The sequence below is a fragment of the Nothoprocta perdicaria genome, unplaced genomic scaffold, assembly GCF_003342845.1.
Source record: "Nothoprocta perdicaria isolate Ctin4 unplaced genomic scaffold, notPer1 scaffold_13, whole genome shotgun sequence".
In the NCBI taxonomy this organism is placed as follows: Eukaryota; Metazoa; Chordata; class Aves; order Tinamiformes; family Tinamidae; genus Nothoprocta; species Nothoprocta perdicaria.
Genome location: NW_020454427.1, coordinates 2581163 through 2648130, shown reverse-complemented (window position 1 = coordinate 2648130; position 66968 = coordinate 2581163). Strand labels below are relative to the sequence as shown.

At 43.2% G+C, this 66968-nt stretch overlaps 1 protein-coding gene across 4 annotated transcripts; it reads right to left on the bottom strand.

The window, feature by feature from the left end:
• Positions 1-7249: 7249 nt before the first annotated feature.
• Positions 7250-41246, bottom strand: PDGFRA (platelet derived growth factor receptor alpha). 4 transcript variants are annotated; one of them, XM_026033537.1, is made up of 23 exons: positions 41112-41246; positions 34575-34635; positions 32945-33259; positions 29955-30218; positions 29310-29440; positions 27815-27986; positions 27519-27708; positions 26881-26996; positions 26277-26403; positions 25328-25521; positions 24828-24922; positions 24580-24712; positions 20232-20336; positions 18850-18960; positions 18458-18611; positions 17215-17381; positions 15935-16050; positions 15267-15389; positions 14554-14665; positions 12216-12315; positions 11989-12094; positions 10972-11207; positions 7250-10055 (listed from the first exon to the last, which is right to left on the bottom strand). In XM_026033537.1, the coding sequence occupies exons 2-23, from the start codon at positions 34621-34623 to the stop codon at positions 9908-9910; spliced, it is 3264 nt and encodes a 1087-aa protein (XP_025889322.1). In that variant the 5' UTR covers positions 34624-34635; positions 41112-41246; the 3' UTR covers positions 7250-9907. The 4 variants fall into 4 exon arrangements, with proteins under 4 accessions (XP_025889322.1, XP_025889321.1, XP_025889324.1 ...); XM_026033536.1 differs by having other exon boundaries at positions 41119-41246; XM_026033539.1 differs by having other exon boundaries at positions 15935-16023; positions 41119-41246.
• Positions 41247-66968: the final 25722 nt, after the last annotated feature.

The window sequence follows — 66968 nt, the reverse complement described above, 5'->3', positions numbered from 1 at the left end:
GAAAGAAAGAAAGAAAGAAAGAAAGAAAGAAAGAAAGAAAGAAAGAAAGAAAGAAAGAAAGAAAGAAAGAAAGAAAGAAAGAAAGAAAGAAAGAAGGAAGGAAGGAAGGAAAATCATAATATCTCAGTTTTTCTACTACTGTGTTACTAGATGCTGTAAAACTAACTAAATGGCAGAATGGGTGATTTGGAGAGTTGATAAGAGGATATATAACTTGTCAACTGTTTGAATCCAGCCTAGGTTGCCAATAGAAATAATAACAGTAATAGRAAGTCTTTACCATCTGACAGCTGTTTGGCTTAAGTGAAACGAGCCGGTGGCCTACTTGTATATTTTTAAATTACCCATCACTCCAGTTTGTAGACAGTGCCGTAAAATCTCTCAGACTGCTTCCTAGAGAAGTGATGTCAATGGACAAAACTCAAYCAGGGTGTCTTTAGTGATAGCAAGAAACTTCAAGACAGAAATGAAAAGCTCTATGGGAGCCTCTTTTGGTGAATGCATTTACAGTCTTCTGAAGCTCTGCTGGTGATATCCTCAAGGCTGAATCCTTAGCTGTCCCTATGCCCATGCAGGTGATCTGAGTGTATCATTCTTCAGGATTACATTGACCCTGGGACACAGCTGGAGCTGCCACTGCAAATGTGCATTTAGGAGCCTGGCAGTTCCCACTGGGAAAAGCCAGAAAATACCCCCAGGGACATCCTGGTGAGCTGTAAATGCTTCATGGACCATCAAGTCACCTGAGCAGGTGACTCAGGACAGCTGAGCAGGTGAAGCAAAGGCAAGACACCCAACCCCATGAAGATGCAGGCCCACTTCAGGAGATGACTGGGTGCTCATCATACCCATGGGTCATTCTTTCTGCCAGCTCCTATACCACTGTTTGCTGGGAGATGCTGGTGGATAATGTCAGGAGATAGCCTGGTCTAAGGCTTATAGTGCAGGTGCCTTGGCAAACCTCAGTAGGCATCTGGGGACAAGAGAACAGAGCTCTTCCTTTCTCTTACCTCAACACCTCTCCCAAGACCTGCCTATCTTCATTCCTCAGAGAGAAGAAAAAGAGCTGAACAGCATCACAGCAGAAAACTCGGTGCTGGTGCAGTAGAGCTCCTGAGATGAGATGGACTCAAGATAACAGCGAGGCAGGATTCACAAGCAGAGGTGATATCTTATATTAGGCCTCCTGATGCAGCTGATAAAAGAGGCATATTACATTAGCAGACCTAATAAAGTATATCAGTTCCTCCTGCAAGCCTTACTTCATTTGCAAAACTCAAGATTCAAGCCACACTCTCCCAAAGCTCATTTTGCTTTTTCGGGTCTGCACTGTTTCTTTCCTGGCTAGTGCTGTCAACATCTCTGACGATGTGAARCAACGAGGCAGAGGCAGGATTTGGACCCTTTCTCTTCTTACTCCTGAGATCAAAAACTGAGATCAGGCAGGYACAGGTCTTTCCCTGGCAACATCCTTTCATGGTGGGTCACAAGGACCCGTGTCTCCAAACCCATCTGGAGAGGCTGTCAGCTCTTCTGGAACCTGGTAGGGTAGCAAATCTTGGTGGATACTCCCTGCGTTTCAGACGCAGCTCCCAAGAGCAGTTCCTCTGAAAGGTCCTGGTGACAGCAGAGTCTCTTCCTTAGCACAGGACCTCAGAAGATGCTCTCTAGTCTTTTCTGGAGGAGAAAGGTGAAAGCGGATTTCAGCAGAAAAGTCAGAAGCTTCTGTTGACATTTCCCATAGCAAACATGGCATTTTCAGCAGAAAATGTGAACACCAAAGCATTTGAGCCAAAAAAATAAAGTTTTTAATTGTTGGCAGTGCAGGACAAGTTTGGGCTGCTCAGTTTTTGACAGTAAAACAACATATCTTCACACAACTTCTCTTTTCTCCCTTTTACAGAATGCTGACATTTTAAATTCCCTTTTCCTTCAACAATCTTTGTTGAGTGTTTTCAGCAGGACTTATCACAGGATTTAGCTTGAAGGACTGCTCACTGCCCAGGGAACCGCCAGCGATCCCAGGAAGAGAGCAGCATCAGCACACGAGCTTTGCAAAGCCTTGGGGACCGCTTGGCAGCCAGTCTGGATCAGGGAAACGACATTTCTCCTGGCTCCCTTTGCCAGAGGAAGGCTAAAAATGCTATGTGGGAGGCAAAACAGCCAAATCAAATGCTATGCTGAACAAATGTGGCCAGAAGAAGCAGAAAGCACCATGTCCTCTGCATCTTGCAGACAATCCCACCTAGGTTTTATATACTAACCACACAGCCAAGGAGCATGTCCTACCTCTTGGGAGAGAGGGAGGAAGCATTAATGTTTATCTGAATTTGCTGTATTTCCTTGCAGGGTGGAAATATTATATATTCATTTTTGGCTCCAGGCTCCTTTCCTCCTTTGGGCTGGCCCCCCTCCACTGACTTCAAGCCAGAGGAAGCTCTGTTGCTTATGCAGAGCATCAGAGCATTGCGCACCCATAACCAACACTGCCAAAGACAGAAACGAGAACCTGAACTGAAAATGATTGAAATATGTTGATGAAATCCAACCGCTCCCCTGCTCACCCAGCTGATCAGCCTAGAAGTGATGGCTACTGGGTCTCTGAGTTCCTCTGAGTGAACAGTGTGGAAATACAGCTCCTGGYTTGGTGCATGCCTGGAGTATCAAACTAATAACACGTATCCCATGTAAGCAGCTGCAAAACCTGATATTTACACAAGGATTCACAGAGATGAGAAAAGGCTGCATTCTTTTTTAACTAKATGACAGGCTCTGGTTCAAATGGGAATTAATTTGGGAAAACCCTCTGGTCTGTGTCGTATAGCACGCCAGATTACATGATGACAGTAGACTCATTCTTATAATTGAAGATTTCTTTAAAGCGTTGACATTCTTCCCGCATCAGCACAGCAACRTTTTTACCTACCAAAACACCCTTCATTTTGCATGTCAAGTAGATTGTGAGCAACCCTAAACTCTACCTTTGGAAGCAGTCAATCAACAAGTTGACAAATGCACTTCGGATAAGTACAAATACACGCAAATACATTTGCTAATTGTAGCCATTTATTTTGTAGTGCTGTCACYGGTAGCACATACATACATACTTGGCTTACCTTTGACAAGGTGGCTCAGATTTCAAAGCTTAAAGCCTGCTTTAAATAGGCACTTCCAAGACTCCGTCATCAGCTAGGCACACGCTACTCCTGGCAACRCAGCAGTTCTTGTCCTAACCACCCAGAAGTAAATTTGCAGTGCTACTCTTTTCAAGTGAATGRGGAAAGAAATCGCTGTGGTAATTGTGAAGGTCTGAGGAGATGAGAATKGCAAGGGTAAGCTTTGAGCTGACAATTTGTATTTTATTAGACTAATTAGTGGAGCTGGAAAGCAGTCAAGTTTTTAGATTTTCAACCTCTTCCTCAAGTCCCAACATAAGTTATTTCTGGGGTTTTTTTTCAGCTGCATCAGCTGGTCTGATAGTCACACTCATCTCCTTACAAATCTTGCATCAATTCTGAGGAGAAATGATACAGAAGGAAAAGCTCCTCCTAGCAGAACGCAGCAACACTAATGCCAAAGTGTGATTTGAAATGTGTGATTTATCAGTATGCCCCAGGATTTGAAGTAGTTTGCAAATTCATTCAAAGCATATTGTATTCGTTCTAGGCCTTTCATCTAATGTCAACAAAATAGTAAAACAACAGGAAAATAAATCTGGAGATGATGAAAGCAGTCTCAGTTGAGCTTGGGCTATGTAACGTCTCATCTCACCCTCTTATATAAAATCACATTTTATTCTAGATCTCCTCTCTCTCCACTAAAAGTCATGCTTTCTGAGGCAGAAGTGTCCTTCACACCCATCAGGCCAGTGGGATAGCATGGTGCTTTCCATAGTACTTTCTATTCTATTAGAATTTGGGCTTTATTCTGTTACACAAAGAATTGCAACACAAAATGCATAACTTTGGCCTAGGTAAATCATAAGCAACTTCTCTGACTATCATGTCTATRTTTCATTCTTCTCTTGCTAAGAGTAGAACTGCGTGTGTGTTTTCTTCTTAAGTAGGAGTGGCTACTACAGTTCTTACACAATGGAAAATAATGATTATCATACCCATTTTCAACATACTTCCAAACAAAATATTTGGATATGATGGAAAATATGTGCATTTATTTACCTCTTATTTCTGTAAAAGATCCCAGCTGCTTTGCCTCTGCACTGGCAAGCACATCTGTGCTGCCATGGAAGCAGGAAAAAAAATTTGAGGAAAAGAAGACTATTTAAAGGATTTTTGTCTGATGCTTCCATCTTGTGGCCAACTCAGAAAAGCTTTACTCCTTGCTGATATGGTTCCAGCAATACTTAGAAAGTGTTTAAAAGACTTTTTTTGTTATAGTAGAAAGAATAYTATACATTAAGAATTAAATGGATTGCTACCCGGTTCAGTAAAGGTATTAACACATGTAAGAAAGCCTTAGAATTTTTAGATCTTAGAACTTAGAAGTTAGAACTTAGATCATAAATCTGGTGTCAGGGCATTTTCTCCCATTATTGGTATCGAGACAACAGAAAGACATCGGGAAAAAAAAAAAGGAGGAGAAAGGAAATTAAGATTCAGGAAATTAAGATTCAGGAAATCAAGATTCAGGAAATCAAGATTCAGGAAAAAAAGGTTTATGTTTCTTTTTTCTTTTTCTCATTTCCAGATTTTGTTTGTTTGTTTTATGCATAAAGTCGAATATTTTCATAGAAAAGAATTCCATTTTCCCATTTCATAGCTGGGTAAAAGCTTTCTGAGGTGAAGCTTTCATGCCATCAGCTGCTTTATCAGCAGGGGTAGTTCCAGACTGAGAGCTAACGGCCTGAGGAGCCCTGGAGTCTGCATCAGGCTGAAGGCTAAGGAAGCCCCAGTGTGRAATGACCTAAGTTCCAGCGATCCTGTCAGGAAAGAAAAGGGCCCTGGAAGGCTTTTGGGCTGCCCAACAGCCCTGCTGTGCTGCAGTCCCATGAGAGTCACCTGWGCACGTGGAAGGGGTGGAGGGCAGAGTGGTGGCAAGGCAGTCAGGCCTRTGGGTGATGAGTTCGGCCTCCCCATGGAGACTGTGGGCACTGGCCATGGACTCCCCTGGCACATGGGCTCTGCCTCAAGCTGCTGGCTTAGTGACCAGCCCACATCCCACGAGGTACCTTTGTCTCTGCCATAGCCATAGTCCTTCTGGCCCATGGCAGGATTCTGCCATTCTGTTTACTTGCATAAGCTGAAGTCTGCCACCAAGAGCTACTCCCTACCTTCCCCTGTCTTACGCTTGGTATTTCTTGGTCCAGCAGCAGCCTTTGATGTCCCTTTTATGCTTTCCTTACAGCTGTTTTGCAACCCTACATGCTTGCACTCAGGTTGCAGGATCATTTTTGGCTAATGGCTCCCAGTTGGTTCCCTAGCACATCATCCCATGTGCTGTGGCTCACACATTATGGCAAACTGCCCTTCCACACACTGACAGGTCCCTAGATCTAGGTCTCTTTTTGCAGAGCCCTTGGAAGAGGCAGTGAAAACATGRGAACCATTCCTGCAGGACACCAGGGCCATGTGTGCAGCAAGGACTCCATTTATTTGCTCGAAATGCATCCCTTCAGCACGARCATGTGATCTTTCCCACACACAGTCCCATACACATATGTGGGCACACTAGTGTCTTACTGGCAACTATAGCCCTGTTCTGCAAAGGGAAAGTAGTGGCTCAGAGCACCATATCAGAGCTCTATACTCAATGTGAGTTGGGGAAGGATTTTGATGTCTGTCATTTTTCTTGCACAGCAGCAGCAGCTGTGTCTGTTCTCATGTCTCACATCTGTGATCCAGAGGAGCCACCCTAGGGCTGAGGAGGACAGAAGTAAGGACACGAGCAATGCCATGAGTCTCCTGAAACCCTGGAGCCATAGGAAGTGTTTCATGTCTCTGCAATATTCAGGATAAAGAGTCCTCTTTGTGAAGGAGAACAAACCTGGTGAAACTCATTTTTAAGGTATGGGCTGAGGCTGCTCCATCCTATTCAAAGCAGAGGTTTTGTTTTGCCAAAAGCTGATGAAGGACAAGCTGCTGTTAGACAGGACTTCATCTCAGAGATGGTTTTATCAGATATGACCACTCCAAGGATAGGAGATTGTTATGCTGTTTTTTTCTCACAGTGCTTTTCTGCAGTGAGCCTTACCTAGCCCCTCTTTGCAAAAAGGGAGAGATTTTARTGTAGGAAATGCCCCTGGCAAATTTAATGCTCTTTTCATGCTGATATCTTGCAWACAAATGCTTGCATACAATAACTTGCATACAATTGCTTGCAATTATATCCATTCTGTTAAATTAATTACTGTGGGAACATAGAAGCGTGAGAGAAAATCCGGTTTGATCCATAAAGTGAGCTCAGTGCAGGTTGAAAAAAATAGGCGCTTCTTCACTGTACCACGCTGAAGGGCTCAGAGCCTTGGTTTCCCTTTTTGGCCGAGGGTTTTGCAGAACACTCAATTAAACAAAAACATCTGGAAAAAAAAACAACCAAACAAAAAACCCAGCAAATAAACAAACAAACAAAAAAAGCTAAGCAAGACTAATTCTTTATAGCCATCTTTCAATAAGTGAGTATAGACCCCTCACATATCCTTAAATTATATATCATTTATTGAAATATAAAGATCTTAATTTACAGGATTTTTTAAAGACAAAATAGCAACAGGGGCATTTTGTAATACATTTTGTGCCTACCATCACTCAGGCAAGTTTGCCCTTCTTCAAACATTTCASAACAGCCACCATTTTGGAAACACTTCCTTTTTTATTATTCTAAAATATAACTTTTGGACATTCAAAGTGCAACAGTTAACGTGCCTGTGGAATATATCACAGTAAAAAAAAATATAAACAAAAGGCAGTGATATAGCTGTCATAAATGTTTGGCAGTATTCTAGAAGTCTATATAAAAATACTTATATACATATTGATGTATAACATCACCATATCTTACGTCCTTCATCGTGTTATAGGACCATTTTTTACAAGTTGCAGACCACACTGTAAGGAATTAGTTGGCCATTCCAAATCACAAGCTGTGTTTCATAGGCTAATGCTGATTGTCATTATACAATTACTCTAGAGAAAGAATTGGGAATATCTCTTCCAGTGGCTTCTCAAAAATAAAGCCATAAAAGAAAAAGTYGTAATACTGAAAATACTGTAACACCAAATGATTCATCCTCTCCCATTCCAGTAAATCCCCTCTTTTCCTCTGCCTCTCATTCCCAATTTCTAGGCTAGTTTATCTGATTTCAAGCCTGAAAGGAGCTGGGTTTAGCTAGATCCCTGGCATGGATGCAGTACATTACATGGTACTCTTGACAGGATCAAAATAGGATAAAAAGCAAACATTACCAAGGATCAGAAAGTAAGCCGTTTCTGGTTCACGTTTCCAGTTTGCATCTAAAGTCAAGATATGTTGTGAGATACAGGATGAAATCAGTGAGAGGAAGGGGAGACCACATGAAAATATTTTATATTCTGATACCTGATAYAATTAAACATCTTGGGCCTGATTTTGAAACCATGAAGAACACAAGGCCATGTGCAAAAATGCAGGTGAATCCGCTTGCCTAATGTGAGTGTGTAGTCCTGCTGACTACACATGCAAACTTAGGCACSTGTGGTCTCCAGTTCAGACATCTGGGATAATTAGTAGATCAGTTTCCCCAATTTACACTTCATAGTCGGAGAGAGGCATCATCTCCTGCTGCATCAGGAGCCTTTACATTTCACAGTTATCCCTGTACAGAGCTCAGAGACATGTTTTGCTAAAGTACTGCTTTCAAAAAGATACTTGATCTGTTGACTTCAAGGAAGGATGTGCCATTATTCATGGCCTATTTGGACTGTTTAGCCAGCCTCAGGGCTGGAAACCTCTGGGCCTCACTTCAAGGCCCAGAAGGGGACCTTCATATTTTCACATTTGCAGTACATTTGCATGTGGCCTTAGTTGGAGGACATTTTAAAATCCAGATCCGGAATTACTTGCCTGTAACACTGACAATATTGCATTTATTTTCATTTGATCCACAACTCTCCTCAACAACCGAAGTCAAGGCGGGTTGTGTAGCTTTTCCTAGGGCCATTTAAGGTTGAGTTTTGGATTTGTTATTCAGAATCCAGTCAGCATATTCTGTCCATCACTGCTGATCCTTCTTCATGCTTCCCAGGAAAATGCTGCAACACAGGAGTGAGTTTGCATTGCATTTGCATTGACTGTGTCATGACAGAGATACCGAGCACTTCATGTGAGGAGCTCATTGCACTGAAATAGTGCTGAGTCTGAAAGCTGAGCACCAGAAGGGATGGTTGCCTTTATGGTAATGTACCTTATTCATGTGTAAGTCTTCCAGAGCATCATATGTTGATAATAACTCTTACAGTGATAGCAGTAATCATAATACTTTGTTCGTAGAAGTGGCATTGATAAACAACCATTGCAAACCGAGAGAGGATTCATTTTCATTTACCTCCCTCCAAAAAYACACGCAATACTGTTTGTAGCTACAGTCTGCAAAGATGACATACTCAGAATTTTCTGATGCTATTTAAACCTGACAATTAAAACAAGTATATTTGTTGTGGAATTACTTCTGCTTATTTCATCTGGAGTTCTAGACTAGGAGAGATGTATTTGTTCCTTGACAGTTCAATTAAGAACTCAGTTATTCACAGCTTACCCCAGGATAAGATTTCTTTTGAGTACCCATGAAATACTAATGTTTCTGGTGTTGCTGGTGGTTTATTCTATRCTTCTATTCTCCAGCATGTTGGAAATGTAGCATAAATTTTCTTTTTAAAAATTTTAAACCATTTAGAACCTGTCTAAATCAGAGGACAGAAACTGCTTTTAGTACACTGATTAGAAAAGTTACTCAACTGATAATATAAAACTAAATCTTAGCACTTTAGAACATATGAATGTTTCTCCATGTTAAAGTTTTAGCTAGCTGGAGCACTTACCATACTGTGTGCAGCCAGATAAAATGATTGTTTCATAAAAATTCTCGGGTCATAAACCATTTTCCCCTACTTAAAGTTTCTTGACACTGTGCTTATACTGAAGGACAATGAATTATAAAATATATGCTTAGTGTTATTGAAAACAGTAGTAGTATTATTATGAAAACAGCTATCCTCTATAGTTAATAAAGACTTACTAGGTTTCTAACACCTATTATAGACTGTTTTTTAATTATTATTATTATTATTATTATTCCCCTTTACTTGCATTAATGGTAAAAAGTAATATGTTTTGTAGTACCAGTTGGTCCCTTGTGGGTTTAGACCTTTTTGGTCCAAAAGTGGTTTTTGCATGTTCTTCAGTTCACATGATAGTTCAACAGCAGCTGACACTGAGATTGAGGGAGGAAATACACAAAGTTCATGAGCGATCTCTTCTGAAATCCATAGAGTATGTCCAATGTGCACCTCAAAATACCCTTGAGTGGGCAGTTATTTACATAATTACAATGATGAAGTTTTGCTGCAGTGGAAATTCCATCCATCAAAGTCTCATGAATGCCCTTGAAACACACAACTGGTCTGTTTGTGGCCTTGCCTTCATCCTTCACCAGTTCAAATGGCAAACAACACTTGAGATGCTACTAAAGTACTGCAGGAAGCAACACTAAAATAATCCATCTTCAACGTCTCTCTCATTCGCAGTCAGGCTGATCCTCCTGCCCATCATGGGAGTTTCTCTGTACAAAGTCCATCTTCTCTTCATATCCTTGACATGGCAATAAAGTGGTTTTCTGTTTGGAGCAGAAGTCTGTAGATTGTATGRCAAGCTTCCCCTTGAGCAGAGCTGCAAGGTGTTTGTGGCTTCTGGGCGCTTACAGGAAGCTGTCTTCTACCAGGTCTGAGGAGTCAATCCCGATGTCATCCATCATGTCAATGTCCTCAATGGTCTCGTCCTCTCTCTTGATGAAAGTAGAGCTACTGGAACCAGTTTCAATGGCACTTTCTTCAGATGTCTGGGAACTGGAAGAGATAAACTTCTCAGAGCGAAAATACACAACAAATGTGGCTAAATAAGCAAAATACTCTTAATTTCCAGCACAACTGAACACCTTCTCTCTATACACTTTCTGATGCACAGAGCACTCCTGTAACTCTGCTCACTTATCAGCATATAATGTATCCTGTGTCACAAAGATAATGAACCACTTTGGAATTCAGAGGAGAAGGTTGTTTGCRTGTTCCTCACTACACCCTCTGCCAGAGACCCCTTATAGAAAYATCAAACTGCTTGTATGTTACTCTGTGACCACTGATAGAAGGTCAGTCAGGCTAATCCAGTGAAAGTAAGCGGCAATAAGATGGTGTAACAGACAGAGGCCATAAGTCTCAGTCTATAAGCAATAAAAGGCCTTGGATATCCTGTCACCAATAAAAAAATGCCAAAGAAGTTTTATATATATATATATATATGTATATATATACACACACACATATATGTACATATATGCATATGTATACATGTACATATATGTACATGTATATTTATATATATAATACTTATTCTGAATTTTGKAGCTGGTCTCACACTGAACAAATTAATCCCTTGAGACTTCACATCCAGCTCTGAGCCATCTAGTTGTAGAAAATGTCTTGTAAAAAGTGGTCCAAAAGCCACCAGAAGCTGCTGTGAGGGCCAAGCTTGCAAGAGAATCTCAAGGGCATAGGGGAAGCACCCAGCCAGCAATCTCCATCCCATGCAGTACACAGAAGTGCACATGAGGACCTCTTTCCCGTTCCCCATGACCATATTCACATGGGAACTTTCTCATAACTAGTTCCAGCAGAGTCAAGGACACTATTCACGTGGTAAGATACTAAAAAGTGGGGATACATATATGCCCCAGAATGAAGACTATGAGCTAAAGACCCCACCTACCTGTGCCTATTCCTTTTGCCAAGCTCATCTTCAGAAACAGGGTCAATGTCAGGCAGGGGGATGATGTACCCACTGTCAGCACTCAGCCTCTGCTCATCAAATCCGCTCTCTCTGTCCTTTAACTTGTCTTCGTTCTTGTAGGTGACACCAATGTAAGCATTGTCACAGTCCCCTCTCATGCGAGTGACAGCTGGGTGATCACTCTTCAGGAAGTCCAGATGAATCTTCTCGTAGCTCTGGAAATAATCATTTCAAACTCCTCATTAGGCACTAATCTCTAGGGCCTTTCTTCCTTTCTTCAACCAGGTAGCTGTAATTCACTAACCCAGTAATTATTCTGCCCCTTGAGCAAAAGTACTATGCTGTTGCCCCAGGGGGTATGAGCACAGGGTACAGGGCCTGCAGTGCTGGACAGAAGTGCCCAAATGTTCAAGGGCCTGGGAATTCAAAGGGAGAAGTGACAAGCAGATCTGGWGAGATGCAGAGGTGAGCATGACAGCACTGAGTGGGCAAGTAGATGTAAAASAGGGATAGAGAGCGAGGGAAAGAGGTAAAGGCAGCTGTGGAAATGAAATATCAAATGACGCACAGGCAAAGCTTGTCCAGAGGTGAGTATCAGAAGTATGAAAGGAAAACTTTCTCAAAAATAGTGTCAAGGTCCAAAGGGAGAGTGGGAGATGAGGCACTTGTGATGTATAGAATTTTTCTAAAATTCTTTCACTACCTGGAAAATCCCCCTAAAATATACAAAACCCCATTCTCCAGCAGAAGCTTAACATAACATGGAATAATATAGAAATGGAGAGCTCTGTTTCCCAGCTAATAGTACTGTGTTTTTTCTCTCAGTAACTATAACGTCACATCCTCCAAACACGTAATGTCCCTATCTGAATCATTTGTTTCACGTAGCCTAGGTTGCATCTGTTCAGTGCTCGTGGCTCTGATGGTCAGAACAATAGTTACAATCCTCTCTGAGAACGTATGCAGAAAATACAGAGGAAATTCCAAAGGGCAAACCTTTTTATATTCCCCAGGCAAGAGGCTCTCCACAATTTCACTCAAGTGGTAAAAGGAAGGTCTTTTCTCTGGTTCACTATTCCAGCACTTCACCATGATCTCGTATCTGCAGATAAGATAGGAATCATTTTAACTGCTTGGGAGAGGTAAACAGGTAACCAAACAGAAATTAAGGCTGAAATYGTCTGGAAGCAGAGCAGGTACTGAAAGACAAATTGCACACTTACACTTCGTTGGTAGCATGATCTGGTTTTGCCATTCGGTAGCCACTCTTTATTTTATTGTAGAATGTAGAGTCAACCATCATGCCAGGATACGGTGTGCCTCCTGTGGACAAAAATTAAGRAAAAGGTTATTAGATATTGTGTTAAAACTTGCAACCTGGTAACAACCCACTACTTCTGATGTTAAAAATGAAAGCTCACAAATTCACTAATACCTACTAATGAGTATTTACTGAACTACATAAAGAGGTTGAAYCATGGAAAAGCACACAGTTCAGTTGTCTGTTTAAAACTCTACTGCATAAATGTTAAGTCTTGGAGAGTGCTGAGAATGCATGTGAGTGTAGAAGGGAGAGAGATAGATGGTTTTTTAAAGCTGTTTTAAGAAAAGTTCAAAGTTCAGAATATCTCTTCCGGGGAGCAATCATTTTATGCTTTGTGATGTATCAAGAGCTAGGAACTCATAGCAAAAAATAACTTTAAATGTAAACTTTGAAATTAACTAAGTTAACAAGCATAGAAGTTGTGTTTTGCATAGGATTGGGGATTAGTTCTTAGCACTGTAATTCGTTACTTGTGGTGTTAAGTGGCCCTAAAGTGGAACTTGCTCATAAAACTGAAACATTGCCCTTCTGCTGAGAAAGTGGAATGACTATTCACGAAAAGTATGTCAAATGCTGTCTTGCTGCTCATGTCAGAAAATGTTAACWTTATATTTCAACATACCATCAAAATTAATGAAACCAAGCTAAAGCCATCAAAAATGAATAAATAAACTATACTGTGTGATGCATCAGCAGCAATTTATTTGTACTGATTTCAATCAGTCCAGACCACAGCCTGCCCCTCCTCTGACTCCTCGACAGCAGGGTCGTTGGGGAAAAGCCATTCCATCCTCTGTAGCCTGGCAAAACCCAAGCTGTAACCAATGCATAGTGTCTCTCCTAAGCTTTCATGTGGCCTATGAGGAGGTTCCCTTGTCCCTTGGGGAACTGCTGTCCCACTGCATAACATAAACACCATAGGACTTACGTGGAGTTTCCCTGCCTGGACAACTAATTTCAGACCATAGCTAGCACGTAAGGTGCGTGGACAAGTTTGAATTTGGACTCAGCTTCTGAGCTAATATCACTTAAATGGTCATTTGGGATGTACAGATGCCAGAGCACTCGGGCTCAGCTCTCACTGATGTGTGAAAGGATCCTTACAAGAGAAGTCAATGCCACAGCAAGACATCAAAGCTGATAACCTAAAAAAGTCCAGCTGAGGACATGTTTTCTTTTTTTTTTATTTTCTTTCCCCAAGGAAGAACAGCTTTCTCAGGAGCAGGCGTGCTGTAATGTTTACCCCAGGGACATCAATCCTTCCAAAAGGAAGGTTTTCGTGTTTTGAACTCTCCTTAGCAAACAGGACAGCCACGCAGCCTCGTTGTGCCTGGATCCCCGCTCTGTACAGTGGCAGTTCTGTGCTTCCCAGGGATGCTGAGGAAAGGATGTTTACAGGCTCCTGTGGTGCTCAGAGATTACAGTAATCAACGGTGTAAATAATGATGCAAATGCTCTTTCCTGAGAAGCAGTTACCTGGCAGCTTATTCTAGAAAATGCCATTAGGCTTGGGGTTGCCGTGGCCAGCCACAGACCTTATCTAGGCGTGATGACTTCTGCTCAGAGTAAATCTAGGTGACACATGCACACTAAATCAGACCAGCCATGCACCCAGGAGGCAAATTAACCAGGCTGACCCTTAATAGGAACTATATATCATCTACAACTGCTGTGCGTTGTCGTAGCCTCTGGACATGGCCGTAAACCAACTGCGCGAATAGTGTTGCCCTTGAAATGAGAAATCAGCATCCCAGAAGGATGACATTTATTTTTGTTTTGCAATGGGACTAAAATGGGCTCTCTTGAAATGCATGTGAGATACCATTTCAGAACACCCACTAGGCTCAGATGGTGTTCATGGCTCCCTGTTGCAAGGGGGAGTCCTGACCACTGAACTATAGGTTAACTGAGGAGATTTCTATCTTCTTGTTTAAGCCAGAAATTCATTCCTGACTTGAGGAGACCAATTCTCTTCCACAGAAATCTTACACTCTGTACTTTCAGTTTTCTAGCCAAAAAAGCATAAATAAATAAATAAATAAATAAAATATTTCTTGGAAAAAAATTCAAACAAGAACTTTTGGGAGATCATGGAATTTTATCTCATACCTAGCATTGGGATCTGGAAGAGCATGCAGAAGAAAAACTAATAATTAATTCCATGAAGATATTTATGTGGGAAGCCTGAACTGAAAAAGTTTAATTGTTACGCATGAGAAAGTATTAGCAGTACATACCAAGAGAAAATATTTCCCAGAGCAGAATGCCGTAAGACCAGACATCACTTAATGTTGTGTACAGATTGTCAAAAATGCTTTCAGGTGCCATCCACTTTACTGGAAGGAAAGTCTGTGACAAAAAGAAATAAATCCCAAATCCCACAAATTAATCATTAGAGAAATATTTTCCATTACAGTGGTTGATTGACAATAAGACTTAATATCTCCCTAATAGGAAAATGTGCTATTCTAGTTAACATTTATTTTTAATTCTATATAGCACACTGAGGTTCTGTGATTATAAACAACGTTCCAATGCACTCCCTAGAAAAAGTAATTAAGAATAACTGTATTCATTTTACTATTAGTAAATGACCAGGCTGGATGCAAGGGGTGGCAGTGCTGATGTAGATCTGATATGTCATTGATTGATGTGTTCTTACTCTATATATCGCAATGACAGCTCCTTAATAATTTATGCAGTCACATAACTTGCCAGTTAAAGTGTAAGCCTGTGAAGTATTAAGTGTGGCCAAGCACTTTTCATCTTTCAAGCAGGCAAAGGAAAGTTACGTGAATTAATGAAGTGGAGAAAAATTGTTCTCAAGAATGTTCATCCCAACTGTCAATTACTGTAACCAATACTGAATGGCAAGAGCATTAAACAGCATTTAAAACTGACACTTCTCATTTCAATTAAAGCAGAGCTCAAGAGATTAAGAAGTACATACACTGCCCTTGGAGACATAGTTGGAATCATGCATGATGTCTCTAGCCAGGCCAAAGTCACAGATCTTCACAATTTTTCCTTGAGCCAGGAGGACATTACGAGCTGCCAAGTCACGATGTACACACTGTGTAGAGAAAAAATAAGTCATTCAAGGACATGCTAGCTCCACGAGGGCTGTTTCTCTCATGAAGTTCTCTGAAAAAGTCCACATTTGTTGACTTTCTTGGCACAGGCTTAACAAGGCCTTCTGCTGAGCAGGTACCTGGAGTACTAGTAGGGACAGGGAGAAAGAGAGGGAGTTCGTGCAGATTTACTGTGGTGAGGAGCAGGTAGAAGAGGTGCCATCCATTCCTCACTACCCACGACGTGCTAATGACACAGCTCTGTTTTGGACCAGGCTCGTCCTGTGGTTGTTCAGACCCTGCCGAGATCCACCACCTACAGCACTGTGATGGGCTACAGTGGCAGAAGAGGACAACTACTCTGATTCTTTCTAACCATGGTGAACTTGGTTTCTGGACAAGCGAGAAAGTCACCTAGGACCCTGATAGACTCTGACTTTGTGTTGTGTCTTCAAAATCTAAATCAAAACTCTAAGTTGGAGGTGAAGCCGTTTTGACGTTTTCTTACATTCTTCACTTATATTTTCTTTGACATTTATTTACTTACATTTTTAGAGGCCAAGAATTCCATTCCCCGTGCAACCTGGTAGGTGAAGCTCAGCAAATCCAACAGGCTGAGGCCTTCTGAACTGTCATCTGAAAGAAGGTTTTTGACTTCTGATTCTGATGAAAAAGTGAGAAAAATATTTGTACTACAAGAGTAGAGAGTGTGAAAGCAGCACCCATTTCCTTCTACCTCTCATAGTTCTGGACTGATGACTTTAACAGATTACCATGACTAAAACAGGCTTTTCATAACAAGTAACCACTTTTCATGTCTACATCAGTCGCTGACAAATACTGCATTCTTAAAAAAAAATGCACTATCAAAAAACAAGTTTTGTTTTTTACTCTGTCCACGGCTTTTTTTTTTTCCAGAGAATTGTGAGAAAAAGTGAAGATAAAAGGGCCCACTTATGTATTATATGAGTTGTTTATAATGCTCAGCATGGGGTTTAAAAACATTTATTTAGAGGTGGAAACTTCCTTAGATTTTTCTGCATGCATGTACACTTTAATCCATTTACTTTTGCTGAATACTGTTATGTTTCCCAGCAAGTATTCACTGGGATTAATCCAATACCAGCAAAAAAGGGTCAGGAATTCTATGGCAATGTTTCTATTTTTCTTATGAAAGATCTCAGCAAAAGCAGTCAAAATTCAGTGATTCATTTACCCCTACTGTCCCAGGGTATGAATGCATTAGTCTGCCATGTAAATCTGGGTCTGGATATGCTTCAGTTCCTGAGGCCTAGAGCCAGACATGACTGTGCCTCTTTTTAAAGCAAAGCATATTTCGTTTCTGAGAAAAGGGACAGAGAATGGAATACATTCATTATCTTCATTACATAATTCAGGAAAGTATTTGGGAGTGCTCTCCATTTGCTAAGTTTCAGGGTGAAAGGTAAGTGGAAACAGCAATATTAATTACTATTATTGCTCCAAATCTTGCAAAATACGAGACAGCAATAAAATCACTGCCTCCAAGGACTGTGTATGCAGCCATACTGTGCAATATATCCACTCCATACTTCAGTGTAGGAGCAAAGATACAACTCTATCCCTTCTGCTGCAAAAGGAGCATGTGCATTCAAAAGACATGCATGAGCATGATGAAAACCAAGAGTATAAGCTTTTAGCTTATAGTTTATACTCATATAATTCTATACTCATATCTTTGCAGCGCACAGTGGTCTAAGTCCCTACCAGAGATGCCAAAGATAAGACATAATTCTATGTGAGAATTATTGGTCCTAGTGATGAATGCAGAACAGGCACTTCTGTTACCTGACATAGATTTCTTCTTGTATGAAGCAGGGCGATCATACACAGATCTCTGGATATCTGAGTATTTAGAACCTTCCTTCCTTTCCAGCATCGGCACGTACTGAGTTGTATCAGCTTGTTTCATGTCCATGTATTCTCCAGTGTTTTCAAAAGATAAAATCACATAACTGGAATTGGGAAAAAAAATATATAGATATATTGGCTGGGATTTCACAGGGAGCTTCCTTGGAACAAGAATGGCCATTTTTCAGTATATTAACGTACATGCATTAACACATACTAACGCCTGCTACCAAGTATCACAGTGGTCAAATATAAACGCCTAAACCATGTCTTCCTGTCAATAACGAGGTGTCTGACACATATTACCTAGCTTCTAAAAAACCCCTGCATTTAGGTACTGACTATGGCATTTATTTCAATGTATAAACTAGTCACTCATCTTGCATCCACTCCAGCCCTGCTGAGCAAACCCATGTTCAGATAAGCAGGGTACTTGGGGTAGATAAGCTGACTACTTGGGGCAATCAGCTACCGAGGCAGTTGGTCTATTTGCCCAAGTGAATTTTTTGAAGAAAGTCTGTACAACTTCTAAATTTTACGACATTGTTTTATTGCTGATTGTGTAATGACCAGTTTTTCCTACCATCATCTAGACAAAGCTACAGGATAAACACTGATCCTAACAGAGCTGTAGAGCCTGGCAAAGCCATCAGTGCATAGAGGATACTATGTGACCACAAGGTTCTGGCGAGGAAGGGGTTTTGGAGAATGGAAAATTCCCAGACTGGAAAACAAGGAAAACAGCTACAAGTGCTTACTTTCAAAATGGATAAAGGTAGAAGAACATTTAGACAGTGGACTGTGCTTTCAAAAAAAAAGTGCTCTTTGAGGTGCCAAGATCAAGTCAAGAAAAAGGAACTGAGCTGCAAGAGAGAAAAGAGTGTGCTCCAGAGCAAGTGCTGTCAGGAGGCAGGTGTAGGACTGTGAGGACACTAGTTAATGCCAAATACTTAGGCTTTCCAGAAGAAAATGAAAGACAGGGGAACACAAAAAAATTGTTGCCAGAAAGAGTGAGTCAAAAGTGCCAAAACTTTCCAGATCTGTAAAACCCGATAAATGAAAATCCAGTGAGAATCATTATTGAGGGCTATAGACACAGGGAATAAGAGGAAAGGACTAAGGGTTAGCCCTGGCATTGCCTTAAATTGCAGGCCATATAAATTTTTGTCCTGTTTCCCACCTTCTTGTGCTTTCGTCAGCTGGGTTCATCCCAAAGATGTCCAAATCCTTCTTTGGCTTCTCTGGGTGACGGCTCAGGAAATTGTCCCTGTTCTTATGCAAATAGTTTACCAAATCACCATAAAAGCAATATTCAGTGATGATGTAAATAGGACCTAATGAAATAAGGCAGAATAACATATTGATGAATTAAAATAAAATCTTGTAAGGAACTTGTAAGATTTCCATTTGCTTTTATGGCTTTAACAGATACTGTTATGCTTGTAACTGCTTACCAAATTGCAAGTATTTTTGTAGATTTTATACACATTTTTAAATGTGTTGTCTGGCATTTGTGCAATGGATGAACAGTGACTCCACAGCAAACCTGCACTTTACAACAGCCAAACGCACCTGATTTCGTACACGCTCCAAGCAGGTTCACGATGTTCAGGTGGGGCCCGAGGTGGGTCATTATCTTCAGTTCAGACATGAGCGCCTGTTTTTCGCTGGATCTCGCCGTGGCTGTTGAAAGAACATAGCAGCCACTCAGCAGGAATGCTCGCCTTTTTCACAAAGACAAACCGTCCCTGTTCAGCTAACGAGTTTTTAGACATATCGCTCATCTAATTGCAATGTTTACGTCATGGTCTCCTGAAGAAGATTGTGCCCTTTATTTGAAAAGGTAAGTCCTTGGGACTCAGGAAGGAGTCATGAATCCCTAGTGAGGGTCCTGTGTGGACCAGTCCAGTACCTGACCCAGTCTCTTTGACTTTAGGGGCCAGTTTAAGGTATGATGCTTTCCCAGTGGATTCCTGGCAGCCCAGAGCCACTCTGCAAGCTGCTCATCTCCACACTGGAGCGTGGTTCCTGGACCACAGGCTGCAAACCAGTTCCTACCCATGCCATAGGTAGCACCTGGACCTTGTCAGAGAATATCTAATTTGTGCCCACCGAAGCACACACTTTCTGTGCAAACCAACTAAGAATTTAGTTCTGTGCAAACCACCTTCTAGGAAGAATGACCACAGTGAAGTATTAATACTCCCTGGTACCACCTTGTTGCTGAAATGACACCCAGCAGATGAAATAAAGCAGAGCTGCTCTGTGAACTATTTGGCTTCATGCTGCAAGACTAACCAGAAGCTGGACATCCAAATAGCTGAAGACCACAAAGAGACAGAAAGCCATTTCTTGCCAAACAGTGTCATTCTTTTGACAATACTTGGCACAGGCTCTATTTGTAGCATCTTCTGCATACCAGACCCATACTGCCTAGCTCACAATATAAAATGAACTTGAGAAAAGCCCAGAATTACTGACTGCACTATTTTTATCATCCATTTTTCATCAGGTAATATTTCCTTGTGCTTGATGTTCATTTTGGTGTGCCTGACACTCATTTCAAACTCCCTTCAGAAACACTAGAGCAAATTCCTAGCTGTGATGAACTGGGGAATCTTCGGTGGACTGAAGAGACCTGACCATTTCTGCTTTGCTATATTGCTTTAATTTAATATCAGAGACATTCATGATTATTTCATCTTTTTATGAACTTGCTGAGTTATCATGAGTGTTACAGCACATACAGTTAAATCAAATCTCTGATATTTTCAAAAAGGTGGCCACTGCCTTAAAAAAAGTAAAATATCACAAATATAATTTCAAATTCAAGTCATTCTGCAGGTTATTTCCAATCTCAAATGAGGAGAAACTGTGTATGCACAGGCAATGCTTAAATAATCTTGTGGAAACAGACACTACCCAGTTTGGGAAAGGGAATCAGAGTAACTTACGTTTCAGCATTTTCACAGCTACTTTCATCACCGGTTGAGAGCGACTCAGTCCATATGCAGTCCCTTCAACCACTTTCCCAAAGGCACCAGAACCAAGGATTCGACCTGAGTACAACAGAGAACATTATTTTATTCCAGAGATTAACATTTGTCCATCACCACCAGGTCTCAACTGCCTCCAGGAATGAGCACACTCCTTTTCCTGGACCATGGGTATTATTTTGATTATTGTTAATTGAAAAACACATTTTTAAAATAATTTTTAACTATCGTAAACATAATTTTTAACAATCCCTTCATTAAATGCAATTTCTGCTCAAAAACAAGCAAATACTAGGAGCACATCTGCATGTGGGAGTCTGTAGGAAGGAACTTTGAGAAACCACTGGTTTCATTCAATTTTGTCCCCAAGTCTGGCCTAGCTCCCTTACTTTACTCCTTCTAAGCTTGAATCTCTTGCATTTACTGCCTCAGTCAACAATATTCAACTACATTTCAGTTGTGTCCTTTCCTTAAGATCTGAATTGGACCTTTTAGCTGTGGTATTAGATCGTTTCACCAATGCTGGATAGAAAGAAGATGCTTCTGAAAGAAGTTGAAATACATATTGATCACATATGAGGCGAAACTCCTCTGAAGTTTAATGTACAAGTGTGTTTCATATGCTTGAATAAATTTTATTGCAGATTTCCAAGTGCTATAATAAAACAGCCAATGTTTATATACACTTTACGCTTTCCACAAATCAATTTAGACAAAAATTTTGGATTATCATATCCTGTCTTCTGTTATGGATACAGTGTACAGAAGAACTGTGTACAGATTGAGCCAGATTTTAGAAGAATATGAAATGCACAAACATACTCCAAATACTATATTTCATAGCTTCCATATTGGAAAGCAATTCATTAAGGCAACATTTATTCAGCGAACAAACGCATATATAAACTCCAGATGCCAGGACATTATCATACTCCTGATGAGCTTGCTGTTTTGGTTTGTGTTATTTTTTGGACTTCCAACACAAGGAGAATAAGTAGTGATTTTTTTTTTTTTTTTACAATGGAGAAATGCAGCATTTGTCTTTGACATTTGCACAATTTGAAGCGGCTATCTCCAACACTTTTGACAATGTTATCTGGTATGCAATACCATGTGTTTCTCTTATGCTTAAGCTACAGTCCACACTTTCATCATTATTACCCTTTCAACAGGATATTTTCAGCCCAAAAAATCTGCACCATTAGCAGGCACAAGAGAAGGTTAAAGCATTCTTTGCTGTGTTACCCCCGAGAAACCTCTCCAAGGCTATGACAGTGCAGTTTGTCATGCACACAAAAAAATATGCAATTTCTTTTCAAGATTCTTGTGCTCCAAGGTTACTCTTCCTGGGCAGGATGTGAGAAAGCATCCTACTAAATTTCGAACTAATTCAAACAACCTGAGTCTGAAATTTGGCCCTTGAAATTTTTTGGAGCAAAGATCTGGGAGCCACATGGCAGGATGCAGCCCTCCAGAAACTGATGGCATTGGCTGAGGCTCCTTGATCTTCTTGTCTTCGCAATTCCTCCCCAGCCCATATTGCCAATGGGACGCATATCTCCCTCCCCAGCACCTCAGCCACGTCTGGGCTCATGTGGAGACAGTGAGAGCACTTCCTGAGTGGCAGGCAGCTCTTACTGCTGTTTCCCCTTTTCACCCCTCTCTATCTGCTTAGGCCTGGCCTCACATGTTTTATACTTGAAATCTGGAGCTAGGTGGGAGCTCAGGGGTCCGATGCATCTTCAATGAAACCAAATCCATCCCATTCATGACATGGACACCTTGGCAGTAACTCCAAAACATAAAGTTCTGCTTTCCTTAATATAAAAGCTCCATCTTTATCTGCTGATCAGAGGACAGTGTAACTTCTCTTTAACAGAGGAACAAGTAACACCGGGCTCCTTAACCAGTGGAGGAACTGTATTGGAGGTTATTTTCTGCTGAGCCTCCATATCCAGCCACAGATTTGCTCTGCTGAGATTGCTCGAGACATGCTGTTTTTTTCTGCTCTGGGAAATGTAAATATAAACATCTGCGACTAGCCAGAGAGGGAGATGCCTCTCTAGTTAAAGCGGAGCTGTGATGATCAGCTCATTAAATGAAGCTTTCAAATTCGATCCTTGCTCTCTCAGTCAATACCGAAAGTCAACCAGATCAACAGGCTTGCTAGCCTACATTGAATTTCTAGACTCACCAGAAACTGGGCACCACATTGCTAAGTGCCCTCTAGGTATTTAACTTGCCTTTTACAAGCTGCAAGTGGAGACGGGTCTGATCCCATCTGTTAGACCAGCGTTTTGTTTTACTAAGGCCACCGTGACAAATGGGTGGCTCCCTGGGAAGCAAAGGAGCAAGCGTGCCACCTTTCTACCATAGTCCCCAAATCCTGAAAAGCACTGAGGAGGGAGCACATCTGGAAACAACAGTGCAATTCCCTCACTGCTCAATAGCAGAAACCCTGGGCAAGCCAGAACCACCAGACCCAGAGGCAAAACAGGGTCCCAGCAGCCTGAGATACAGCATTACATATGGCAAAAATGCATGATGGATATATATTAACTCTATAATGGAGAAAATGCTAAATGTAGCTCTAGTTTTTAATGCAGTTACTGCCACAAATATGTTAGTAAATAGGGAGGCATTGCAATAAGCTGGTCCTCATGAGTCAGAAAGAGACTAAATCACAGTGGTGGTCTATTAAGAACTCCAATGTGACAAATCCTATTTAGGCGTGTAATTAAAGTCTGAACTGTAATAAAATAATTCCTTTAAATATCCCCTCTCTTCTAGTTTTCCATTAAAAACATAAATTCATTTAAAAGGCATTCTTTCTGAACAAGAAATTTTTGTGCTGCTTCTTTTGAGTTGACATCAATGTTTTCTGTAAGTCATGAGAAGTAGTGCACCAAGGGAATCAATATATTCCTTAAAATATATCAAACAAACATCTCTCAGTTTACTTCTTCTGTATTTTATGTACGCAGCTTGAGCACAGAGACATGCAGGAGAGGGTTATCATAAGTATTTAAAGCACCACTTGGATAGAGCACTACAATTACTTACAATTATTACAGTTATCTATTACTTTCAAGTGATATAAGTGATAGATTGGACTGGCTCTCGAGAAATATTAACTGAATTACATATGAACTACAATGTAGGTACAATAAAGAAAAAAAACAGAAAGGGAAGGAAGAAGGTTAGCATTCACAAAAATAAGATTATGCAGTTACTCAGCAATGATACATGGGTTAATAATTTTAAAAATATTTTTAATAAAACTACATAATTGTTTCCAAATCTCACTTGGCTTCTTCACTGAAATATATGAATGTCTTGCAGGCAATAAGAAGAAAATAAAAAAGCTGATTCACTTCTTGTAGTGCCTCAGCAGAAGTGAGTCGTGAAGCTGGAATTCGATGTTGGGAAGGGTGGTGCAAGCTATTTTGAGACAGTCTGACACGTGTGGGGCACATGGCAGAAAGATGGAATCGAGGCACCAGCATATGGGGCTAAAAGCCCCATATATGCATGATGAATGCAAGAGAAGAACAGGCAAGGGATGATGTGAAGGGAGACGCTCTCGGCCAAGTTGGAAGAGGCAGAGACATGAAGCCAGGCTCAAGGAGTAGGAACCTGGTGTAGTTAAGCAGAGATGTTCAATGGAAAAGGGGAAAGAGAGGACTACTTGGAGCACCTGCCAATGATTCAGCAGAAAGCAGCTGGGAGAGGATGTTCCTTGCCCCAGGAAGGCAGCAACACGAGCCACATGGCTTCTCAGCAGAGCCACGCTCACAGCACTTTCTGGTGCTGGTTTCAGAGTGAGAACAGCTAGTATGAGCACTGTGCTCCTTGACAGGGTTTGGACATGTCCACAGAGGAGCACACATTTACTTAGAGGTGACAAATTAATCTCTACAGATAGATTATCTAAGCAGTGGAGAGGAGCTGGGCAGAGAGAAAGAAGTTAAGAAAAAGATTGTTAGTAGAAGACTAGAAAGTATTCCTCCTTTCTGGCAAGAGAGCTGCTGGAGATACAGAAGCAGCAGCCTGCATGTGGGCAATTAAGTAGACAGAGGAAAGGACAGGGGTAAAGTCCAGGTGCTGGAGACATCAGATTTGTCAAATGTGGACAAGGGAAGGGAAGCAGAGAAACTGTGGGAAGAGAACTAAGCAGAACAGATAGAGAGACTCTGAACTTCACGGCCATAAATTACACAACAAATTCCAGTTACAGAGACATCAGTGTTGCCTTTAATCATCCTTCTCCCCAGGTAACTGGATTAGTCCCTTAGAGGAAACTTACCTAGCACTAATCCATCTCGAGGAAACTCCCATCTGGAGTCATAAGGCAATTGCATTGGATCCACATAAATATATTCATGGCCATCAGGGCTGATGGACTCAATGACTCTCCATCTTATCTCATACCTTGGCTTCTGCAAAGCACAATGAGTACAAAACCAAGTGTTAGTTCTGTGCCTGGTTTTAAGAGCAGATCAAAAGTCAGGTGGGCTCAACATCCAAACTGAAATATTTTTATTTCTACGTTACCTGTTTCCATATGATGACGAGCACAATCAAGGAAATTATCACAATCACTAAAAGTACTAAGACTGCGGCTGCCACTGTCAGTTCTGATCGCAAGGCTGTGGAGCAGAAAGAAAGACTATATTTGCCTCCTGATCCACTAGGAGCACAATGTTCCTGGCACAGAACACCCATTTCCCATACCACTGCAATTCCTGTGTCCTGCACATGTGACAGGAGCAGTCCCAGAGACCAGTGACTGTAAAGTCATTCCCAAACAGCTCTGCCTTCCTGTTTCAAGACTAAATGCAGAGGTTTTCTAGAAGAAACTCCCATAGTGAACGGTAATAAAAAGTTGAAATGAATCACAGAACCACGTAATAAGTGAAAAACAGATACACGGTAGAATGCCTCATTCTCGTACGTCCCAGGGTGGAAAAAAATCCATTTTTGTTTCTTTTCAATCACAGGAAATCCATTTTTGTCAGTATTCTAATATCACAGAAGCGAGAACATCAACTCACTGGGAGCCACGAGCTTCAATTCCCGCGTAACAGCACCAAGGTCGTTTCTTGCCATGCATCGAACAGCAAGGGTTTCCTCTACCTTCTGGAAGGTCACCCAACTTTCCACCATGTTTTTCTCATCCAGATGAGCTTCCATGTGTATATCAGAGATATTATTAGTCAAAAGAGTCCACGAGGTGTCATTGCTGCATCTGTATAGGGAAATAACAATGGAAATGGATACTGGCCTTAGGTAGGGGTATAGACAGACCTTGGTACTACTACATATCCCATATGCCATGGTGAATGCTTAGTGCAGCACAGGCCTCACAGAGGCAAGTCTAAGACACTCACACCATCAGAGTATGAGCAGTTTTACCAAAATAGCAGCAAACCATGGCTGGGAAGTGTCCAGGGCTGCTAGCCTCGTTTCATTTTGTCCCCCTCTCCCTGAGGAAAGGGACACGGGTGCGTAATTTGTGTAAGTCCAGCTTCTCAAAGGCTATAGAAGGGATAAGTCCTTCTATAAAGGATCAGTCTAGAACTAGCAAGTTTATGGGAATAATTACTTGCCTGAAGGACTTTGAGGGTGAAGAGTATCATTTGGGAGGAAATTAATTAAAAGAAGTGGAAATTGAGAATACACAAGAGAGTGATTGAGGTAGACTGGTCTACCTGCGAAATGGTATGACTGTCTCCCCTGAGATGTCTCTCCCTCTTCCTCTAGATCTCTATTACAACTGGAACTCTGGAATCTGCTGAGTTCACTCACTGGACACAAAATTTGTAGGAAGGGCACCGAAAACCTCTGACTAAACATAAGCAAGTTGTCTCTACACTAGGCAAATCATATTTATAATTTACTGACTCTTTTTAAGGAAAGTAAGGCATTGTAACCAACAATACTTGCTTAGCCAAGGACCAAAACAGCCACAAATTGAGATAACAGGGCACCTGCTCTCCTTACTTTTTAATGTCCTTGCAAACCAGCCAGTCCACGTCGGGAAGTGGAGTCCCCTCTGCCAGGCACCTCACCGTCTGCCCCCCTGCTGAGCCGTGATGATCGTCCACCAGGTCTAAGATCAAGGCTGGAACTGGGAATGAATTGGGAGCATGTTAAGATATTTGGCAGGGTCTACAGAACCCACGTGAAATTTGAAGCAAGGCAGGACATGCACTGTTTGGCCAGCAGCTTGGTGACAGCAGGCGATCCAGACACAGCTCGGAGAGCAGATCCTAGGTCAGAGCCATGCAAAGGAAGTGCTGCGGCTGTGCCACGTCCACATGTCACACTAAATGAGCTATGGTTCCCGCCGTCAGCTGGAATAGCTTAAGACGGGAGGATAAAGTTTCTTTTTGGCACAAAGCCAGTGCAGAAGTCAAAGCCAGGATCAGACTTTGAGTACTCCAAGGATTCAGCACACATGCAGGCCTCTGGACACACCAATTTACGCCTTTCTTGTGTCAAAACTCCAGGCAATCCAATATCCAGTGCTTACCCCATGGTTAAATAGATTAAATGTTTGTCATGTGCCATCACTTCTGGCGAGCAAGGCATTGGGGTTGCTTACCTTGTATTAGCAATGAGAAGGTGTAACTTTTAATCTCATCTTCATTTTCAGCAACCAATGTGTAGTACCCACTGTCTTCTTCCTTGGCCCGGATCAACTTTAATATACTTTGAAACCTGAAGAACAGAGATTTTGTTTGTATTTTTAAAGCAAGCATTAAAAAAAAACATCGCTTCAATGCAACATATAATCTAGCTATGTGGAGATTATAATATGACAATCTGTGGGATGTCTACCATATCGTTACTCTGAAATCACTATATAAGCAGTAAATGACTGCCAAAATACAAGGGAAAAACAAGTGAGCATTATTATACCCTGTAGAGATCTAGCAAAACACTAATATGGAAAAGAGCTAGAAATCTTTGGAGCAGATTGATTATGGAGAAACTGAAGAGGATTAGTATCCAGAAGCCAAGATTTCTGTAATTTAGAGAGGTTAATGCTACTATGAGAATAAAAGGAGGCAGACTAAGCATTACCCTTTAGAGTTAAAAAACAAGAATGGATTTTTGATTCTGTCAAGGCAGAAGTAACTACCTGCAGAGGAAAGAGAAAGCAGGAGTAGGGCTGATGGTTCCGAGGGAGAAGCACTCAAGTCAGTAGGGCAAAATGAGATTCATAAGAATATTTTTTACCTTGTTTCCTGGACTCTGTTTGAACTAGTAACAATTTCAGTAAGATTTTCAATCAGAGTCACATTGTCTTTCAACCAGTACATTTTTGGAGCTGGGTATGCCTGTACATCAACAACAAAATGTTTGACTTCATGTAGGTTGACAGCTTCCAAAGGACTAAACTGGGGCTCCAGATGAATGAACCCTTTGTCTGCAAATGATAAAGCCTTGCATAAATAATGTTGTACAGCACATTGCAAGAACTGCATTTTTGTAATGTAATATAATATTTCTTAGACACTGAAAACAGACTATACCATGTACTGTAATGACTACTTTCTTATTTTCCTTAACCTCCTTGGTTGCATGCCGAGCAGTACATTCATAATCCCCCGTGTCTTTCACTGTTGCCTCAGGAATGGTCAAGGTGTAAATCAGCTTCTGCGATGGGACTTTGATATCATCAAGTTTTATCAGGCCTTTTTCTTTCTGTAGTTTGGGAAAGGAAAAAATATATTACTTAGGTAACTAGGATTTACAAGGATTTATACCACCACTGGAGTGAGGGCAGTGATCTAAAAATTGTGTGACAGAAGACTTGCTTACTCATTTGTAGATATATTTTTATTCAAAATAAAATACCATCCAAAACTCAGGTGAACTGCATAAGCAATAAAATTGCTTATGGCTCCCTTCTCCTCTTACAGAAAAGCAGTATGTTTTACTCTGAATTTTCTTTGTTTAGTTCCAATGAAGTAAGGTGGATTTTTTATGTGCTCCACCAAACAAAAGGTACTAGAAGCCTATGGTATCTAGTACTATGTAGGTACTATGTTTCTGCTCTCAAGATGAAAATCAGTTGTTGTGAGGGAGAAGACAGGTGAGAATAAGGGTAATGAGAATGATAGACAAGGAAGACAGGAGTAAAAAACACACTGGGGATAGTTTTGGTTGGCTTCAAATAGCAGAGATTGTGACATATAATGTGGAAAACAGAACAAATCCTTCTCAAATACATTTTTTCTATTGGGTTCAACTTATTTAAATAAAAGGAATGATTTGGAGTCACTATAAGGTAGTGACTTCAACTACTCCATCCCTGTAGTTATCAGACTTTTCACCTAGAATGTGCTGAATTGGCAGGGTACCCATTCGCAGGATACCTGGCTGGCTCAAATCAAGTCTCACTGAACAAAAATTTTCACTGTAAAAGAATGTTAAGAAAGTCTGAAAATACGTGAGAGACTCAAAAAAATACAAGGTTTCCCTATTAGGAATTTCTTATTAGCATGTAACTACACTGACTATATGAGTCAATTTAATTTACACCTGCACAATGAAGAACACTAAAGAATTGATTTTTCATTGCCCTTTTATGCTGCCCAAGAATGCAGGGTTTAAGGAGCAACATTTTAAAGGTTCAGGCCAGAACTTCAGCTATAAAGTTATACGGGGATGTCAGACATCTTTCAAACTCTTTCCATTCCCACTACTGTTTTTTTTTTTTTTTCCTGTCCTGAAAAATTTTCTGAGGGCAAAACCTGAAAGAGACCAAGAGACCTCAGCACATGTATTCTGGTCACACGTCAACTACTTTTCATGCTCTGCATACTTTTCTAACAGCCAGCTCTAACTTTTGCTACTGACTCTCTTTTGTAATAATCTGAAAATAAAAGAAATTATTTTGTTTTCTCTCCTGTCCTCATTCAGTCAAAAAAAGTAAAGAATATTTAACAAACTCACTTCTTCCCAAGTAAGCAACAACAATCATTCAAACAAACAAACAGAACAACAAAAAAGGGAGATACTTACCACTTTCCCAGGATAATTCCACTGTAAATTAACCACCTCATTGTCAAAGACCACACAAGTTACTACGATGGTCTCGCCTGTTTTGTAGACAGTTTTAAGAGCTTCAATTTCAACTGGCAGCTGTGAAGTAGCTAAAGAGAGAGAGAGCAGATTTAGCTTAAAATTGTATGCGCAGGTTTTACAGGGTGTGAGTCAGAGTTAACTTTCCATTTCACTTCCTCTATTGAGGTATTCCCCTGGAAAATCCGGTGAAAGCATTTCTGATTTACAGAAATACAAACAAAACCAGAAGATGATTGCTTCCTAGCTATTTTACTAGCAATTACTTAGACAGTGGGCATTTAAAACATCTAGTTTATGGGCATTGAGGTCAATCCCACAAAAAAAAAAAAATATGATCCAAGCACAAAATTTCAGTGAGAAGTTCCTATCTCAATAGGTAGGTTGCCCTTGTGAAAACACTCTAAGTACAAAAGCAATTTCCCTTTTTGCTAATCAGTGGCCAACTTCAAAAATCAATTGTTAGCCCGTAAAAAAACTTATTTTCAAAATATGTAAAGTTTGAATTTTACAGACTACCCAGAGTCATAAGATATGAAGTTATTACTTCTTTGTTTCTTATTTTTAATGAACAAAAATAAATACCTCTTAAAATATAGACGAGGAACTCTTCAGACTTGAACTCTACACCTTGAACTGTTGTTTTACAAGTGTATGAGCCTGCAGGAAAATTTCCAATGAAGCCTTGCTTGCTGTCATAGAAGGCAAAGACATCCTTGTCCAAACTGTTAATTAAAGTCACTTGAGCATTTGGGTCACTGGTACGACAGGGGATAATGGTAGGATCGCCTTCTTCTACCAAGATAAACTGGTCTTCGGGTAAGGAAGGAACAAAAGGCATGTCTGGGTCTGTGGAAGAACAAGTTGTGATTTTGTTTGTAGTAGTCCATATATAAGAAAAGGGATATAAATGAGCAGTTATATATCTTAACTCATGTTAGTACAATTCATTACACCACATCTCCAGAGGTTGTAGTAAAGGCGTGTTAAATGGTAGGTACGGTCTCATTTTTGCTCTCTGATTCAATATGTAGGAAGACTTTCAACTCAAGCACAACACATGAAAAGGCTGTGTCACTATTGTGACAGTTCAGGAGGCAGAAGGAGAACTGCACGAGAAGGACTCAAAAAAAAAAAAAAAAAAAAAGCAGAGAATTATTATTTCCCTTAGACCTGGTCACTTTGTCCCATTTGGACAAAATGCAAGGAAATCACTAAAGGCCATGAAATATTTGTGAAATTGCTGAAGAGGAAAGTGGAGATGAATGTCCTTTCTCTATCATAGACAGCTCTGTCAAGATATATATGCAGCAAGGACTTTAGTACAGAGTTTGGACTTAAATATTGTACCTTTATGATATAAGAATTTGCACTCAGTTATGATCTTCATTGCATTGAAAATAAATATTAAATAAAGATCCTGCCTTTTATTGGCATAGCTCATTCTTCCTCTTCTTCAGTTAGACTTTTTTTCCCTTTGGTAATATTAAGTGTCCCTTAAATCATATGCAGGCACTTCTAGAGGCAAAAGACATTTTTAAAGTGCAAAAGTAGAAATCAGTATGGAGTTGTTTATAGCTAATACCTTTAAGCCATATTTCGTCAAAACTAATTTCAAGCGCTTATCTTTATGCATTTCTAACATGTCTAACATTACAGCTATGAAGTATAATTAATTATGGTCATGGCATGTGGTATCCAAAATATTAAGATCAACCATAAAACAATCAAACACCTGATGCTTGTATTTTTAAACCAATAAAATAGATGTCAGCTTTCCTACCCAAGCAATCCCCGTTCTGAGTTTAAAACACAGTTGCATAACATACCAAACTGCGCCTCAAATTATCTGAATTTGGCTGTTTGAAATGAGCAAGTAATCTCTGCTAGGCTGAAGCTTCTGTGCAAAGCTCTCTAACGAAATTTAATAAATAGCAATACAAATCCTGCCAACAATAGAATTTGTGCTGCCCTGGCAGGCTCTTTGTAGCCATATCGCAAACACAGCACTCCCGCCCGAAGTGTCTGCCAACTCCGTGGATTTATTTTCCCAATGTAATTTGAAACAGAGATGGGATTCACCTAGTCTGGTTTTGTGTGTGCTGTTAGTGAGACTGGAATACTGTGTGAAGTCCCAGAGCCATCCACTTTGGTTTGAGTGGGTTGCTGTTACCCATTGCCCTCCTAATTCACTGCAGGAGAAAAACAATCGTAAAGACAGACTTTAGAGCAGGGAACAGAAATGTTCCCTGTAATTTGGAGAAAAAGATATGTTTCTGCGTTTCGACATCTTGATTTTTAGTGAGCAGAAAAAAATTACAGGGTGTCTCTGCCCCGCAAATCTGGTAGGCTGAGATCTGGAGACATTTAAAATTCAGTGCAAAAAATAAAAACACTCTTCTTGAAGGAATCTTCTGTGTCTTGCCTTTATATCTCTTTGTTATGAGGAGAGCTCTGAGTTTAGGTCATTTAAAGGCTGTGTAACTGCATCAAAATCTTTTGGTGGTTTGTCTAGGGCTGTTTGGAAATTGAGATACATGTGCCAAAGCCCCTGCAGCCTCTGCTGAAACCTCTTATTGCTCCAAGACCAAATACTAACACTTTGAGTTCATTGTGGGAAACATAGCAGCAATCTTAGAAGAATTCCTACAGTCAGTCAAATCACACATCAGGATCTGCACAAGCTTAACGCTGTGGTAAAGCAGCTTTAGAAGATCTCTCTGGTGAGCTCTGCCTTTTTCACCTTCCACCGTCTTCCTCACAGTTTCGGACATCGTTTCCCTCACAACATATTTACAGCTTTACAGAATCATTTGCAGTCTCTTCTTCATTGCAGTCTCACTGCAAACCCCCTTGCCTGCTCTGGGATGACCCTGCAGTTCTGCTGCTCATCCCTTAAATGCCTGCAGAGTCCAGGACATCTCTCCTTAGCACTTTGCTCAGCCTGTGGTGCCCGTCTCAGCTACCACGAGAAAAGATGCTGATCCCATCACCAGCACAGAAAGCTGCTGAAGGAATTTGCAAGTGGAACAAAGAGGTGGGGAGGCAAAGTCGGTGATCAGTACTTGTAAAAGTAAGGGATGCCGTTTCTTCTGGGTCCAAGAGGTTTTTCCACGACTGAAGGGAAAGGTGGCATGGGGACAAGGAAGGCTGTGTTTGCCATGAAAATTACAGGGCACTGCAAGAAATGATGCTTGCAAATACCATGTTTTTAATCTTGCCCCAGAGTGGCCAACAGCAACATTTCTTGTGCTGACGTCGTTTGTGAGAGCTACCCCAGGCCATCTCCATCTCCACTGCTTTATTTATCACCTCAGTCCTGGCACCCTATGCACATACGGGCACTTGCCAGGCAGTGTTGGGCCAGAAACTCATTTTTCTCTTCTGACTGCCAGTTCAAGTCTTGCTCAGGTTAAACATGAGCAATGGCCTCTAGCATCCGGTGATTACTTTAGTGTCAAAACGATGCTGGTTTTTGCTCAAGGCAAATTGGCACCACTACGTATCTTCTAACCATCCACATGACAACCAGTGTGCTCAAATGTGTGAGTTTTGCTGCAACCTCCCACACTTACCAGGCACGTAAATGTAGATGTCCTTCCCTTCCACTTCCCCGTCCTCCACCTGGGTGTGATTGTAGTAGCAAACATACAAGCCCGTGTGCGCGGCCGAGGCGTTCCCGACCTCCAGCACAGTCACAAAGAGGCCGCTGTTGTTCTCTTCGTGCCTGATGTCTATCATGTGGCTTCCCTCGCCCAAAGGGTACTGCCAGCTCACTTCGCTGTCCCCAGAACATCTCAGTGTGAAGTTGGAATTCAGCTGCACAACCATTTTGTTTCTACTGGGAACAATAGTTGGCAGGGGAAGCTGGCAAAATGCTAGAAACGGGCCTGCAAAAACAGAATGGAATAAATAGTACATGAGCATATGCAACATCCTCGGCACAGGGCTGTGGAGAAATGAAGAACAGACTGACGGCAGATGCTTCTATGCCAATTTCTGACACACTGGTATCTCCGGACATCTGCCTTTGTTAAAAGCCAGAGCTTTCCCCAGTGAAGGGCAAATGGCTTCCTTTGAAATGCAAAGCAGATAAATGTTTGCTTGCTGGGCTGGGTTTGGCAAATCAAGAGGTGAAAGACAGAGGTGAGGTTAGAGATGGCTCCCAATCTACACCTCAGCTTCCCAGACTCCAGATGTGGCACTGGTTGCTGCAGAGCAGGGAATCCCAGCCAAAGCTCCGAGGAAGCTCATCCTTGGCAGCCAAGCCAAAATGTAGAAGCCACTTCTCTAGGCCAACATCTGCCCTTTACATTTGGTGTCTAGTTCTGTGGAGGGCTGGAGCAGGAGCTTGGATCCAAGCTTTCTACATCAGGTCTACCTTGGCCAAATGGTACAGAAAGCTAATCTCCAAATCAAACTATAATTCGCTGGACTAGATGTTTTAGATGGCACTGCTTTTCGGATGTTGTCTACATTCACAGACTCTCAAGCCTACACAATTTGTAGGTTGGTCCGTGTCCAGTTCCCAGAAGAAAAATTATCCACATCCTAAGCCCCACAGAAGGAGACAAAACAGGATTCACTAGGGAGACAGATTTGCTGTTTCAGACTCTCTAACATCCTGCACAAAACCTATATGGTAGCCCCTGATATAAATGCATTTAGGCTGTCAGTGTGAAAGTGGGCTCCGTGCAATAAACTGTCGGCATCCAGACTTTCTTTGAAACCCGCTTCTCACTTTTGCACATGTTAGAGATAACATGTCGGTCTACGGGCTCGTTCTGTATTTGACACCCTGTGGCTGCACTCCTTTCTCGGCACCATTCGCTTGGCAGATGTGGCCGGCTCCACAGGCCGGTGCGGTTCCGTGGTGCGGAGCGGGAGGATGCAGGGAGCCCACACAGGCAGGCCCGCCTGCCCCAGGCTGCTGGAGAAGCTCCAGGGTGGCAGGGCCGGGACAGCCCACGGCACACGGAGCCCCTTCCCCTGGTAAGGGGGGTTGTAGAGTTGCAGAGGGGCCAACCTAGCTGGAAAGGGCCAGCAGAAGTCCTGCTATCTGCCCTTGTCTTGGCTACCAAAGACATGGCCAGAAGAAGGGGGACTGTAGCCAGCTGCCAATCACTGAGCATTTGTCATCATGGGCACAAATAAAACAATCTGAAAGCCGGATTTACAGAGGAACAGGGTTTTGAGAAGCATTACCTGTGAGGAAACATCCCAGGATCAGGAATGTCCTTGGGGAAGGACCCATAGCTATGAACAACTGAAAGAGAAAGAAGGGAGAGTAAGTAGTTAACAGACTGGTAACAGAAGTGAGAGTTTACAGCAACCTGGGTGCCCCAGGCCAGCCTTCATTTGCTCTGTAAAACACCACAGTGAGGAACAGCAATGCAGCCCCTCACCACAGCCCTTGCAATGCCAGAGTCAGATGCCCTGTGCAGGGCACATAGCATTCCCGGACACCACGACTGCATTCCCCTGCCCGGATCCAGCATCTCACACAAGCTTGTGAGGGTGCAAACACTACATGTGTGCAAGAAGTTCTGGGTTTTTAGCTGCAAGCTGCTTTTATGGAGAAAAGGGATATTTTAATGCTGTTTTTGCTACAAGCAGCGCTATTGCCCGTTACCTTCCTTTTGCCATTGTACATATGCAGATATATAATTTACTAAACACAATACAAACACAATAGTGTTTCCTTCACATCCAGCAAGAACACCCTCAATTGAGAAGCTACCTAAAACTTAAAACCCACACTTTCTAACAGAATCAACATATGACAAACTGTGATCAGCATTACCATTCACAGAGCATCTCTTTCCCCAAAAATGTGTAGAGTCATAGATCATTTGAGACAATTTCGGCTTTCAAGCAAATAATCATAAGTAATCAGCTTCAAAGTGGCAAAGACAGAAATAGGCACCTTGGTAATTTTGAAACATCTAAATACATTTCTCTTCAAGACTCTCAACCAGCCTACTAGGTAATTTCCAAAGGAAAAGCTCCTACAGCTCCTGCTCCCATTGAAATCAATGGATGCGTTGTTGGTGATTTTAATAGAACCCGAATTTGGCCCGAAGCCAATATAGATTAAATAAAGACTGTACAGAAGAGCCTCTGATCTGAACTCGAACCAAGGAGTAAATAAAAGGATGATGTGCCAAGACAGGGACTACTTGTCAAAGGACCTGGACAATCTCTATTCATCCTCCAGTATTCAAATTCTGGTTCTGAGACAGGAAAGCACGTAGGTGCATCTCGTTATTAAGACTATGCCAGTGTTGGGCAGCAGATAAATGACTACCAAATGACAAGGAGTATTCATAAGCGAGTACCTCTTTCCTCATTCAAAATGTGGAATAGGCTGTGGTCTCTTGCAAAACAAAAAGTGTTTGATGCGACAATAAAACATGAAGGTCTCAAAAGCAGGATTAGAAGCCTTTCAAACCATGAGTCCAAAAAAACACATGCCCAAACATCTTCAGAAATTTGAATCCCACCATTTCAGCAGAGTCCTGGATTTTGCCTGATTCTTCATTAGCAACAATTGTCCTGTGTTTATGTATCTGTCTCCCATTGATAACAGACTCCTGGACATCAAAGAAATCGCTTGGCTTCAGCCTCCTTGATCATCTTTATCACTTTTATATCCTGTATTTTTCAGATAAAATAACCCAATGTAAATTGTTAAAGAATTCCCATGGTCTGCTTTATTGATCTGCCTACTAAGCACCCAAGATCCACAAAACCATGTTACCCTGCTGTCTGCCAAATTTTCTTCTGCCTTTTCTCCCTGAAAAGGCAGATCTCTCTCCCAGCACATTGTTTTTCTAGAGTTTTCAATGCAAGTCATGCAGCACAGCAAGAGCAAACACAAAGCTAACTCATCTGTTACCCAACGGGTACGCCTGGAGAAGCCCCGCTGCAGGATGCTTGCACTGTTGCTCTACGAGAACAAGGGGACTGAAACCCTGTGAATACCTGGATGTAAATCCAGGTGATGGCTTGTATTTCCAAAGTGCTATTTGTAATCCACTTATTTAGGCTGCCATAAAAATCAATAAGAGCTGAGTGCCTCAATCAGCTGATGCAGTTCAAAGGGGACTTGCTGAATGTGCCTTTTCCAACTGCAGTTTCTTTTGTAACCCGTGGTTTTGATCTTTCCTTGATGACCTATTAATCTCTGCAAGGCTCAGAGCAGCCCTTACCCACTGCGAAAGACTGACTAATACGCTAATCAGTCATCATCATCCACACTCAAAATCTAGTTAAAATGAATTTAATTACATTGCATGTCTGTCATTAACCCTGTTTCCAGTGCATCCTGGCACGTCACTGCTGCAGCAAAGGGTTAGCACAGGTACAATTTCACACTGCTCTCCTGGGCAAAGAAACATCTAATTTCTGAGGGCACAGATTTTTTTATTAACCTTCCATTTGATGGAAGAGCCCTGTTTGTCCCAAATGACCCAAACTTCAGTTCTATCTAGCCCTGAATAAACAGGCCAGGTTCCATTTTTGACATCATCCCATCAAACCATACATTGGTGTAAACTCACTGAAGCCAATAGGCTTCAAAATCCAGTATTGATAACTGACACACTGCGTGAGTTTGATGCAGCCTTAACTCTTTGCATCCCTGGAGCATTGCTGCTTAATACAGAAACATGTGAATATATTAAAAAATAAATAAAACAAAAAGCTAAATAGTGCCATGAATTGTTCACCAAACTTCGTGGAAGCAGATTGTCCTGAGTGAAACAGTTATCGCATCTACTTCAATCAAAGGGCTCACTGAGATTAGGTATCTCTGTTGTATGCTTTAATGATAAAAAAATAAAACGGGAAAGCAACATCAGAAGGATTATTACTGTCAAGGAATCAGTCTTTCAAATACTCACTGCCAAGCTTGCTGATTTTTACCAAAAGTGGCTTCATTGACTGCAGCTGAAATCAAACTAAAATCAATATTCAGAATGTCAATGGAAATATATTTTAGAAAATGTTGATATTCCAGCTGGTTGTTTTACATGAGCTAGAGAGAAAACACTGTGGTGGTGTATGTATGGCGGAGATTTGTTATGGGGGAGTATATCAAATAAAAACTCTCTCAAGACAGAAAAATACCACATCTATCAGAAAACTGGAGCCTGAAAGACTTGTTTCCCATCAGCTACCTAGTCACAATACATTTCATCCTCTTGGCCACAGGATGGCAATGTTGATCCACATTAATGAACCAATTTTCTTGCCTAGGAGAAAGTCTCCAACATACCAGATGGACTCAAAACTAGGTCTCCTGGATTGACTTAACATTCAAATTACTTTCATATTTTCATTTTATATGAGTTCCACTTTTTGAAAAAGAAAAAAGAAAAAAAAGAAAAAAAAATGTTCTGTATAATTATGATAAGCAATATTATTATATGGTAATAGTTGGGATGTAGGTCTTGGTACGTAGTAACACGATTTTCCTTGTTATGAGAAGGGCTGGATACTTGCAGTGGCAATTTTGTCAGTGTGGTGGTTTGTCCTTCTGGGGAAGCTGTTTTTTCCTAGGAAGACTTAAGGTCAGCCCAAGAGGAGATCATTTCCTCCTTGTGATATATACTTCACTAGCTGAATTTAAATGTTCAGATGGGACCTCTTGGGTATTTTCTTGATTTTTAATTCCCTTTCTCAGAGATGTCCACGGAGGCAGAACTGCCCTGCATAGCAAACAGGGGGCTCTCAAGGTTTTAATGGAGAAAGGCACAAACAAGCAAAGAAAACAAATCCATACAAACGCCTAGCAGTATTTTCCTAAACTGATGTTTCTCCCACATCCCTTTATGAGTCTTTGCCCCCAGCACAGCCTTTTCCGAGCCGTATGGGAAGAGTTATCACTACGCAAGCACAAGGAACCAGCAGCGAGCACGAAGGGCACCAGGTTCGTGAGGTGCAGGGTTCCCCAAAGAACCCTCCAGCCAAGAGGCCAGACTCTGCCGATCCACCAGGAAGCTAAAGCTGGGAGGGTGTTTGCAAAGTCTAAATTCCCTTAAAGGGCTTTCCAGACTGTCTCAGTAGTCAAAGACTGGCGCTTCCAAGGAATCAGATAAGGACCTTCAGAGAATACTCCAGATCCCAACTTAGGCAGTCTGAAGCATTGCAGGGAAAAAACAGTCCCTCTCTGTTGGGTAGAGGATCTGGTAAGCCAGACCTTGTGAACCTCTCTCTTGGGTGCTCTTGCAAAACTTTTTTGACTTTAAAAAGATGGATCCAGCAGGACAGAGAGGCAAGAGGGAGAGAAGGGACTGCTTGCTTCTCTTAAATTACCATCAACTCTTCGCAGCAACAACAAAAATGACCTGGTCTTTAAAACAAGCAAAGTAGACACAGTCTATTGAGGTTTTCAGAGCTCACACTCTGCCACTCGGGACGCACGAAGGATACAAGCAAGGCAAAGTTTGGGAAGACAGTCCATTTTACATTCAGTTTGGAAATGAAATATGGTTGGAAATAACCAATGAGGTCTGTGGTATGCAGGTCTTTTTTTTTTTTTTTTTTTTTTTTGGTCTGTATTCTCCCGACACTCAAATCCTAGCTTGATACTGTAGCACTGTGGAGAGGTATTTGATTCAAATATTTATTACTTCCTGCTTTCATGAAAGACAATATGTATATATTACTCTGAACAATCTTCTATATATCAAGTATCAAATAGAAGGAAGGTGGCCAGATGGCCCCAGCACCCATCGCTGCTGTGTGTCCCACCTTTGGCCCCTTGATGCCTGCAGAGAAGCACCACGACACAAGTCCCGTTTTAAGCAACGGTACCGCCTGCGAGCCAGGAGAGCGGACTCCTAATCCCAGCACTTTCATCGATGCAATCTCATTTTCCTTTAAATTCTTTTTCAAGCCCCGTGAGGAAGGTTGACTGAAACCACTGTTCAGCAGAGGGCCTTTCTAAAAACGCTCATTGTTACCTAGAAGCCAAAAACCGAGTCCCTTGCTGGGAGACCTTCCTCTCACTTCTAGACGCGTAATTAAAAGCCAGATCTCCCCAATTCACATTCTGCCCCAGCCGGCCGCTCACAGAGCAGCCTTTGATGCTCCTCTCCTCCTTTCGCCAGACCCCCTCTCCTGCCCTGTCCGGGGACACGGAGGTGACACACGAAGCTGCGAGGCCGGCGGGGATGCTGGGGGTGCTGGCAGTGCCCGGCTCGGCTTGGGGTTGGGGCTGGCATGTCATGAACACGCTCTGGAGCAAAACCTAGGGGTGGTAGCAGCTCCCGGCCCTGTTCTTACAGGAAACAATAGGAAAACCTTTGCCAAAACGGAGATAGTTTTTTTTCTTCTTCTTACGCTAGGTAGCCAGGAAAAAGTAAAGGAGTCGGGGAATGGGAGAAGGCGAGAGCACAGGGACTCCCCCCGCGCCCGAACCCGAGGAAACCCGGTTGCGCTCGGGCTCGACGTGAGCTCGGGGCTCCGCTTCCCGGCGCGCTCCGACGGGCGACACGCGGAGACCCCGCACCGCCCGAGCCGCCGCGGCCAGCGGTAACGGGTCTGGGAGCATCGGGGCCAAGGGAGAACGAGACGGCCGCAGACCCGCCAACGTGCCGACCCGTTCCCGGCCGTGCGGGTGCGTGGCGGTCGGCGGGTTTTGCAAGGGACGCTCCGAGAGGCCGTCGAGGGGCGCGAGGAGCGAGCCCGGGGTCCGCAGGGCTGGGGGCAAAGCCCAAGGGCCGCCTGCAGCGGCTCGGGGCTGCTGCTGCCTCGCGAAGTCGCTGCTCGCTCCGGAGGAAAAACAAAAACAACCTCCCCCCCCCCCCCCCAAAAAAAAAAAAGAAAAAAGAAAAAAAAATCTGTCCAAGTCCTGTTCTCTGGAACGGCTCCTGAGCTGCTGAATCCCCGTCCAAAAATGTTGAGCAATGCCGCGGAGAGCCAAAAAGCCATTTCCTACTTGCTCCCAGGGCTTTCCAGGGGACTCCAGCCTGGCAGGGGCTGGCGAGTTCGCTAGCGCCGCGCTTGACAAAATCCAGACGGTGGTCGCGAAGGCGCTGCCCGCCCGCGGGCTGCGGGGCGGGGGGCTCCGCAGTCCAGTGCGGAGGAGCCGGCTGCCTTCCCGTCGCCGCAAGCTGGAAAGTCTCCAGGTACCAGTCGGGCTGCCTGAATTCAGCATCTTCCCTTCGGCCGAGACGTGCGAAGAAAGGACGGGGTGCGCAGGGATGGAGCAGAGCTTGGCCGGGTGGGCGGCATCTGTGCGCCCCCTCCCCGGGGTCCTGGGCTCTGTGCGCTGCCCGGTCGAGGGAATTTAGGTGGGGAAGAGGTCTCCGAAGCGGGGAAGGTGGTAAAAACAAAGGGAGGGGGAAGGGAGCGGGGAGCAGCGGGGGTGAAGGAAGTCAGGGCAGTGGGGGGGTTAGAGGGGCTGCGGGCAGAGGGGGCGGCTGGCTGGGACCCTACGGGCCACCCCCGCCGCAGCCGGTCCCCGCGCCGCCCGTCGGGGCGCTCCGGGCCCCGCCGCCCCAATGTGTTTGTCATTAGCGCAGCCCGCGCAGCGCCTCGCGCCCCGCGGGAAGGCGCCCGGCGCGGGGCTCCGGGGGCAGAGCGCTGAGAACGCGCAGTAAACACGGCGGGGGAGAAGAGGGTAAGAGAGTAAAATAATAATAATAATAAAAAAAGTAATCAAAAAAAGCAAGCAAATAAACAAACAAAAATGGAAGAAGAATGAAAAAAAAAAAGTGGAAAATTCTCTCTCACCTCTTACCTTCTCCTTTGTAACCCGTTGCTCCAGCCCTGCAAATTGTAAAGTATCCAAAATATGTCCACGTCTTTTGTGACTTGTGCCTCTCCGCCACGCTCGCAGCCTCCCGCTCGCCCTGCCTCCAGCTCCGACTGTAACGGGCTCACAAACCGCGTCCCGTAATTGATTCAATGTTATAGTCCATCCTTCCAAAACTAATCATTTGCTTTAAGTAAATAGCTGTCAGGAAATGAAGCCCCCTCCGGCCCCTTCAGAATAAGAGCGGCGCGGCCCCGCGGCGGCGGCGGGCGGGCCCGCGACGGGCTCTTACGCAGGCAGGGGGGCCAGTGGCAGCCTCCAGATTTCACCAGCCTTGCCGAGGAGGGGGGAGGTTGGCCATATGGCAGGGCCGAGGGGGAGGAAAGGGGGGATCGGGGAGTTTTGCACTGCAGGGGAAAAGGAAAAAAAAAAAGAGTTAAAAAAAAAAAAAGTTTCGTTGAAAACTCAGAGTGCTCCCTGTTTCATGAATGAGGCTTCCTCCTCCGACCCTCTCGGATGGAGGCTCGCCGGGCTCGGTGTCCACGGTTGGGTTTATGGATGGGGAGTTTGATCTGGAAACGAATTGGCGGCTTCCTCGTGTCCTTTGCCCACCGCGGAGCTGGGGCTTGGTTAAGAGAGCGGGATGGACGGCTGGGGGCCCGCCAGAAGCAGAGGCATTGGGAGCGGGGCAAAGACGAAGCCCTGAGATTTATGAATGAGAGAGACAACGAAAGGTAACCCGCACACGGAGCCAGCCCCGCCAAACACTGCCGCTCAGACGGCGCCGGCGGAGCTCTTCTACTGCCCGCTTCCCTTGGCTTGCTCAGGGCCAGCCCAAGCCAGTAACACGCGAGGCCCGCGGGCTCCCGTGGGCTGCGCACGTCCCAGCCGCTCCTGTCGGGATTCGCGCCGCAAGGAGCTTTGATCCCGCGTATCTCCGCTTTGCTGCCTCCAGCTATTTGCCCGCGATAAGAGGTGGCCGTGGGAGTTCGCAGGGAGCCGCGCTCGCCTTTTTTTTTTTTTTTTTTTTTTTTTTTCCAGGAGAGTCCGTGGCCGAAAAGCGGCGGGCGATGCAGCGGCCGCGGGCGAGGGGGCAGTGCAGCCCCAGGAACGGAGCGGCCGCTGCGCCCCTGCTCCCCCCGGCCCCGCTTCCCCAGGCTCGCTCTGCCCCTCTCCCGCCGGCGCCTTCTTATTTTGATTGTGCTTTTATTATTATTATTTGTTTTGTTTTGTTTTCCTTGTCCCTCCTGTTTAGCATTGCACGAAACAAAAAGTTTGCTCTCCAAGTCAAGCAACAGGATCCATTGACTTTTCTCTTTCCTAGCAGAGTGAGAATTAAGCGCACATCCCCTGAAGGGCCTGGGGGCCCAAACAAGAACCAGTTCCCGGGGTGGAGGAGCAAAAAAAAACCAAATATATATATATATATAGTGTGTGTTCAAGCTGAGGTCTCCCTGGCTGGGTTTGCAGGGTCCCCAGTGGTGCTCCCAGCCTGTGGCGTGCTCGCCACCAGAGCATCCTCAGCCTGGGCGAGTGCACAACCCCGCTATTGCTTCCACATGTTCCTGCAGGAAATCATCGGAGTCAGCCCTGTGAGCAGCCCCTTGTTCGGAATGCTAACAGGATACCGTCGTGCTTGTGAATAAACAACGGCTTCGAGCGAGCAAAAAGCGAGGAGAAAAAGCGTCTGCACCTTGGGATCATCTACCTTGGGGTGCGAGCAGACGCATCAGCCTTCACCCCCGGTTAATGTGAGGAGGCTGGAGGAGAAAAATCCTCTCGTTCATTTGACCAGAGCGGTGGGTCCGCGCACGTTTTAGCGTCACGAAGACTTCAAGTTCGGATCGGTTGCAAGGGGTCCCTGCGCGCTCTTGAAAAGATGCTGCGTGGCCGTGCTTCGTTTTGGGCATGATTTATCGACGTAAAAGTATCTGGTTTAATGTGCGAGGCTGAAGGTGGTTGTTAGCGAAGCACCGTCAGAGTCTACTGTAATGGGAGAATTGCTATTGCAAAGAGAAAGGAGGGAAAGGAAGGGGAGAAGGCGCCTTCTGGTTGCAATTACCTGCCTCATTTGAATAATGCCTTTGTCATGATCATTATCGAGCCTTCGTTAACGGCTTCCATGTGGCATCTTAAAAGACCTAGAAAAAAAAAAAAATCACGAATTCGGGACTGGCAAAAGCGCCTGCGGGGCTGGCCCGGCCGCGGCTGCGGGACGGGGCCGGCGGTGCCCCCGGCCCCGGGCATCGCTCCGAGGCAACGCCAACATCTCCGCCGACGGGATCTCCTTCCCCAAATCCCCGCACCCCAAGGGGGAATGAGCTCGAGGAGCCCCCGCCCTGGCGGGCAGACCCCACAAGCCGCAGGGCGAGCGGGGCGGCCGGGCGAGTGTCGTCTGCGCCCTGGGCCAGCGGAGGCCGGGGCTCCCTCCGGGGCTGGCGAGCAGCGGGAGGGACCCCCGGGAGCCAGGGGACTTCGCCCGCGGGCCCCGGCCCGCCCCGAGGTGGCGGCGACGGGCGCGGGGCCGCCGGGGAGGCGAGGGCGGCCGCAGCAGGAGAGCAGCTGGGCCGCTCAGGCCGCGGCGCCCATGGATTGGTTCCGAGCAGGGGGTTTATAGAGAAAATAAACCCTTTGGAGCTGGCTCCCCCCGCCCTGGATGGCTCAGGGGGGTCCTATCCAGGGAGGCGCGAGGGGCTCGAGGTTACCGAAAGGACAGGCAGGGGGTGGGGGGATTTTCACCACTGCTGCCCCCGAATCTCTCTCCTCCCACTCTTTCCCCCCCTCCTCTCCATAGGGAGCTGGAGCACAAGGCATCCCGAGAGCGTGTGTTTATGTGGCAGCAGATGGAGGCTGCTCGTTTGGAGCCGCTCCCACTCCTAGCGCGCCCCCGGGACCGGCCTGGTGGGACAGCTCCGGCCCCGACGACACGGGGAAAGCGGCGTTTTGGGAAGGAAAATGCCATTTTCCCCTTCTGCAAGGTCCAGAGGGCCTGGGGGCTGCGAGAGGCCCTCGGGAGGAGCTCAGTCCCTCGGGAGGAGCCCCAATTTGCTGCGCGTAATGAGCCCTTTCCTGCAGCTCTCTCCCAAGGGTGAGCTGGGCTGAGCTTAACTACCCGCAAGCCATTAGGCTGCCTAATAGGTGCTTAATTTGGACTCCAAAGCGGTCGTTGGAGCGGCCACCTCTTTCTACAGCTGTCGCAGCGCAGCAGGAGGTGGGCGACGGGGCGCCCCGCGCCAAAGCACCGTCGAGGGAACGGAGCCTTTGTGCTGGTGCGAAGGGAGCTCTGGTTTTCATTACTGGTCCCCCCGTGGAAGCGTTTGCAGCGCTCGCTTTGATGCCCGGCACGGGCTGAGCTGGTCCGGAGCGGCAGCCTGAGCCGCCCGCCTTGCACCGGGCCGGGCCTTTCTCGGGCCCTGCTCCGCTCGTCCCTCCCGGCCTCTCCAAGCTCCACGAACAGCGGGTGCTGACACGGAGCTGCAAAACCCCGGGCTTCCCGTGTGGATACAGGGAACAGCTTTATTCTGGCTAGGCTGCTTTTGTATGAGGCACCAGCGAGCCGCTCACCCTTTTTACTTTATTTAATGTGCAAAAGAAGAAAGGTCAGCGCTGACTTCTCCCTTCGCAGAGAGGCTTCGTGCTGCCCCCGGGCCTCTTCCCCGCTCCCGAGCTTCCAGGCAGCAGCCCCGGCCTGTTCCGCCTGCCTCCCATCTGGAGCAGAAAGGCAGCAAGCCCCTCGAGAGGGGGAGCGCGGCGCGGCCGCTCCTCGCTTGTCACTATAAATCTGCGCACACGTCTGGTGGCGGGGGCGGAGGGGGGTGCGGGGCCGGCCCCGGGCTGCTGGTGCCCGCTGCTCCCCGGGCTGCTCTCACTGCTCTGCCCCTCGCTCCCTGCACCGCAGCCGGCCTCTGAGGAGCAGGGATCGCAGGGCGCCGGCAGAGCAGGGAACCAGACAAAAGAAATGAGCGGCTCATCCCAGCCTCCCCTCCCCTACCTTTATATTCATTTGTTTAAGGTAAGTCCTTGAACTTTTCCCCCCCCCCCCTTTTTTTTTTCTTTTTTTTTCTTTCTTTTTTCTCCTCCTCTCCCCGCTAAGGCGGCCGCTGTTGCAGCTTCCGTTGTTGCATTTGGCTCTTGACATTAGAAGCTGCCCCAGCAGCCGCGGAAGCCCCGCTCCGCGCACGCAGCCGCTGTTTGCTCTCTGCTCCCGCCTGTCTTTCTCGTTTTTCAAAGAAATATTTGTTTTTATTATTATTTTTCCTGACCGAGGCAGAACGAACAGGGCCAGCAGCAGCCCTCACCCGTGCCCTAACCCGGCCCAGGGGGACAAGGACAAGCTGGCCCCGGGGACAAGGGCTTTCGCCGCCGGGCCCGGGGCGGCTCGGGACACTAGAGGGCAGCGGAGGCCGCGGGAGCCGCGAGTCGGGGCCGGGCTTTGGTCCAGGGGCTGCCTGCTCCCAGCTCTACCTTCCCGCTTCCAGCTGCCTTGCCTGGAAAGCCAGACCCGAGACCTGCGGCATGGAGCTGCTTGGTGCTGAGGCCACGGTCCATGCAGCAGCCGGTGTCTCCTTTGGTGCCACGGGCACAGGCAGCCTCGGGCTGCTCCAGTGTCACCTCCACTGCTGGTGGTGCCCAGCATGCAGCCCTCCCATGGGTGCATTGCCAAGGGCCATGCCCAGGAGTGAGCCAGGACACGTGCTCACTGTCTGACCTGGACTGCCCATGTGCTACACGTGCAATAGTGTCTTTCTGCTTCAACCCAAGGCAAGTTTTCTTCTAGTGCCTTGGGATTACCAATACAGTATCTCAGGACAATCCACTGTGGAATAACTGGAGCTGTGGCCAAGGATTCTGAACCGTAATCTGCTCTGCAAATGGCTTCCTGTCTGCCTCAGGTGTTGTACACTCCAAAATAACGAGAAAAACAAGGTATTCCATTGCGTGAGAAAGGGAGATGCTCAACATGGGTCTTAGCCACTCCAAGGATGAAGGAATGTCACTGATACCTCCTAAGAGCCTGCAGAATTGGGACTTCTGTGGAGATGGTGGAGGCTGCAAGTGTCATTCAATATTTTCCCAAAACAGTGTGGCCCGGCCCCACTGCTAGGAGTTGCAAGAATGAGCATCCTGCTTGGCACAGTGAGCAGAAATCTCAACACCTGCAAATTGCTGTAGCCGTCCCACCACGCACCATCAAGGTTGTGCCGAGCTGTGTGGGCAGGAGGGTGAAGCACGTTGTCTTTCTTGCTGCAGGGCTGTGTGTTTCCTGCACTGAAACACAAGCCCAAGGTTGTTCAAGTCATTCCAATCTGAGATGGAGGAACCCACATGTTGCATCTGAGGTCATGCATCAGTAACTACAGCTCTCACCTTCAGCTGCTTTAGCCAGGAGATAGACAGATGTGACACACTGAAAAGTGAAGGGAAATAATTCCTCTCTTCCACTTCTATAAAAGGGACCTGTGAGACCAACAGACATTACTTTTCAGCTATTTGCCCTTCAGTTGAGTGAGGTAGTTGCAGTAGAAGAAAATGAAAAGTGAGATGGGACCATGGCCACTATATGGCCATGGATGTGAAGCTACTGCTGTGGGCTTAGCCCGAAGAGGAAGGCTTTGGTAGACTGAGACACGAGACGGGAGAACATCTAGGTAGGTCTCGATCTGCTGGCCCTTGGCTGCTGGATGTGTCAGTCACATATCCCTCTTTTTAACTTCAAATTATCTTTTGCAAAAGTGTGGAAGCAGGGCCAGATTCTTCATTGTATAAATCTGCTGTAACTCTAACTTCAAGGGAAATATTCCAGATTCAATTTGAAATAATTAAGATTAAAAATTGGCTCTGGAAGACTTTTCTTTGGCAATAAAGCAAGAGAAGTACTGTGAAGGAAAATAATTCAAACCAGAACATTGTTTCAGGGCTCTTCTAAATAACACATGCTATAGGCACTTTGAAGGCATTTGTTCTCCATGGCAGCAGTATTTTAAAACTTTCACTTTGTTTCCACTAACCAAGTTAACCCTTGATAGCCAAGGGTGTATGATATAGACGCTATATACATAAACATATCTCTTTTCAGGAGATTCTCCAGATTATTAAGAAAAGAATAACACATTCACTAAAATGACATAATCTTAGTTGCAGCAGCTGCAAACTTGGTCTTGCTGGTGGAGCCAGGTGTCTGTCTCACTGTGTTGGCCAAAGCACAGAGGCATTGCAATGAATCTGAGCTTACATTTTACTTGTCCACAGGGAGGTTTTTTGTTTGTTTGTTTGTTTTTCATGGCAAGGGCTTTGGTTGTTGCCTGACTGGCAAGCTCTGCACATTAAGAAGGAGCAATTTTCCCCAGATTATTGTTTAGCATCTCTGGGAAGCAAACTTCTGCATGGAGTCCCTAAAGGAATGCAGAAAAACAGAAGGCCCATAAATTACTAGACTTTTTTTTAGCTCCCATGCATCAGATGACAAGATGTTGTTTAATAGTTTCTTGGGCCAACATCGCTTCATTTGTTAGGCCTATATCTGTAATGGGAACTGTTTCACCATAATTTGATTGCAATTGGTGAGAAGCCTGGTGCTTGCCCTCATGTAGCTGGCATTTTTTCCAGGTTTGGCATTCAGCCCCAAGGGAATCACAGAAAGGTTTGTCATTTTCCTTAGTGGTCCCAGATTTTCACCACAGGTTAATCAGATCTTTCTTAAGGATGTGTAGGAAAAGAGGGGAAAACCAAGATTCAGCTGTGCCTGTCTTTGGTTCCTCATGGTACTTTGTTTGGACTTGAAAAATGTGTTTTGCTTTTTTTAAGTGAGGCTGGGAAGTAGTAGGAGGAATTAAATCCTGCTCGCAGGATTTCAGAAGTACAACAATACTCAGTCTTGTCAACCCTCTTTTGACTGGAGAAGTCCCCACTGAACCAATGGAAAAAAAAAATAACTGACTCTTTCACTAAGCAGTCGTTTAACCTGTTTGTTGAACTTCAGGACATGATAAAAAATAACAAAGAGCTTCCTGGGCCAATTGACCTCCTCTTGTCTTTGTGCAATTGCAGCCATTGCACTGGTACATTTGTAGATCCGTGAAGTTCATGTTTCTTGATAGCAACCCCCACTGCTTACCACAAAGCTCACTGTCAAGAAGAACTGTGATCAAAGAAAGGCAGGTTGCAGATTTAAACCACAGTCACAAAAATGATGTTTTAGATTTCCTCCTTAGGTTGACAAGTTACAATCAGAAAAAATGAAGGCGATGTACTCCACAGAGAGCATATATTATTGTGCTGCAATGAGTTTATCTAGCATCGTTCCCGTCCTGCATGACTGTCTGCATGATGGCAGAGACAAGAAACCCCAGAATGGGCCTGTAAATGGACCTTTCCTCCAAGAACCTGGAAAATAGGGCTCATTGCAATATTAGCCTTTTGAGGTTTGAAACAGCAGACTAGCAGCTCACCTTCCTGGCTCCTATCCCTATCCATGCTTTGCCTCCTCTCTCCAGAGCTGACAGAATGAGTAGTAGTAAGCACTTCTCTCTCTCTCTCTTTCCACAAGTGGAGAATAACATAAAGAACATAATAGGCATGGAGTGGGCACCATCCTTATTCTCTGTCTTCATAGTCAAAGGGAATAGAAACATGCTCTTCTCATTGTCTTGGCAATTCAGAATTCACCCTCCCTCTCTTTTTTTTTTTTTTTTTTTTCTTTGCAATGGGAGAAAACATTTGCAGAGCCAAAGTAAATCCAAATAAATTCCTGCAATTCCCATCTATCAAAGAACATATTTTCTCCACTTGGTTATTTATTTTTCTCCCAGTGTGTCTTACCCTGCTATAACAAAAAGAAATTATACAAATCCTTACCTCTGAAACTTTGCTGGGGACTTCTCATTAAGAAAACTGCAGGCAGAGACTGTGGTCATCCAAATGAATGTACGATGGCTGTTATGATTTTCTTTTTCCAAAACATAGTAGGGTTTTAGTCAGCTTGACAAGAAGAAGGGTCTGAGGAAATGCTTTCCTTCAGAAACACTAGCAACTGTACAACTGGGAACCTGTCAAAACAGTTCCCAGAACAACAACCCTGGGCTCTGTCATTAACGGGGATGTGAGAGGCAAGCAGTTCTGCCTCCGGGAGATTAAAATATATAGGTAGCCAGACAGTTTGAGTGGACAGAAACCATTGTAAATATGTGAAGAGTCGAGTGCCTTTTTTTCTGGGAGACAAATGGTCCCAAGCCCACTTAGCACCTGCCCGTGCTCCTCTGCTGCCCTTTGACCCGTGGGGCTGCTTGTTCTGTCTGCTTCTAAAGCTCTCCCTCCTTCAGATTCCTTCTCCGTATGTTGGTTTTTTTCATTGCTGCCTATCCCAATATTGACTTAGGAAAGAAGGAGAGTTAAAAAGAGCTAGCTCCTTTATGGTCTAACAGACCTTCTGCCCAGCTTTGCTTTAGGCCCTTGAATCACAAACATTGGCTTAAACTATCATTAGCATCTGAATAGAGATAAAGGTTAAAAGAGAAGCTAGGAGAAGCAGTCACCTTTTATAAATATTGTTACTTAGAAGAGCAGGAGAGAAGCAGAATTACAGTGGAGTATGTTTGTGTTCCAGGCCAGCAGCAGAGATTATTGGGAATTAACAATGTAATGGATTTGTGTTCAGCAAAGAGGTAGGATCCCTCGGAGTCCCCTGGAGTCTGAGTGAACGGGAGCCTCTTTGCCCCTTTTCTCTTTGTGTGCCTTTCCTGCTGCTGAACTGTCCTGCCTGGCCAAAATGAGGAGGTAGCAAGAGTAAAGACCCAGGGCACTGGAGTGACTAGCGAGAAGTCAGATGTGTGTAGCATGGTTGGGGGATCTTACTGCTGTGGGTGGCACGGTTTTATGAAGGTCAATAAACTTGGGCTTCATCAGACCACCGGAGAGAGTGGGTTTCCCAGCTGGAATCACTCACACATGTGGCCCTGCACAGAAAAACACCCTCATTCCAGTCTCCAAGAATGCATATCTGCAATGGTTAGTAAAAGTGCCCAGAATATCTCAGCATCACAGTGTTGCATGAGCAGAGAGCCAGACTCTGAGAAGGACGTGTTCTAAATTGGGCTTAAAACCAACTGCAGGATTCCCACCCAGAAGCAAAAATAAAATGAGCAGAGGCTGTGAGCACCGACACCCTGGGCCCCCTCGACGAGCTGCTCCACGGAGCTGATCGCGCTCGGCTTTGCCTGCTGTAGTCCTCCTGAGGTGTCTCCAAGAACAACAGCAGGAAGAAGACATCAGAACAACCAAATTCAAGGTACACTGTGGAGAGGCATCTCCTGGAGAGAAAAGCTTTCGGATCTCTACAGAAGTTTAAGCCTACTGGGAATGATTGCTTTGCTTTGATTCTGAGAACTGCTGGCAGATAAAAAAATACTTCATCATCACTATAGCTTTTTTTTTTTTAACTTTTGCAAGGAACCAACACTGAGATATGATGTCACTCTGATGTCAGAGCTTGAGTTTGGAACATGGGTATGGTAATGAATAACTTAATTGGATGGGGCAGGAGCCTCCGTCCTCTACCAAGGAAGCCACGATCCAGCACACAGGGAGCCTAAAGAAATGACCGCAGGTGCCGTACAGCAACAGGCTCAATGACACACCTGCCAGGATGTTTTGGCAGTTCCCTGGCTCTCCTGGAAACCAAACATGGCTGGAGGGTGTGAAGACATCAAGCACACAGTGCATGGGCTCCTCTCAGGACCTCTCTTACCTTGTTGCATGTATGCAGCCTAGGAGCCTGGGAGGGGGCATCCTTGGAGCTCTTCTGGATCTGGATCTTTAGTAGGAGCTAGGTACTACTCTAGGGACCACAGGGAGAAGAAGCAAAGATGGATTTTATAGAAGCTCTAAAACAATCAAAAAGAAATTTGACATTTATGCTGTTTTGTTCCTAGGTTAGTGGTAGAGGCAGAGCTGAGGCAGGAGCAAGTGAGGACTGTGCTGCACATGTTTGTTGATAATCTCTCCACAGCAGTCTGCAATACCACTGTCTTACCTCTTTTGCTGGGAGAAGGACCAGATAGCCTCTACAGTGTGAAGGGAAATGGGTGCACTGGTGATGAAATGACAAAAACCCACCTCCTTGTTAGGTAGATCATTGCTATCCAACACTTCGCCCACCTCCAGCCCCTGGCAGGGTGTGCACTGGGGTGCCCTGTGGCCTCACGGGTATTACCAGAGGTTATTCTGTCTGGGAAGAGCTTGCCATAGCCTGTGGTCTCAGGAATCCACACATTATGCAGAGACACTGGAACCTGGATACAACCATGATGTAAGAAATATCACACACACAGAATCACAAGAAGAGCTTGTGCTCAGTAGAGTAGTAGAGTCCTTAAAGTGGTGACAGGTCTCAGGACTGCACTTTAACAGTTATCTATTGAAATACACTCATGTCAGCTCTTAAATTCTTCAAGCAGACAGGATGTTTTGCTGACAATTTGATGATGTTGCAACTAGCTCCACATTAAGAGCATGTCTCGTGCTGCAGAGAAAATTCGGGGTAGAAAGAAAAGCTAAGCCTGTAGAGAGAGAATAGACAGAAGCTTATGTTCTCTTCCTTGGATTTAAGCTAATTATTAATTTAGCAATTCATTAAAGAAACTGCACATCCACAGAGTTGCAAGTTTAGACCATTTTTTTCACACTAAGAGGGAAATCTTTATTTCTCTGTAGATCACACAGGATATAGCATTTTGAGAGTTCGGGAGATTGGGTCTGACTGACTAGATGAGATGGAGCAGCTAGTATTTGCTATTAGTTGCTTAGGAAAAGCAGATGGGTGACTTTACAAGTGCAATGGTGTAAATAAGAAACAATGCAGTTGAAATCTGCAGTTACTCCTTTAGTGAGAAAAGAAGCAGATGAAGAAGATGAGCCTCTTGCTTTTCAGGGTACAGAGATCACCCATGATGTTTTATTCACATTTGGAGAACTGAAATGATAATGCAGAATATCCATGAGGACAACATTATGTACAACAAGCTGGATCTACAATACCTGGTTAGAGATTGCTGAGGAAATCTGTATCCAAAAGGTGGTGTTCTAAGGAAAGTTTTTGGTGGTTTTGTCTCAATCATTCCAGTTATGTTAAGAATACCACTGAAAGGACTTTGTTTTGGAAACACACAAAAGCACAGAGCCAATTTTCCACTTCCATCATCTCCCATTCAAAAGAAATGCGCAGAAGACTTTGATATGATATGAATTAAAATGATTACTTCTTTGCCAGCCCTAAATTCCAGGAAGTGAAACACACCATCTTCATCTGCCATTCTGGGGAACATTTGGTTTTACTCTAGCCTAAATACCACACTGTTTCCTAAATCTCACAAAGCTGACCATTCACTTAGATTCCTCAACCTCTCACAGCAGAGCAGCATGCTCCAAACAGGCATTTCAAACACTCTTGCATACCGTCCAAAATCAGCTCCTGCCCCTTGGGATTTGGAGGCGCCTCTGGAAGCAAAACAATGGGATTCCAGCATGCAGAGCTGGTAGGACTTGGAAGCTCTGCAAGGTCCCCTCCGTGGCAATGCCACGAGTGATGGGACCAGGAACCCCTCTGCTCTTTGCATGTCTGCTAACGTGGCAGCTCACAGCGCTGCAGGGAAGCAGGCTTCATAGGGTAGATTCAGAGTTTCATGAAATCCCTCCAGTGCCTTGCGAGGTTGCTTTCAGTTATTGCTTCTTTCATTCCTCTGCACAGTGCCTCCCATCATACTGTCTTCTACGCACAGATGGTGGGCATCCTACCCATCTAGCACATATATATATACACACACACATACAATAATGAGGAGATGTTCTCGATCCGGGATTGGCTTTGGCATGTGCAAATCCGAATGCTTGGCCACCTCCATGACCTGCAGATGCCTTGCATTTAAATCTTACTGGAGATTCTTCTTGGTCCAGGGAACCTAAAGGAATGAGAAAAGACACTGGACGAAGTAAGAAACTTGGCAGAAGACCAGAACAACAACAACAACAACAACGAAGTTTTTCTACTCTTTTACACACACTAAACAGGTAACATTGGCATGAGTATCCTTGGAGGTTTCTCCCTTCCTCATGAACCTGAGGGAAGCAATAGGTAGGGCAGTCTCCCAGCACGTTAACCTGATATACTTCATTAGACCTAGGAGTAAGGTAGACAAGTAACATGAAGAGGTGCATGGCTCAACAGCCCCACGGTCCAAAGAGAAGACCCAGGTGTGTGGGTTAATCCTGTCCTTAGGTGGTGGTTCCGAGCTCGCCCACCCCATGCCCTGGGCAGCAGAGCAAGTCATTCAGCAAGAGGGCTTGACCTGAGATTTCCTCCTGCCAGTCCTCAGCGCTGCCCTCTGTGCTGCTCTCTAGCCCATTCACAGCCCTTGGTACCTGTGCCAATATGCTGTGAGTGTGGAATATTTCACAATAGCAACATCTGAAGCTCTCAAATACCAATCTTACAAAAAAAACCCCACCGATCTTACAAAAAATATATATATATACACAGTATCTGGTGAAGACACTGGATTCACTGTGATCATGCAAAGGAAGAGTGCAGGACTGGGGTGGAAGAACACAAAATCCAGAGCAACTCTGTATGCACCGAGTCAGGCACCGAACTGTGTGTAGGTTTCTCCTGGTTTACACTGGCATAAGATAAAGAAAAAGGCTCACAAGAAAGTTGGACATACTAAACAGTTGGTGAAGTTGCTGAGAGTTACTGAGCAAGCTATGATATAATTCAGAGCCAGTGTAGCAGCTTTTCATCTTGAAAAACCACCAATCAGGCAAAAAAACCTTTTTTTTTTTTTTGACCACTACTCTTCTTTCCCAGACTTAAAAAATTATTACCATGATGATAACTACATGAGAATTAATCAGGGGCTCCAGAGAATTTGGTCAATAACAAAACAAACAAAAAAAACCCTCTGTATAAGGCATAGAAAAGATTTTCTATGTACCCCTACCACCCGCAGTCTAAGTAAAGAGCTGTATTCCCCAAACTTACTATATAATTATTAGAAAACATTAACATGTTATTCATATATATATCCATAAACTTATATGAGAGTTCCTTTTTCTAAATCTCTGTGGAATTCTCAAGAACTTAGTAATGTGAAGTAAGGTTAGGAGAGCTGCTTCCATCCAAAGTCCCACTGTGGATAACAGTGCGAAATCACAGCTCAAAATAGGCTCCCGACAGCTCCTAAAATAAATGTAAGAACTTCAAATAGTCAAAACAGCTCACTGCTTTTTGTTGAGAAGCTCTGAGAATACCATGCTTTTCCTTAAAAAAAAAAAATTCTCCAAGAAATCTCTTCTTTTTAACAAAAGTACAAAGGCCCATATTATAAAATAAAAATAAAGCAAAAGTTCAGTTTCATTCTCAACTTTTTTTTTATCTCTTTCTTTTTTTTTCTCCGAATATGTATTTAATAAAAGAAAGAATGAGGGAGAAAAGAATGACAATCTCCTGTGAGTGGTGACTGTCTTTGGCAAAAAGGGGACGCCGAATGCCAGTGTCTACATTCCAGTTCTGCTTGTTGACTGCTTCATGCAAGGATACAGTTGTTCTGGCTGGCTTTTAGCTACTGCAAGGGACAGCTGCGTCCGGAAAGCCTTCCTCCTTCTTTCCTGTATCATACAAAGGCATGCAGCTCTTTAATGGGACACTGGCTCCTCTGCCTCTCTGTAGCAAAGGTAGGAGCAGAGCGAGTCCTAAAGCCTGTGCCCTGCCTGATGGCACAGGCAAGACAGAGGTTTGATGCTGTTTCAGAGACAGACACTGTGACGTGCCCTCATCAGGTTTGGTCATTAAACGGTTTCAAGATTTCACTAGCCAATTTTGAGAATAGAGAATGGTAAAACACGAAGAGAGGACAGAAGAAATGTAAACAGCTTCTTCTCCCCCACTGCCATTAGCGTCATTTGGTTAGACCTCCATGTGCATCCAGTGGATGAATATGGGCTTGTAATCTTAAAATGCATCTTAATTCTAAAATCCATCAAAAACAAGAGAATTTGGAAAAAAAATCATGATATGATAAAAACACTTAGAAGTGTGAAGTATAGTGACTGCCTGAAGAAAATGAGATGCATTTATTTTCAGTAAAGCAGATCATGTACATATCAAAACAACTTATGACAAGAGCATGTGACTACACAAGATATTTAGACTGATTTATAACTTAATTTGACAACCGCTTTGAAAATAAAACAATATTTTAGAGAAGATTTTTCATTTCCTATACTCATACTGAAAGGATTTTGAGGTTCAAAGGCTATTCATTTTTCTGAAGGATGCAGTTCACTAGATCAAAGAGCTGTATCATGGTATTAAATTTGCTTTGTTGCTAACTTCACTGGTCACTATCAGATTGTCATGATTCCTAGTGAAGAAAAACTTCAAAAAATTCAAGTCCCCATGGCACAGTTTTGAAACACTAGCTCTGGTATTCACTTTAAAATATCTTATCACGTTATTTGCTAGCTTTTTTTTCCTAATCTTTAACTTTTATATTTCAGTGAGAGGAAGAAAGAGAATAGCTCCCTCAAAGGAGAGAAAAAATGTGGCAGGTTTGTTTAGTGCGTTATATATTACTTTCCACTGTGATAAGTACATATTTTGCAGGCGCAAGTATAATTTTAAGTTGGCAATGTGACTTTAGACTTTGATTTCAAGAATCCTATGGTATTAACATGATCTGACAGATTCCTCTAAAGTAGCAGCACTGTGCAGGGCTCCTCCACTGGCTTTCAAGCCTGTGCACCATCTATTTCTTCAGAGCTAAGGGGCATTACAGTGTTACTGGAGCAATGCAGATAACTTTACAAGACACCCTTTCTAGACAAAGATTATCATAATCCATTATTTCCTCTTCCAACTAATCCAGGAAGTGTCAAAAGTGGCTTGATCAACTGTCTGGGATAAGTGAATGGAAAAATGAAATAACACAGAGAACTGTATGAGTAAGCTGCATACAGTTGTAATTTATTATTCTACTTTTCTGTGTAAAAAACATTATTTTCCTGTGACACTCTTAATTTCTCCACATTTTTCATTCACTTTAGGGCTTTTTGAATGTTTATAACAATTACTTATTTCTTATTAATATTTTGTCATTTATTTTTTATTAAGTGCCAGTCAAGATCTGGACTCTGCTATGATGAATGTTTTGTGCATAGACTTGTACACCTATATACCTATAAGCACATATATATATACATCCACACAGAAAGCCCATCCAAGTGCCTATGGACAAATGTATATGACAGACCAAGCAGTGGCTCTGTGATGGTCCCAGCTGACCATTGATTTTGGCTCTCCAGAACTTGTCCTTTGTCTCCAAGGAAACCCACAGAGCTCAGAACTAAGAACTTCACCCAGATGTGAAGCTGCTTTGCCTTCTGTCATTTAGTGTGGAGGAGCTCTCAAGGAGTGACTGTCACCAAACCGTGAGGAGCTGAAGAGTTCAGAGTACGTGGTAATGCTGTGTCCAGCACCCGGGAATGTCCCAGACAGACCCATCAGATTTTGCAATGAGAAATTTTGGCTAAATGCTTCTCAAAAGTTAAAAAGAAGCCAGAAAATGCGAAATCTGGGCCTTTTGGCCAAGATAAGCACAGACAAACTGTACTGAGTCAGTACTGAGTCAGACCACAGATGCATCTTGTCCCGATTATGGTCAGTAGTGGATAGTGTGTAAGGAGAGGCAAGTAGATAATTATAATTTCCCAGAGCATCAACATATACTAAGAGATTTCACACCTCGGAAGCTGCCTGAGTCAAAAGGTAGTTTTGTTGTGTTTATTAGATCTCAATAGATTTTTTGTCCATGATTTTGTCCGTGTGAGGCAAATAAGATGAAATCCAGTGAAGCAAAAAAAAACAAAAGTGAGATCATGTGATGATGGGATATTACGTGGTCTTGTTGTAATGGTGGACGAAGAGAGACAAGAGAGAAATAAATCTCTTTCTTGTGATATTTAAAGGCCCCAACACAAAGAAATATTAACTGCACTGACAATTTATTAAATAGGCTATTAGAGACTCAAGTGTTTACCCAGGATTTCCTAGTTTACTGCTCAGGTCATCAGAAAGATTGCCCTTCCCTGCAACATGCAGCTACAGATTCTGGTGAGTATTGAATTGAAACGCTGGAGCAGAAGACTAAATAAATAAATAAACAGGATAGGACCCAAGACTGCAACCTGCCGACTTGCCTGGGAGCTGGCATTCCTGTCTTGAAGCAGCTCAGCTGTATACTGCATCACTTTCTGAATTGCCCCTTCTCACTGCACAATCCTTTGCAAGCAGGCTGTGGAGAAGTGTATTGCAAAACACCTTGGCAGTGTGCTGAATTATCTTATTACACTACCAAGAGTAAAGATATTAAGTGAGGCATAGCTGGAAGCTGTATTTCCAGGGTCATCTGGACCTCATGTTATTTATAGCTGTAAAGCGATTAACCCTTGCACTCCTCTTTCAACACCTCACTTCTATCTTCCTTCTGAAATGATACTGTAAAGGAAATTTGCGACTATTTCTTAAGTCATTCTGTATGTAGCTGCCATCATCGGTTGCTCTTGGGAGTTTCTCCATCTTCAGCACTCAGGTCTAAGCTCCCAAAGCATCGCCGGAGTAATTGTAGCAGTGTGCAGGGGCTGGTACCGTGCCAGTCTCCTCTCACTGGTGTGTACTTGTTGCCTCCTGGTTGCTGAGAGACACAGAACTGAGATCTCCCCAAGGTACGGGGAAATATTTCCCGGTGTTTACTCAGGCTCACAGGGCAAATGCCGCCCTTGCTGTGCAAGTTCACCTTGTCATCTCTCCATCTTTCCTTTTTCTCTGCTGCTTCCAGAAATAAAAACATTTTGCCTTCACCCAAGCTTTATTCTTTCCACTGTTGTTTTTGTGAACACTGTCAGTGAAATGTCTGATTTTCTTTACCTTAGCAGTCAGCCAGGTGCTTTTCTGTGAAGCTTTGGGGTATGTACCTGGACAGGGATGCCGGTTCTCATCTGTGGGTGCATGAGTCACCCTCCAACTCTGGACAGACAGCCTGTGGCTCAGGGGACAGAGACCTCTGTTTTGAAGCTGAAGGATGACCTCTGTTTTCATGCTCACAGCTGTGTGAGTTTTAGAGATAATTCATATCAATTCTGTCCTGAGTCTGCCACATGTCTCCACTAACATATCTCAAAAAATCCATTAGAAAAACACACTGGTGACTGTATTGATTTATGTTTCGTATTTCATCTGCATTGACAAACTCCAGCATTAAGCAATGGAAGCAGAGGTCTCTATATCAGTATGCATGGAGGCAGGAGGGGATTAGGCTCCTTTCAATAATCAAAAATGTAAAAGGTAAAGACTTGATTCAAAACCTGAGCTAGAACACGTTGAATTCACTGGAATAATTCCAAAGGCTGCAGCAGTCTTTGGATCAGTTCCATGTTGCAGAAAAGAACTAGGTGAAATTCTAATATCCTGAGATATATGGAAGCACACATTAGATGAGTTAATAATTTCATCTTGGACTTTAGTGCATCCAATTTTTTTAGTCTTTTGAAAAGTTCGAAGATGAGTGGTCCAAGAAAAACACGAAGTAGACATCCCCGCTGTGCAGTGGGCCACGCTGCAGAGATCCCAGAGCCACCATGGACTGCGCGTTGTTGCTCTGCTCATGGCACTGTGCCCAGGCTGCCAAGGCCTCACAAGGGACAGAGCTTGTTTGCACCACCACAGTCTGGCTTGAGGAGCTAACCTAGAGTCTCGGCCCATCATACCACATGTAGATACACTGCTGTGTTTAGCGCTGGCTCAGGGAAACTCATGGGTGAACACATGGTTCCTTCTAGAAAGAGCAATTAGTGAGCTCTGCTCAGTCCCAGCTTCTCATCAGCTCTACTCCTTGGATGCACTCGGAGACTCCACCAGTTTTTGTTCTGGTGAGAGGACACAGATATGGGCCACCCCTCTTCAGTCTGTCCAGCTACCACCTAAGTATTTGACCCAGAGCTTACCAGAAGGAGTTCACACCACGAGTGTCACTCTATTGTCTAAAAATGTCTTTGTCTCATGAAAATAATCTACACCTCTTAAAACCTCTTAAAAATAGTGGGCTGAGCCTTTGTTCCCTTACTCTAGTCAATTCTTGGAGCCTTATGTAACCTAAAGTCTCTCAGACACTGATACAACTGTTTCGCTCTTGAGCAGAGCTGCAACTCAGCAGACTTCACCAACTCTGTTTTCTCATCTTATTCCCTCTTAAGACAGTTAATTACATTGCTATGCAAAAAACAAGCCCACGATAGCAGAAATTTTGCAAGTATTCTTCATTCTAAGCATGAGAAGCAAGCAGTGGCAGTTGTACTGAGAGGAGACTTGGTATGTAACATTTTCCTGTCATGCATTAAAGCTGCTTTTAAAGTGGAGCGAATCAACACTGTTTTCCAAATTATGCCAGAAAGAGCCTATAACTCTTAAGAGCTCTGGAGGAATGGAAATAACAGTTGGTGATTTTCCTGTAAAACTCAGTATTGCTCTCATAATGAATCACCTGAAACATTCACAGAACCCATTATAACAATATTTTAAACCAAACTGCAAGGGAGTTAACCCCATAAATCTGCAAATGGGCTAAGCCCTCTGGGAACCATATTGCTTTCTTGATAGGCCAGATTCTGCACCGCTAGAAGCAAGAGAGATCTTTACGTTCCTGGGAAAACGTATAAGGAATTTACTTGTTAAAGTTCAGCATGTTGTTTTGAACGACAGCAACTCTACCTGAGTATGTTGGTTATTGGATTATAGGCATTTCTCTCTTCAGTCCAAACACTTTTCTGATCAGTATAACCAAGCCTTTATCAGCTAAGCATTAAAAAAATGTCAGTCTTATCTAGAGAGGTCCAAATGGAGAGGAAGGCCATTGCACTAACAGCCTCACAACCTCACTGCAAATCTGATGGCAGAGAAGGGATTCAGGTAAAAGGAAGCAGCAAGTGAATGTTATCTGATACTCATTATAAACTATGACAGATTTCTATTCACTTGAGATGTCATCTGTTCAATTTTATTCAGCTGTATTATATACCGTTGAATACACACATACACACACACGCGCACGCGTACATATATATGTTTCACATTTTAAAATATAATTTCCTTTTCATTTAAAAAAGGTATAAATCTTGCTTACTCATCAAGGAAAAGGTTCTGTCCCCATCCCAGCCCTCATCTCTGGCATACAATATACGTTTCCCAGCTTTATGATACTGCAAAAGTGCTACAGGAATCAGCAGTGTCTAGGAAGAGGAGGTAAAGGATGCCAAGGAATCTCCCAGTTTGGAAAGCCTTCCAGTAGATTAAACTCTGAGGTCAAGCACAGAAACTCAGAGTCTTATAAAGGTGACCCAACAGTGAGGTCATCTTTAATATAAATAAGTAATGTCATTAATAAAAATGAACTTAGCATTTTATACTGTACATTCTCCCTCCACCTAGAACTGTTCTATATCAGTATGACGGTACTTCTAGATAAAACCTCAAGAAAATGAATGTGTATTTATAAATATTATATTATTTCAGTATTACTCCCTCATTTTTTCTTATAAAGCTGTCAAGATAATGTAGAAGATATAAATTAAACTTCTTTGGTTTTGGCCAGGTCTATGCCTCTCCCCTTGCTGCTTGTTCATGGCAGCAGCCTCCCTGTTCATGCAGGTGAGGTGCTCCTCATGGTAGGCAGCTAGCACCCAGGTTAGCAAAAAATGCCACCCACTTCTTCTCCACCATATACTGCTGGAGGGCAACCAGGCCTTGTGTGCAGCAAACAGTCTGCCCCACATGCCAGGGAGTAGCAAGGAGCAACAATTTATCCCACCCTGATCCACCAATGGGCTGCATTTCTTGCTTATCAAAGTACTTTTAAGTCAAGTTGCACCAAATGTTGGCCCAGACTTCTGCCCAGAATGGCCATTCTCAAGTCAAAGGCATTTCCAATTTTCCCTGTCACATGCCCTAGTTTGAAGGCGAGTCTTTGGAATAAAGCCAATTTAAAGAATGCTGCTCACTTTAAGGAACACTTTTCTCCATGAAGACCTACAGAAGTTCAGGAGCAGAGGTGAGGGTTGGGAGAGAGACTCAGGGGATGGGAGGATCATTAATTAGACCTCCAGCTCATCCCCCACACATATGCATACACATTAAAATAAAATAAAATAAAATAAAATAAAATAAAATAAAATAAAATAAAATAAAATAAAATAAAATAAAATAAAATAAAATAAAATAAAATAAAANATAAAATAAAATAAAATAAAATAAAATAAAATAAAATAAAATAAAATAAAATAAAATAAAATAAAATAAAATAAAATAAAATAAAATAAAATAAATATCCTCCAGTTGTTTGTCCTCCTGTCAATTCCCATCTCTTACTGTACCAGCCCTGCTAGCCAAGTGGACCTGACACATAGGAATATCCTGTGCAAAAACACTTCACTATTGTGAATGACAGAGTAGAGAATCAATGAACACAAAATATTAAAAACATTAATGTAGCAGTCCCTCATGTTGTAAACTATATGCCAGATTTGTCTTCATAGCGTATGCATGCAACCTTTTTTCTAACTATAGCCCAAATCTGGCCTGCTTCAAAACTGGAAGTCTTGCTGTCGGCTTGAGTGAAAGCAGGGTCAGACATGTAAAGAAGTCAAGTAAGAGCGTCTTGGGACTGGAAGTGTTGTTGGACATAGTTCCCAAGTGGAAATCCCTGTGTGCTGATGAATGGGATTAACAATAGCACTGTCAACTCTTCTCGCACATCCACTGCAGCACCTCTGAGACGGCTCACTTGGAGCAGTATAAACAAGACGGCTCTTTGTGCTCCAAGCAGGAGAAGTGTTTGCATATAGTTAAGTGTCTCCCTCTCTTCTCCTTTCCTTTTGAGTACTCAGGTCTGAAATCTATACAGTGTAATCATCGCGTTTCCCAAATAATTTGAAAGCACCTCTAGGATCCTCAAAAATGCAAACAGTCCCTTGACAATACTGTACACTTGACTTCATAACAAAAAAAGACATATGTAAATGCTTACACATACTTACAATGTCTTATAATCAGCATTTAGAGCAGAGGGTGGTGGTTGGATTGTTTTTCACAGATCTTGAGTTTCTGCAATCTAATAAATGTGAAACAGTGGGAAGTTCTGACAGCCTGTATATATAACATAGGTAATTCTTACACATTCATTTTCATCCAGTCAATGAGGGATTCCTCATACATCTGTCTTACCTATTTGTCTTAGAACTCTAGGACTGTCCGTGGAGGAAGACAGGTGTGATGAATTGGCCTGTGGCCGTATTTTGTATGTTTTATTTCACCTGCTTTTGGGTTGTCATGTTTATAATAATATTAATTTCATGTGTGTGCTTTAATTATTGCCATTCAGTATTAATAGAAAATTATGTGCATATACATTTCGGCCAGAAAATATGTATATATATAATGAAATTTCTGCCAAAGCTGCCGTACTATCTAAAAACATACTTATGCTTCCTTTTTAAAAACAATTTGCCACTGGCTCTAATGCCTCACCATTCTCAGAATAAACACTGCAAGATTTCACCTTAATACCAGAAGGATGTTTGTATTTCTGGATTTGCAGTAAAGCTTTAATGATGCTCTGGGAGCTGCAAGGCAATTGTCTGATGGTTACAAAGCTATCTTTATACCTAATGTGCATAATAATTCAACATAACAGTTCTTTTACTGAATGCTTAATAAAGAATATTCATTTTTGTTATTAAACTTGAAATCTTGCTAAGCATAAATAAAATGTTCTGTTTGAAAGAAAAAACAGGAATTCCAGAAATAATGTTTTTGAATACATGGAAGTGTTTCATACAAATATATCCTTTCTGTGTTACTAAAATCTAGGGATTATATTCTGATTTGTAACTGATTTTAGCAAATCAGACCCTTTTTGAGTAATCATTTCTTAAGGCAAGTGCTCTGTTCCTTCAAACATATTAGGCAGCCCACGGCGGGATATGGAGAACACAATATTGGAATGAGTGCAAACTCTGCTAAATGCAAGTGCAGGGTATGGACAAATGCACAAGTGCTCCTCCAGCATGGGCCTGATCTTCTTCCCACCCACTGAATGACACTGGAATGAGCAACTACAGACCCAGACGAACTGTTAATAACCCTAAGAAATCTAACTGATCTTCTTGGGACGCTTGGAATGGGATGTCCAACAACATTTCTAATCTTTGGTCAGCAATCTGCTTCTGGTGGTCATTTATTTTCACTTTTCTCCCCAATAGTACAGCTATAACTGCTCTCTAAACAACGGCAGTGGAAATTGCGACAAATAATTCTTCCTAGTATTGGAAGAAATAGATGACTAGTTAGATACAGATCCTTAAATAGCAAATACAGTGGCAGTAGCCTGAAGCTTTGATTAGAAACCCTGGTGCTTCATTCATTTTTAGCAGAGAACTATTCTGTGTCAAGGTGAAGCCTGGACCTTGCTTTGAATTGTGAATACAGCAAAGTGGATTGAATCTTCAGGACTTAACGTCAACCTAACACACATACTAACTGCTTTTGGATGAAAATACTTCTCATCCTCATAGCACCTAGAGATCGCTTTACCTGTATGCAGCGCAATGGTATACTTGTAAGAACAAATTTCATTTACCAAACATACAGAAAAAATAGAACTAAGGAAGCCAGTAGAAGGGTTCCTGCATCCTTCCTGCTTTTGGCTTGCTCACAAGAACCAGCAGCTCCAGCAATTTAACTTTAATTGGTCTGGTGACTCTATAAATGTCTTCACTCTTATTTTCTGTAGGTATCTAAAAACAATATAAGCATTACGCTCTTCAGATATGCACTCATATATGAACCTTTGCAGTGAGCCCATTTCAGTTAGATCAGAAATTAGCTCTTCCTGTCAATTTATAATCTGGAAAATTATCTTGCCCTCAAATAAATGTGACTGCCTTTATTTCTGTGCACAGCACAATGTGTCTGTTTATTCAGAATACCAATAATAGATTTAAAATGAGATCACACATACATGGTGGGTTTTTTTTTTCCAAATACCACACTAACAGAAGAACAATGAGGTCCTAAAAAAAGGCAACGTTTTTAGATTATTAAGTACCAGAATGTACTGAAAAAATGCAAATGAGTCAAAATAGTTAATTCCTCTGGCAGGGATAACCCAAACAGTATTATACAAATATGCTCTGTGTTAGATGCAGAAATTATTTGAGCCTTAAATATGAAGCCATTATCCACCACATGTTCTTGCCTTAACTTTTGAATCTTCTACTCAAAAAAATATGAAGTACTTTGCAAACCTAGCCTTGGTGTATTTTTCCACATAAGAATCTCTCAGATTTGTCATTTGTTTTTTAAATGGTACATAATGCTCAGATTTGCTAAATAATCTTATAAGTTATCAAAAGTGCATGTAGGAATCAAACAAGAGAAACAGGCTCTACCTACAGATCGGCAAAGCCTTGTCAGGCTCTCCCAGGAGAGCAGGAAACGCATAACAGCATGAAGCCCCTCATGGAAAAATTATCATTCCAGTTCACTTTCTAAAACAACTAAAGCAACATTTTCATGATATGCTTTACTCAAGCTAGTTGCTGTATGTGAGCAAACTCTGCCTGACATGCGGAGATCCTGATGGGCACGTGCAAACATGCCTGCACGCCCAGCTTGGGCACAGCTGTGTTTGCACGTACGTGGGGCTGGGCACAGCCTGAAATGCTTGGCCCTCAGCCTTTCCTGCTCAGAGGAAGCACAGCCCAATGTAGATATAAAGTCAACCTTCTGCAAGGCTCTAAGGGCTGGAGCAGGCTGACATAGAAAGTACTTCTTAGCCCCTCTAGCAACATATAACACAGTCATATAACGTGACTGTCATAAGGTTATAGAAGAGTTTGAAGTAGATCAGCATCACTGGAATTAAAGTGGAAGCTTCTGCTCTTTACAGATGCTGTATTTGCTAGTGCACGTGCATTTGCTAGTGCGTGGTTCCTGAGCTTTGAGCACGTAGCTGTTATCACACAGAAACCGTGCACTTCCACCAAGCACAGAGCCAAGACATCCCATCTAGGACATCCCAAGAAGACCACACAAGATCACTGTATTAAGATTGTAGTGGTTACGTTGGTGCCGTTCCCACTCTTATTTACAGTCAAACCACTAGAAAGGATTTGTGTCATGCCATTTTCCATTCTGGATACAATGCAGAGGAGGTTGTCAAATCCCCAGTCATTCTTAGGTTTAATGGTCATTCCTGTTCCCCCTTTTATAAGACTTGGCAGCTTGAACAGTGAGACCTCAAATGAAACAAAATACTTTTGTAGGGAAAACTTTTTTTCCTCCACTTTTCCTTTATATATTTCAGTTTTTCCCTTCACTGTACCTTCTAAAGAGGATCCAAAAGGAACCACCACCCAGCTACCCTGACTTGATCCTCAAGTTCGTTCCTCCTGTTCTACTTAACTGACCTGTGGTTGTTCAATGTCTCCATTTGGTGGCCTTATTTCAAGTCCTCTTATGGGCAGCAGATGTGCAGCTGGTGACTGTGCTCCTCACCAAGGCAGGTCTGGATGGTGCCTTCTTGTTTGCTCCTTGTCTCAGTCATGGACCTCACCTATCTCCATGGCTGTTAATTACATAATCTTTCCAGGATCTCCTGCCGGAAGTTTGTGATTCACAAATGCATACATTTTTTATATGTAAATGGTCTTTTAAAGCACACAATTTCCTATGATTTTCTATGACTATTTTAAGTGGGTTGAAAAGACTGCACATGCACTTATATGTTTAATAGAAAACATATGTATACAACCAACAAATGAACCATAAACTAGTGTCTGGTGTGCTGGTTGTTTCCAACATTATTCTGCTTGCTTTCAAAGGGTAAAGTTGCTAGAAAGTTAAAGAGAAACAAGTGCTTCCTTATCTCATTTCCCTGTGATCCCCAAAACAGCAAAAAGCAATAAAGCAATTCAAGCAAAGAAAATACTTTTGTACTTGCTCTTAGTAGTTTCACAAAAGGGAAGAGTGTCATGTAATAGAAAATCCAAGGTATAATACAGACTACTTTCTTCTATTAAAAAAAAATGTACTTTTCTCTCTGTAAAAGGTGACCTAAGAAGTTATCATATTCCTTGAAGATAAAGCGAAGTCTGAATAGGCTGCTATGAGAAGGCCAAGTTTTAAGAAGAGCGAGAGTAAGAAATAGTTGCTGAGAACTAAAACTCATGGGAGATCCTGGGATACCTAAGGTAGAAAGTTAAAATGATGGGAAAACTGAAGTAACTTTCAAACATTAGTGTTTCATGTCAAAATATAACACCAAAATTAATTTTCAGTTTCAAATACCAGATTTCCTCATATGCCCTTGAGCTTGTTTCAGGAAAAACTATAGATCTCTGCCTCTTCCCAATGGAGACATGGAAAGAAGATAAGGCTAGCAGTGGTGAAACAGCTGCAGAAAGAGCAGATGAGTGCTGTTCTTTGCTCCAAACGTGAACTATGTTCACTTTCTCCTTTTCCTATAACACTCGTGCAACCTTCTTCTTTGCAGGTCAGAACTCGCACTTATCTCTTGAGTTTATGGCCAAGTGCCTATGAAGTACCCAACACTATGGCTCCAGCCTCTGCGCCTTTCCAGTGACATTCCCATGCCTCCAACATGGGAGAAGTCTTCCTCCAGGAAAGTCCCTTACAAAAACTGTAGTTATTCTGAAGTTTTTTAAAAATACTTCCACTT

Coding starts and splice junctions, on each gene's coding strand:
- PDGFRA (XM_026033537.1), bottom strand. CDS start 34,623: ATGGGTCCTTCCCCAAGGACATTCCTGATCCTGGGATGTTTCCTCACA. Junction 26,997..27,518: donor AACAGAGTCCAGGAAACAAG/GTAAAAAATATT, acceptor TCTGTTCTTCAG/GTTTCAAAGTATATTAAAGT. Junction 12,095..12,215: donor GATCATGCTACCAACGAAGT/GTAAGTGTGCAA, acceptor TCTTATCTGCAG/ATACGAGATCATGGTGAAGT.